At 39.8% G+C, this 72,089-nt stretch overlaps 2 protein-coding genes across 2 annotated transcripts; both read left to right on the top strand.

The window, feature by feature from the left end:
- Window positions 1-12,194: 12,194 nt before the first annotated feature.
- LOC119733340 lies at window positions 12,195-30,226 on the top strand. Its single transcript, XM_038206924.1, has 17 exons — window positions 12,195-12,698; window positions 13,516-13,588; window positions 14,691-14,788; window positions 16,045-16,327; window positions 16,686-16,745; window positions 17,241-17,329; window positions 18,208-18,469; window positions 19,118-19,231; window positions 19,802-19,861; window positions 20,389-20,477; window positions 21,029-21,311; window positions 21,593-21,921; window positions 22,402-22,544; window positions 24,967-25,230; window positions 26,145-26,250; window positions 27,435-27,624; window positions 29,409-30,226. Exons 1-17 carry the CDS (start codon window positions 12,573-12,575, stop codon window positions 29,564-29,566), a joined length of 2,727 nt encoding a protein of 908 aa, XP_038062852.1. The 5' UTR covers window positions 12,195-12,572; the 3' UTR covers window positions 29,567-30,226.
- A 2,643-nt stretch (window positions 30,227-32,869) lies between these two features.
- Window positions 32,870-57,235, top strand: LOC119733066. The gene is made up of 16 exons (XM_038206647.1): window positions 32,870-32,995; window positions 35,675-35,916; window positions 36,024-36,193; window positions 36,719-36,816; window positions 37,983-38,263; window positions 38,664-38,825; window positions 39,663-39,703; window positions 39,863-40,027; window positions 40,964-41,076; window positions 41,478-41,769; window positions 48,954-49,282; window positions 50,402-50,544; window positions 52,172-52,435; window positions 53,430-53,535; window positions 54,588-54,777; window positions 56,912-57,235. Exons 1-16 carry the CDS (start codon window positions 32,870-32,872, stop codon window positions 57,067-57,069), a joined length of 2,880 nt encoding a protein of 959 aa, XP_038062575.1. The 3' UTR covers window positions 57,070-57,235.
- The last annotated feature ends 14,854 nt before the right edge of the window (window positions 57,236-72,089 follow it).

The following is a 72,089-nucleotide window of genomic DNA, read 5'->3' as shown; positions in this document are numbered from 1 at the left end:
CTTCCATTTTCAAAGCCTATCACGGAAGTATTATCCTATGACTGAAATTCATGGCTATATAATTAACAACAATACATGCTCAGTATGTAACGTGGCCGCCATTGGTGCGAGAAGCGCATGTAATTTTCACCTCTCAATCTGTACCATTTTGTTTGTTTTGATGTATACGTTTCTTATAGTTATTACATGAATCAATTGCAGAGCATTAAATAACATCACCACAATTGTATATATTTACTTTAGTTTCGCCAATTCGGGTTGAAAACCCACACATTTTTGGAATAAAATCAGTAATTATAAGTCCCTATGGCAGTGACAATGGATGCATACAATTGCTTGACTGGGATGAATGTTTACACAGAAATACAGAAATTATGCCCAAAATGTTATCTAGACAAGAGTTTGGAAAAATATATAAAAAACACCTCTAGTGGTAACAGCAATAGAACCAAGAATGTCATATTATAGAGTAATGGTCAACCAATATTTTCCTGCCAAATCGGTTGTAGGAAAATCGGTCAAAGTATATGCAAATCAACATGGGATCACAGTGTGCTGTACCCCTCCCTTTCAGAAAAAAAACCAAATACCCGCCAGAGAGGATAAAATCTGTAAGCACTTGTGGTTCGGTGGGGAAGTTGGTTTGTTTTTTTAATTAACACATTAACCAAACATTCCCTGCTTGTATGCAAAAAAAACCTGTAATTTATAAGCACCAATACGTTTAGATTTCTTGCCATGTAACAATGGATGCAACACAGAAGTGTGGCCATGTTGACTGCTGATGACAGTTTGGAAGAGACTCAAAATGTCATGCTGATTACGAAAGTACGATTTTGGAGGGCATAGCAGCACCCAGAACGGTACTATATTCGACTTTATATGTGCTTGATCTGACCATATTTACACATTCAATTCAATTCAGGCCATTTTGAGTTTTCACTGGAGTGATAGTTGTTTTAAAGTACATGTATTTTAATATAAAACTATGAGTTATTTGCTCTCGTAATCGCCATATCACTTATCTGTATTGAAAATAATAAAATAAATGCAATTGTGTTAAAAAAAATAAGCATTGTGTACATGTACCATGTACATGTACCATGTACATGTATCCATATTACACCCCCCCCCCTGCGCTTTCCAGATATTCCAAACCACTCCCACATTGATAAAAAAATAGTAAAACCTACTTAGTGTATGTAAATATGTGGACTTTCCGCAAGGCAATATGTAACCTTAACAATAATACATATTCTGTACAATTCTTTTGGAGGGGAGGGGTAGTTGCTCATAATGAGCACTGGAGTAGGAAGAGGGATGGCAGGGAGTGGGCTGTGAGACGGGTACGCCTGTTGGTGTAGATTATGAAAGCTTCACTTGCAAATTGACATCTATTTACAATATTAATTTAGGCAAATACATGCATAAATCAAAATCTGAATTTGGTGGCAAGGGAAGGGGTGGGGGGGGGGCTAGCTGGGAGGGGAGGACTGGACATCATTGGAATGATGGTGCACTTTAATCAGAGAACAATTGATATGGCCATTATTCATTGCGGCTTGCAAACACATGAGTTTTGCCCATGTGACAATGATTGTACCGACAATGCCAAGTTATTGGTGGGTGGTCACACCCCACCCTCAACCCTAAGCAATGCCCCCGGGGTGGGGGAAGGGGAGGCTGTGAAAAGGAACTCTATGTTATTTCTAAAGTTTTCACTTGCATATTTACATTTGTTTCGTTATGCAACATACAAGTTCAAAATTCGGTGGAACAGGGGTAGTGGGCGGGGCCTAGCCAGGTGTGTGTGTGTGTGTGTGTGTGTGGGGTGGGGGGGGGGGAGTACACGACCTACTATTCATCCAATGGTCTAAAAATGATACACAGTCTGATTCTGTTTGTAAAAATGTGCTCGATTCATGAACAATACCAATTATACAAGTTATTACTCAAAACAAAGGAAAACACTGAAAATACACTTTTTAAGGTTTTTGTAAAATTTACCATTTTTGGAGCGCTACTGCACAAAGGCTATAAAATAACCCAAAATTTTCTCACCAGATATGAAAAGACCAATGTCTGAACTAACCATAGCCGAAGGGAAATTATTCTGAGTGCCCTGGCAAGTGCCATTTTGGAGGGATAAAAATGGGGAAAAAATGCAGTTTTGCTAGTTGTAAAAACATGCTGTATTATAGGGTCTAAAAATAATATAAAGGAGATTTTTCAGAAGTGTTTCTATTTTTTCTTGTAAGGGTAAGGATGATACTTTGTCGTGATATAGTTACTTTTGTGACATTACTTTGCAGTTTGGCTGGATGACCTTTGAAAATAACGCGAAAAATGAATTTTTGCAGCCTCAAAATTGCCCCAAAATGGCCAAAACACATAATGGCCCATAACCATGGCAACGGGAAAAATAAAAGTTTAAAAAGTCTATTTTGGTCACTTGCTCCCTAAGTCCTTTCATCCCACAAAGTTTTAAAAAATTCGATTTTTTTTGAGCGTGGACACTTAAATGAGGTATTTACACGAAATTACTCTTAATTATTCTTCCATACACACACGTACACACCCACGCTGTTGCAAGACCATGGAATGACCCAGGCAAAATACTCCAGTCCTCTTTAAGCTTGACCCACAGGAAGTGTTACATAACACATTCTTGGGTGGACTTGGTAGACTCCATTGCACTGCCCGAGGAAGAGTAAGCACAACGGACACATGAGCATGTATCGTGCTCATGTAACGTGCACTGTAACGTGCTAAATTATCCGCCGCATTCACCCGGACAATCCAGCACGCCGGAGAAGTGAGACCTTGACACCGGGCCCCCAGCGCTCTGTCTACACGAAAACACCAAAACAGTCTGACCAGAATCCGCCAAAACAAATTCGCGCCAAAACAGTCCGACCAGAATCTGCGCGAAGGCTGCATATATACCCCATTCTAAAAAAAACCTAGCACACAAGATATGGCGGGTAAGCAAAACATGTAAAAAGTATGGAGCGCCGATTACATTTCGTAACAATATATAAAAGACTGCATGTCGTGAGCTAAAACTCTCAAAGTTCAAACTTTCCTTTAAAAATGGGGACGAGTTCTGCCAATCCCAATGACGTCGAAGTCTGGCATACGTCCTCCATCTTGAACAATCCGCACGCACCTACAATGCGATGTATACAATGTTTACCTCGCACAGCGTAAACTTCTGCCCGACTCGCAGGGGTAATAGCCTACACGTATTTTTATTACACAAGCCATGCGTAATCAGTTTTGGGGGTTTAAACGGATAACAGTTTTAAAATTTAATCAATGTTTTACCCAACAACTTTACTCAACAAACAATTACACTATGTTTTTAGAGCGTACTACACCTTAAAAATGGAATCATATTGCACTGAGAATAGCATGAAGCGACACCGAGGCAAATGAAACAGTAACTAACTATATCAATGAGCCCAATGGGCTAAAAAAAAAACCTGTCTCGACATTGTGGTTATGGGACCGAGTTGGAGATCAATCTACGTGATACATTAATTTATGGGAAGACTGTATAACAGGCGGATCCAGAACAAAAGTTGTTGACCAAGGTGAACGCGCTCACATAGAAAGCAGCATGCGAGGAGGCCTGCGCAATGTAGATGGCAAAATTGTACATAGTGTAGCAGACCAGAAGCCCAGAGTTCAGAAAAAAAATCAGGCATGTCAAGTGCTACCGCTGTCTGGGGAACATCACCCTCAGAGATGTCCGGGCATATGCAGTTAAAGTGTTTAGGCTGTAAAAGGTCGGTCACATCAAAAAAACATGCGACCCAAACCATGGACGGCAGCCTGACGGAAAGAGGAGATGGAAAAGGGAACCTCATTTGCCACGGACAATGTAGTTGATAGTACATGTACAGGTAGTAGTAGTGCTAGTAGCGTTACCGGTTATGTTCCAGCATTAGAGGTTGAACTATAAGTGTGTGGTACATCATTTACTTTCACGGTGGAAAACTAGGTTTCCCCTTTCCGGAAATCAGGTTTAGAAGCATTTTTGTAAGTTTATCGGTCGCAAAAAAAGAGGAACACTCAAGGAAATCATGATACAAAACTGGATTGAAAGAGTGTTAACAGTGCGAGTAAAATGAAAATTTTCTCCGTTTTTTCTTTACTACACGAATACAAAGGAATGTCCACAGTAGGTTAGCCTTGGTCAATGCTCTCGTCGTTATTCTTCCCGTACGCGGTCAATCGTCGGCATATATCCACACGCGCTATGCACATGCATGTAAAAATACAGCGCGAACAGCGACCTCACGCGGCCACTATTTTTATGCAAATCAGTTGGAGACGATGTCGAGCCTTGGTTCAATCGTCGGCCAAAGCTTATGTTTTTTTTACTTTACTTTGCGCTACATTTCCAGCGCACGACCTCGTATGCGAATACAGATAATGTAGGCGGGGCTAATATGTGGAGTGTCCAATCACACCTTGGTAAATCCGGACGTCATCAAATTATTTGCAGCTATTCCGGCTTTGCGGACGTGACAGGAACCACAGTTTTTGTGCATTGGTGCCGTGTGCAGAGACACACAATGTGTACGTGTATGGATTATGTACGGTGTCACGTTTCACTATGCAAGTTTCCACACAACGATCGACCAATAAGAAAACGACATTTAAGGTCAGCTAAGGCTATTAACATAATGAGCACCATTCCCAAAACCTCACATGGACGATTGAACCAAGGCTCGACATCATCTCCAACTGATTTGCATAAAAATAGCGCTGTATTTTTACATGCATGTGCATAGCGCGTGAGGATATATGCCGACGATTGACCGCGTACGGGACGAATAACGACGAGAGCATTGACCAAGGCTAACAGTAGGTATGGAAGAATGTAAGTCTATGCGAGAGTTTGGTTATTGTGTAAATCGAGGACACACATTTGAAACATCATCGAGTAATGGAGGACAGAAGTCAAATCGAGGACGACCTCGATCAGAACACGTGTACAAAACCAATAGGAGCTGTTGCAAAGATATTAGTTAGATCGATGATAAGGAACAATAGAAAATGCTCGATTTACACCATAAACAAACCTGCGGGCGAGCCGTCACGCGTTATGGGGAAGTAGTCCATAATCTTGTTAAGGTTCCTTTTTTTGTCAATCCCATGCTGATTTACTGGACACATTTCAATGATCAGGAAACCATGGAATCCCCGATACACAAAATTCTGCAGATCCAACACACAACAGTAGTATTTTCCGTATTTGTCATACTGCAGGTCCAGAGACGACAGTCAGTAATACCAGGCCGGGTCGTGTGAATGCACAACCCTCTTTGCCAGAATACGGGATGAACCGGAACCCAAGGGGGCTGTGTGTGATCATCAACAACGTCATATTTGAGGGATCATCAGAACCCCGCCGAGGAAGTGAAATAGACCAAGGTTAGAACTTCTGCTAATAAGTAGTTTCATAAAGGTGTGCCAATGAAATATTTTCTGCCTCATGACGAGTACGTTATTTGGAGCCAAAAATCTGCCAGAAATGCTGGATTTGTCTTCCTTTAAATAAATGGATTGAAGGTAATTTGGCCTACTGGTCCCGTGTTTTTTTTCTGACTAATGGTTGTAGTTTAACCCCTCAGAGGTAGACATTATTCTATGTCCATACTTTACAGTTTGCTTCCATTCTGAGCCCGAATTCAAAATCGGAAGCAGGCGGAAAAGCCTTCAAAATGGCACTACCTCAAATGGGTGGAGTCAGTAGAGGGAGGAAACATTTGTACTGCCTTGAGACACTGGGATATTGACCAAAAGAAGAGGTATATTTGTTGGAATACATTTAGGGCTATTTACACTACACACAATCTCATATTACACGAACAGTTACACCCATTTGAGTTCCTCAGTCACATTTGATCAATCTGTCAATGCTGCACTATAAGTACCCCTCAGGGCCTCAACCCAATGCTGATTCCTTGATTATAAAGTCATTTGATCGGACAGTTGCCGAAAAAGAGTTCCACTACCGAATGTACACATCTGAAGGATTGGCCAGGCCGCTGGTACCGCACTTATATGTACAAAATAGGAAAGGCACATGCTCCAAAATGTTGTCCTAATGCTAGTTGGAAGTTTGGAGTGTGAACTATCTGGACTAAGCACAGTGAGGCGGACGAGTTAAAAAAGTTTAATTTTAATTGGGTTAACTCGACATCGAAAAAAAAATGGTCGAGTCAACCTATAGGGTTGCTCAGGTGTAAGTTTACATCTGGGATTGATACTTTAGTATCTGGTGAAATGAATGTGTAATATTTCAGCTGTATTGTCCCGGGACGACTGCACGGGTCGGTCTCGGCCAATGCCAGTGTGCGGTCTGACTGAAAGGCCGGAAACGCAGATACGTTTTAGTGGAAGTCTGCCGCAAGCCCCGAAGCTCTTCACCAAACTCACCGCTATGTAGATTACCCTCTAACTCTCACGGATCAGGGGGACTGGGGAAGAATGGGGACTAACACCAGATCGTTCATAAGATGTTTATTCGCATAACCAGATGCCTCGGGACTCCCTCATCTATATGGACTAGACCTACTAAGCTCTGACGTTAAGAATCCCTCAACTACTAATTTGGGGAATTATCAAAGTGAATTAACTAAAATAATCTAACCCAAACACTCTATGATGCTCCCCACAGTGACTAGATAATGAGTGGCAATGATTTGTAATTGGTTGATGATCAGGGACTCGGTGGGACAATAGTTACCCATGCACCACGCGCACTTGTACATAAACTTCCGCCCAGTGCAACAGCCATGCACCGTGGAAAAAGATAAAAAAATTGCGTGCACGAAAACTAATCCAGTAAAAATGTCACCAACAGAAGCACGAGGAGTTACTCTAAAAGTACATATAAAAATAGTTTATCTTTATTGCTACAGAATAAAACTATGGCCAATTTTAAAAGTGTACAGTTGTTTTTTTGACATGCACTGTATAGTATGTTTCAAAATTCAAGTGACACATGTCGAATGTTATCATCTACCATGTTATACATGTATCATCTTTCAATCTGCAGGTAAATTGGACAACCTGTTCAACAAACTCCATTTTCAGGTGGAAGTCAAGGAGAATCTTACAGCCCATGACATGCTCACTTGGTTAAAAAAAGTCAGTCTGCTTGTTCACAAAAAGTATGACTGTTTTGCATGTTGTATTATGACACATGGGACATTGGGTGAAGTATGTGGCACGGATGGCACGGCTCTGGAGATACAAGAGATACTGCGACTTTTCAAGGGAGTTTCATGTCCGAGTCTTACTGGCAAGCCAAAACTGTTTTTCATACAGGTAAATTGAATATCAGTGTGATACTTTGTCTCTCTACTTATAATACTCTCTGTGAATGCACATATGCAAATTTATGCGACGCCAAGTTAATTTCAATGGAAGTAAATGAAAATTAACAACATTCCATTCGGATATGTCAGTGTACATGTGTATACCTTTGTCCGAGGGATGTGTACTGTAATGCTTGAATAGTGTTTTGATATACATGTACACAACCATGCGGAAATAGAATTGTTCATCCCGCATTTGATTTCTATTATATGTCCATTGCATTATATGTATGAAGACCATGCTAATGTCTGTGGCCTGTTTGCTCTTACAAGAGTTACCTTATGGGGTATTTACAAAAAGGGATCAATGGTACCCCGACCTCGTTCTCAGGGTGTCGAGCATTACGGTACCACTAATACCTGCTCTTTCACCCTGGTATTGGATAATTTGCATATCCAGAATTTTGGACACGTATGCATATGAGGAATAGCCCGGTGCCTGCCGGTGCTTTATATCAGTGTTTGGGTTTGTGAGTGGTGTTTGGAGTAAAAACAGAGCTGTCGCTAAAAAGTTAAAGTACTAACAAATGAATGAGGATCAGGGACATGGGGTCCACGATTGCCGGTGTTTACAAAGATGTATATGCGTGTGTGCTTTTTGAAATGTTGGCATACGAAAGCTGGGTCCAAAGCTAACTTGCGCTCTCGTCATTTCATAGGCTGCTTCTTTGATCATCTTGGTTCATTAAAGCAATGTCAATGGGACTTCTCAATGCGACTCCCGTCGTAGCACTTAACCAATAGATTGTGTATGTAAGTCTCACCAGTCTACGTCCCGTCATGTTTTATGTGAACATCTCGGTAACAAACACAGACAAGTCTAGTCACAGACCCCGTATTTGGAATAACTCAATTTTTATCTGCTTTTGCGTGATCGATTGAACCGAAGTTGTGGTTCAGCCTTGTTATTATATAATAGTAATTAATTCGCAATATTTCGTTATGTTGTAAACTGTTAGTTATGTTTTCTTTTCTTTCAAAATAACCATTCATTGCCCATGATGGGATGGGCCCAGTCAGGACACAAAATTCATGCAAACAAATTTGACGTAACACACATTGTAAAGCCTCTACGTTGTGCCCGGATAAACTGTAGTGTAAAATCTGGCAGGTGTTTTGAGGTCAACTGACAGGCTCTATTTGAATTGTCAACATTGAGGCTTCAGTGCTGTTTAATAAATAAGGGATGTATGTGTTGATTACACAGCAAGTAATGGGTTCTGTTGTTTCTTACGTGTTTTATTCTAGGCTTGTCAAGGTAGTAGCCGTCAAGAAGGAGTACAAGAAATGGACACTGATCGGCCAATTGGAGTAGGTGCTGGCTTGGCCAAAACATTACCAAATGAGGCTGACTTTCTGCTGAGCTACTCCACTGTACCAGGATATGTTTCATACCGTAATGGAACAGAAGGTTCTTGGTATGTCAAGGCGTTAGTAGATGAGATATCCAAGTTTCACGATACTACTCATATCCTGGACATCTTAACTATCGTGAACAGCAAACTGTGTGAGCGGGATGCCCAAACAAAATGTGGCAAAAAATGGAAACAGGTGCCTGCACCCTGCTATACATTAACTAAGGCTGTGTATCTGCGTAGTCTCGTTAAGTAAATTCATCCTTATATCTGTAAGTTCATAACAAGGAAGAGGTAAAAAAAGATCCCGATCACACAACACAGACTGCTTTGGATCTAAGGGACAAGATGGTTATTTTCTTTTCTTGAAAAAAAAAACCCCACACACACTCACTTAATGAGCACTGTGCTTGCCAGGGTCTAATGACTAACTGAAATCTAATATAACAGCGGGTACCGTAATCAGGGACTTTTGGTGGAATTCTGATTTAGGAAACGCACAGTGTAACATTAGGTGTTACCTGAGTTGCATCTATCGGTGAATGAAAATCCTAAATAGTAGTACATTTATGAACATGCATAAACATCTGTTTCCCATTATGGTTATGTTACAGTGGATGGCAACTTAAAGTCAAACCTCAAGGGGACCGGCTCAAAATTTGACTCAAGCAGAGTTTTGAGTTAAGCAGGGCTGTATATCATTGCTATACGAAATAGATTCTTTGTTTGACTAAACAGTTGTTTTGAGTTATCAGAGCATGGGCGTCGCGAGGGGGGGGGGGCAAGGGGGGGCACTTGCCCCCCCCCCCCGAAAGGCAAAAAAAAAGAAGAAAAAAGAAAGAGAGGCGCGAAGACAAAGTGGTGTAAATTTAATGAGTTGGGGGGGGGGGCAAATGTCCCTGCCCCCCTCTTAAACTGATAAATCGAGAATGTGTTGAGAAAAACAAGCATTTTTTGGCAAAAAATTGTTTTGCCCCCCTCTAGAAAAAATCCTGGCGACGCCCATGTATCAGAGTTTGACTTATCGAGGTTTCAGCCCGCGCTGATCATCATACAAACTAATCACACAGTACAATGACACTAATTTTGATGAAGCTATCGAACACGACATCTTAAACATTCTATTCAGGCCTATATTGTTTTATTAAAAACTGGAATTCTTTTTCATGAGGCCAGCAGGTTATGGTTGGATTTCTAGGTTGGCTTGTATAACAAATTTTAAATTGGTCGGCTTCTGCTGGATTGATTTGTTGACTTCTCTCATGATACATTTTAGCAGTCATTTTTGAATGTTTTGTCTTATTTGATGCATATTTTGCCTGTCAAAATCCTAATTTTAATACGTTTGAGCAAGTAAGATACGTACGATTTTGTAAATAGCTGACATTTTATCAATGTCTTGATTACTCACGTTAACTTTTTTAATCCCAAGTTGATAGCACACTTCCTAAGTAAAAAAAAGTACTTGAAATTATATTTGAAAGAAAGCAAGAAATACATAAGTTTTATAACTATATAATAGTATTATAACTATATAATAGTATTATAACTATATAATAGTTATAATACATTTCAATCCGTAGTGTGCAGAATGTTGCATTTTTTTAACTTTTATTTTGCATAGGCGTGCCTTATACTTCTCGTGTACGTTTATGCTTCACTTGCATATAAACTGTACATTTGAGTCACACGAGACCTGGGCCCAATTTTACGGCGCTGCTAAGCACAACAATTTACTGAGCACAAAGCAAAGTCTGGCTTATAAAAGCTGGTTATCAGCAAAAACTCCATGTGATTTTCAAGCTAAGCAACAGCTGAATACAAATCGCTAGCAATATACATCACATAGAATTTTGGCTGGTAACCTGCTTTTATAAGCTAAACATTTGCGCTCAGGAAATTTTGTGCTTAACAGCGCCTTGAAATTGGCCCCTGATCCCATTACTAGGTACAACCATCTTTTTTGGGGCTGTTTTTAAATGTGTGCATTCGATTTTGAATCGACAGTTTTCAACCTTTGTTAACATGTTACTAATTCTGAATCAGTCTATGTATAAGACTGTTAATTATCCAGTATTGTTCAGTTGGACTGTGTATTATCTTGTTTTGCCTTGAAACAAGAGTTTTCATTTTATTCCTTTAGTAGCGGGGGTGGGGAGATGTGGGGTCGCAACTCCCTCGTTCAGCCCCTTACGAAGGTTATGTAACTAGTAAAATGGGGCCAAAATACATAAATTGATTGCTAAAGTTACGTATTAAATTTATTCCTAAATTGTCTTAGAATGCAGTAGAAAACTTTTTTTAAAATTTTTATTCCGCTTTACATTACAACAAAATGCACACCTGTATTATGCTATATTAAATATGATCTAATAGCTTTAAGAAAGGGGCACTTACATTCCATCAAAACACAATGATTTTAACAAAACAATGTATATCTATATATTTATAAATATAACTTTGAGTTCATTTGAAAACAGTTGACATTCTTTGCGATAATCAAACCTGTATTATTCTATAATAAATATGACATTTAACTAAACCTTCATATAACGACACGTACATTCCGTTCCAAAAGTGGCTTTAAAATGTATCCAACAGGAAAACGCAAGTAACATAACTGCAGGAGAAAACATCGTAGATTACAATTATGTCACACCTTCACTTTAACCCCCCAGCCACCTTCTTAGCTCCGCCCCCGCTTCCTGAAAGCTAGATCCACCCCTGCCCACTTCCCTTCGGAGAAAATGTTGTTAAATATCTCTCCGCTATAAACCATCATTTGTATCCATTTTCTGTGTATTATTATTCAGAGCGTCAAATTGAAATTACAAATAATTCTTAGATTGGTCTATTGAAACATGTACGAACCTTCAAAGTTTTTTCTTTAAACTAACTTACCCTAAACATTGATGAGCATTGTCTTTATATCAAAGCCCTACTGGAACATTTGCGCGTTGGTGAGTTTGATTTTTGTTTCCGGATCTAGGCCTGTATTCATCTGCCTATATTTTCAGGAGAAACAAATGAAACGCTTTTCCCAACCTAACTGTTGCATGGTGTTGATATCCCTATCATGATGCGCTTTTTGTAGCTTTGTGTGCAATGCAGGTCGCAGTTCGCAATCTGCAAATTAAACAAAATTCACGATTTGCCCGACTACCCAAAGTCTTTATGTTGCTTGGTGATGGTGTTTTTTTAAGGATACGCTTAGTGCATCCATACCGTGTGTGCAGTGCGGGTCGCAGTTCGCCATCTGCAAATAAACAAAGTTCACTATTTGCCCAAACTACTCAAAATCTTTATCTAAGTCAGTGGAAACCCGGACATGCATAAATGTCCATCAAATGGATTATCGTCTACACAGCTGCCAAGATACCACGGATATTTGCGGATTTCCAAGATTGCTCGCAAACAATGATGTTTCATTTATTACATTGTATTAAGATGTATACATTTTGTTACAATGTATACTTACTTACAGAGTGGTGAATTCGAATTTGATATTGTGACGATATTGGACAGGACAAATCACAAAACAACTATTATCCCATGCTGTCCTTGATATATTTTAATTCAGGAAAAGTTTGCATCCGAGTTAACATTATATGGCTATTAAACAGGCAAAAAATAAATAATACCCCTCCTGGGAAAATGGCTCCCCTGTACAGTAACCAGATAGATTTAACTGTTCTTATAGTAAATCCGGGTTAATTGATAACTGGTAGTTCATCCAGTTTATAAGGGGGTTGGAATTCCAAAACCCGTGTCAAAAGTAGAAAAAGTGCAGGAAAGAGCAATATCCTGGTCCGTCTGCAAGATGGGTGGTTTGCTTCAGGCTCTGCTAGTTGTGGTCTTTCTTCAAGGATGCCACTGTGGGGAGGTCCGCTCGTCCCATGTCAGAGATTTAACTTTATCTGTGAAGGCGGCTGAAAACGAGTCTCAGGTCAGTACCAAGGATCTGAAATACCATTGTGCATGGACATTGGTTTTTCCGAGTTTTATCTCGATATATCCTGATGTATTCTTGTGTCGAAACACATTATATGAAATATTGTTGGGACAGGCAAACCTAAAATCTCCAAAACGTAAGCTTCTCACTATAAAAGACATTCAATGCTTTACCCGTTATTATTATATTTAATTGAACCGGCCTGCTGACTAAGCACTGTTAGCGCGGTGTCGAGTGGCAATCCAACCTGTGTAAACTTTGTCTTTGTCTAGCAAACCCTTGAATAGCATAGAGTACACAGTATTTTTTTTTATAAACACAAGCCAGTAGAGGCAAAGTCCATAATCAAATATTGGTGACCCGCTCTGAAAAATAAATAGTCTGATGTCGCATAATTTGAATTCAAGCTTTTGAGATTCTGAAATGGAAACAGTGAAAATTTGATCAAAATTGAGATTTTTTGGTATTGTTTTAGTTTGGTTGTTTGGTAGTTTTAGTTTAGATGTCTTAAGAAAAAATGTTCGAAAGGAACAAAATGTGGATTGTTGATGATTTTTTTGGTTGGTTACAGTATATTTGTCATTTTGCAAGCCCTGTTTTCTCCATTGAGACTTTTCTAGTTTTTGTGGAAATTGACAGAATGAAACAAGCACAACAAAGCAACCAAATGTCATAGAGAGATCCATGACATACCAAATGTAACCTTATTTCATTCTCATTTCATTAACGTAGTTACCTCAAAACGTGAGTTTTTGCGAATACTGACTCAAATATTGCAGAGCGGGTCACATTTAAACATTTCTTTCCACAGGACACTGTTGATGTTTCACCTGGTCAGCATGATGAACAACCTGCCATTAAGTCACTGCAGTGCTCAGACTCTGGTAAGCTTCTTGTTCTCTTCAATTCAGATTATTGTTTTTGTCAATTGCCTTACCCAAACTACGGTGTATAGTTAAAACATCCCTTCTACTATTCTACTCTCATTCCATTGGAGAGTAACAGCTCTTTAACACTAACCCCCTATACATACAGCTAGCCATTACCCCTATTACACCGGAGATTTGGTGCCACTGCGGTGCTTGTACGGCATAAACCGCAGTGGCACCACCATGATCGCCGTGGTTTTGCAGTGGTTCCGTCATTGATCGCCGTAGCACCGCGGAAAACTGTCAAAACCGTGGACCTTCGCGGTGGCACGGCGTATACTTTGAATATGTTCAAAACTTCCGCAGTGCCACCGCGGGTTGGGCCAATCCGTAGTGGGATCGCCGCGGCACCGCCATGACCGCCGTGGCACTGTACAAGGACTGCAGTAGGACCTCTATCACCGCCGTGCCTCCGCAGTACAACCGCCGTGCAATCGCGAAGGTCCGCGGTTTTGACAGTTTTCCGCGGTGCTACGGCGATCAATGACGGAACCACTGCGGAACCACGGCGATCATGGCGGTGCCACTGCGGTTTATGCCGTACAAGCACCGTAGTGGCACCGCACCTCCGGTGTGACGGGGGTATGACGGGTAGGGGAAAACTATGAAAAACTACTGCCGGTGTCACTACGGTGATGGCGGTTTTGTGGCACCGCGCCTCCAGTGTGACGGGGTATAAGTAAGAAATATGTGTCGTTGTACCGAAGGATACAGGCACCGCAATTCAGGTGGCTGCATTCGAGCCCATAACCTGAAGAATTATTCCTAAGGTCGATTTACAGGACAGTGAGAACGTAGCACACATTATTCTACAACAAAAACCTGGCTACACTATGTGACATGATAAGGTTGCAATATACAGTTAATGAGATGGATTAAGTTGCACAAAATTGGACAAAAACTAACCCTTTTTTCTCATAAACAAGGTCAGTGGTGGGTATGATCTGGCTTTTTTTCTATATCAGATCAGTCAGAGACAGGACATTTGTTCAATTCCCTGCTTTTCCCTGCATCTTTGACTTTAATGTGATATTTGTTTTGATTGATATTGGCCTAGCATCCCCTCCTGTTATTGTGGAGACCTGGCCCGATCCAGCAGTCACCAGAATTCCCGCCTTCGCCGATTGGACTTTCCATTTCAAATTCAACCAAAACGTGAGTGTGAATACTGATCCTTCTATAATATCCATATTTTCGAGCAGAAAGAGCGCTGTAATGGGCTACGCCTGGAAAAAATTTTTTTTTGGGGGGGGGGGGGGGGGTGGTTGGGGCAAAGCACATTTCCCCCCAAATCGTTATACTTTCTCTAGCATGTTCTCAGTTTATTTATATTTCTTCGAGGATGGGTGGGGTAAATTGGCCCACCCCACCCCAACTAACACCCCTGCAGACGCCCATTTTGTTAAATGTGTACTACATAATAGCAAACAATTATGACTTCACCGCACCTCTTCCCCCCTTTTTTTGGATGCTTTCCGGGGGGGGGGGGGGCGTCTCTCCCCCCTTGCCCCCCCCTTCTTGACAGAAACTATAGAAATATCTTCTTTATTGAAGCATTTAAAAGATGAAGTTGTTTGAAAAGATTGTTGTCAAAAACTTTCGATATAGCAATTTTGCGTCAGTCACGTCTTTTGTAACCGTCTTTTGTAATCACTTTTTGGGGGACTTTTGTTGAAAACATGGCGCACTCTGCACAAGCTACCATGGCATAATTGGGACACAATTTCAATGAAAATGCCCCTTGTAAAAGGTTTCTACGTGATCGTAAAGGTGGCGGCATCCGTCAAACGGTGCACATAATTGAACACATCATTGAACGGTGTGTTGCGAACGAATATACGTAGAACTAGTGTTAAGCTCGCCTCACACAGGAGTTACGTTTGTGCTGAGCAAAAAGTCATTCGAGGCCATTCGCTCAGCACAAAGTTCACATAATATCCCCGTGTGCGGTGAATTTTTGCTGAGTTATGTGCTGTGCTGAAAAGAAAAACTAGCAAATGGAATCACTTACTCTGTACACGTGATATGTTTGTCCCAATCTTCTAAAACTTGCTGGCGTTTTGTCCCCATTTTTAAATCACGCCAGCGACAAACAAGAATAATGTGCGTTCATTGGTTAGTTATTAGTCTTTTTTAGCTAAGTGCGTAGCTCGTGTTGCGCACACGGTGAGTTTTTTGTCTCGTCTGGCCAAATAAATCAGACAGGATAGATATTTGCCTCACGGCCTCGCGAGACAGAAAACTCAGTAAAAACAAGTTGCACACGGCGGGCTACGCTGCTGAGCAAACGACCTCGAATGACTTTTTAGCTCAGCACGTAGCTATAGCACTCGCGTGTGGCGTGTTTTACGGAGTAAAGCGAGTTCTGTCCTAATCCATATTGTACAATTTGAATGGAATTCCGCACACAGGTGAATAGGGCGCCTAGACCTGCTTTTGTCAAGGTTTACTACAGGGTCGGCACATGGGTATTTTCAATCGACGCCTCCGCTGGTGACAACGTTCATTTCCCTGCCCCAGACACGATGCAAGTTGTTGTACCCGCGAACTTGAAAGCGCTGCTAGCTGGAGGGCAAGTGTTTCATGTGCTGTTGGATGAGGGCGTAGTGACCGGTCCTGGGCCATGCTATGTTCCATCAGCTGCCGTTACGGACCCCAATTTCTACAAAGTATTGTACAGTGGCTTGCCAGATCGTAAGAACATTACACCATTTGTGGAAGTAGGCTTATATCGCTTTATTTTTGACAAGAGTGAAGTGGGGAGGAATTGGTTATGTGCAATAAATATAGTTTTTGAATTGGTGTCCATGTGCATGTAAATTGCACGAGGATTATTCTTGACTTTACTGCATGTTTACTTATAGTTGCTTAACCACTCAACCTCTCCAAAATAATCAGCTCCTTTAGTTTTTTGCTTGATATGATTTTTTTTAAAGACTTCTTTTGTCCAAAATCTAGTTAACAAGAATGAATTGTGTTTATCTTTATATTAAGTCGCACCATTTTGTGGCGCTTTTGATAACGAAATAATGTTGTTTCTGTACTCCTGTAGGATACCACGATACTCCGTACTACACAACTCCAGCGCCACCATCAAGTTGCTCTGACACAGGTAAGATACGGCTGCTTGTAACACTGTAAGCTTGCGAAGGGCGCCCTCACTGTTGACATGTTTTGATTATTTAAATCAATCGGGTACAATGGAAGTACTAAGACTTGACTACTCATGCGTTACAGGAACGCTTTGACACGTTTGTTACGTTTTATCCTTCCGACTACTTTTTCTTTATATTGTTCGAAAACGATTTGGGCCCAAAGACTAAAGCAACATGTCATGAAAAAAAATCTTTAAAAAGACTACCAGTGTGTGGGAGGGTGATAATGTTCAAAAGCTCATGCTTTACTCTAAAATGCTTTTGCTATTAAATAAATCTAAGATGTGGTAAACATAACGGCCTACTGTGTCCGATACAGTGCTAAGAAACTTTACTTGGAAGTTATATAATCCTACCTAGAGTAAATGATGCCAAGAATATGTCTTATAATATGGGATTCAAACTGTATTTTTGGATGACTGTTGGAAGCTGTGAAATAATTTCCTTTACAGAACGTCCCACTGTCATTCAGTCTTGGCCAGCTGATGGATTTTACTCTTCACTCAGCATAGCTAAACTAACCCTCAAGTATGATCGAGAGGTTAGTATCAAATTGGATTACAGGTAACACTTAACTTTATGTTTGCATTAATTGGGGGTGTAAAATTGAAAGTTGGGTGATTTCACACTTTTGTTTTGTGCGGCGATTAATTGTGCAAAACAAGACTCCGCCATGATCTCCAGATCCTAACCATTCAGCGAGCGCCTTCTATCGAGTCTTCGGTGACCCGTTGTTTTGTTACCGAAGAGCGTGGCAGCTCAAGTGCAAATCAACAGCTTGGACCGAATGTTTGCTCGAAACGAAGTCACAATTTCTAAAGTTAACACCAAATGGCTGCAATACCTGGATAGCATTAAATTTACATGTTCATATATATCAGGCGCTCTGTGCATACGTGAATATCTGAGACTAAAGGCCTGCTTACCAATGCAATTGTTTGCAAATTAGCAGTTGGCACTGCACTTGATGCTCTTGATGGAATTCCCATTACATGTATTTGACACCATGTGAAAGATTAATGACGAGTAGTAATTCATATTTTCCGGAGCCACATTTTGCTAGAAGAAAGAAAGATACTAAGTCATACTACTAGTACGTAATTTAACTATTGTTTGTAGACGAGCCATCTGTCCAGCAAATTGTACTTGAATTTGTAATTGTTAATTTGTTTTTGTTACATACTATCGGGTTATGATTTTGAAGAATACGTTTAAATAACTCAAGCATTAACATTTTTTTAACCATCGCTGTATCGTATCATTCTAATGCTGGAAAGTTGTGCCCTAAATGAACTGAATAAGTCAAAAGTGATCCACTGAATTGCCACTCAATCAGTATAAATTGATTGTTCCCATAGTCTTTTGCTAACATACTGAGGATCGTGTATTTTGGTGTATTTTCTTCCAACTATTCATTAGGTCACGGTGGCTCAGAGCCTAACAGGTGTTTACATATACAGACGACATGCTTGGCAGTCTGCCCAGAACTGCAAAATCGTCCAGACGGCTGTAGACACAATAGAAACAGACTGTTATTCATCGATGAATTTAGATGTATATGATTTGGATGGTAATGGAGTGTTTACCATTATAATGGCTGAGGATGTAGTGACTGGTCCTGCCCCTTGTAATGCTTCTTCTGGTTGGCTTGCTATCACACTGTACACCGGCTCACCACCAGGTAGGTATCTGTTTTACACTTGACTGCTGTGGTGTGGAACATGTTTTTTTATTATTCTTTGGCCTCTCTGGTGATAAACTGCCATGTCACATTGCGTGTATAGCGGTCAACAGTTGTATTCTGATACCATGTGATGGTGTCCACCTGCCTTGCTTTGTATGAAGTGTCAAAAACAACCAAATCTGTATTTAATGTTACTACTGTAGATTCTTTAGTACTTCTTCAGGGAAAATAATCCGCTCTTCGTAGATTTGGAATATTTCTGCTACCTAATACAAGCCATGAGAATTCATAACATCACACGTTATCTACACGATTTTTTTATGGGAGTTATAGTAAGTGCAACATTCTTTCCTATATTCCATAAGTAAGTGCATATAAATACAGCTTGACGTCATCACATAATTATCCAGGCGGTCGGCATGTTTAAGTTTTTTGAATGGGCAATTCGGAAAAATAACATGGGGAACATACAGACGTAAAAAGGCATCCACATAAGTTTATTTGTTGCCATGGCATAAACGTACTCCTGCAGTTTGATTACGATCTAAATTTAGATGACAGCATACTGGACAGTGTGATAATTTTAAAAAAATGGGATGAAATGACTAATAAAGGCGTTGTGTTTTCTGCATCATTTTGACACAGCTACTGATGGGGCCCCAACATACGCATACATCACCGAGCAGTTTGGAGACTGGACGACGCGTGACAACCCAGGCTTCCAGCCAACAACCGAATATTGGCCAACAACCCAGGAAGGTGTAGTATACTCAACTTCCATGATATGCAGGACAACAGTTTTTAACTCGCCCACCTATGTATATAACACTCTGGTTACTTGTTGAACTCAACTTCCAATAGTCAGTTGGCGTAGATTGAATGTTCGACAACATTCTGACCGACTGGTCTAAAGCACCAAACTTGGCAGATAGATTCTTATAGCGAAGACTTTAACTCGAAGGAAGGTTGTGAAAACTACTCCACTTCCAAAACAATACACGCCAGAACAAACTATTAACTCACCCATACACTGTAAGTTGGTTAACTACATTTAGCACATCTTAATTGGGTTTACTACGTACCTAAAGTAAAACGGGGACATTCATGTTCGAATGACATACTCGTAAAATTATATCAGACTTGTATGAACAGGGATATTCACTTTCTGTGAAATGTTGACGATCATGTCACTCACGCAAGGTTGAGAACACAATTAATTGTGTTACATGTGTGTCGCAGTGCCTAAACATTTGAAATCTCATGATCTCATTTATCAGACGAGTTGACAACTACCAGTTAATTTATTTTCTAAATAACCTCGTCATGTAGTTACGGAATCCCCGTATACCGAGCCAGCAACAACTCCATGGCTGGACTGTGCAAGTATGGGTAAGAGGTTTTTCACTTCTAAATTTACAGTTGATTATCAAAAGTCCCAGTGTTGGATTCCTAGCTCCATTTACTTCAAATTTGGGAAACAATTAATATCTTCTTTCTGTTTTTCCATATTTTTTTTGGTGGGGGGGGGGGGGGAGTTCAAGCCCCATCCAAAATCTGAAAACCTATATTACAGCACAGAATATGACCCTCCCGAGGGTTGGACTGTCACGTCAATATATTTTGAATAATTTAAGATGGCAAGCATGCAATTATACATTCTTTTTTACCGTCTAGCAAAAACTGTTCACGGGGCATTAACAGCTGAACCCAGCTATACACCCCTCCAACATGAACAAAAGTACCAGTAGCTCTTCTCTCCCGTGTCTGTATGTGTGACTGTCACAACTTACAATTATCACAGTGGGTACATCTTTCAATTCAGATACCTCTTATCACTTAGCCTCAAGTCATTACTGTCTTGGCATGTCAAATTGTGCCCATACTAATATATAACTTATGGATTGATATCTCTATAGCATCTCCTGTTGTCATTGAGGCCTGGACTAACGCTACAGTCAACCTGCCTAATTATAGCTTGATCTGGAATTTTAGGTTTGATCAACATGTGAGTATACTAGCCAAGATAGTCATGCTAAAGTGTGTGAGCATAGATGATGTACCATGGTTAAAGTAATCATTTTAAAGCTTTCATTTTTGTTTACTTATACATGTCTGCAGCGATGCAAATAAGGTAGTAATAAATTAAAAGTTCAAGAACTTCCCTTTACAATGGAACACAGATGTCGAGTCCATCACAAATCCATCACGTCTTCCAGTCCCAAGCTATATAAATAAGCTTTGACAAAGGCATTCCTTTGTTGTTTTTCATCCGTTATTTCTTGTGACTGGACTTGTTCACTGGACTTGTGAATTACTTGCGACTGGACTTGTGATGGACTTGTGATTTACTCGACTTCCCAGCGATGGAACCACTCTGAGAATGCCCATCAGGCTTAGGTTAAAACTTTTACATACAAATTATGAACCATTGCTTTTGGATTACCTTCGTTTTGATGAACCCTGTATATAATTTGAGGCCCAGAGGTTTGTACGCACAATGGTAAATGTCTTACTTGAAAGAATATGAACTCACTGCCATTGAAATTCAAATTGCAGATAACCAAGGCAACAGGCTCCAGTTGGGTCTATGCTAATTTCTACGAAAGCAGCGGACAGTTTAGATTAGGAATCCCCACCTGGCATACTTACCACGTCCGATTTCCAGCTCCCGACACGCTGCAAGTTCTAGTCCATGGGCCAAGTTACCTTCCCATAGGACAGGAGTATTATGTCCTACTTGATGAAGGTGCAGTAAATGGCGCAGCTCCATGCTATATACCATCTGCCGCTGTCACTGATATATACCTTTGTAGAGCTGTGTATGGTGTTGCACCAAATGGTGAGGTTCAAACTTTTGAGTTTATCAGATTACAACGTATGCCTAATCGACTAACCTCATTTGTTTACGGTCTTGTACCAAATGAGGTTCAAAACGGTAAATTTGCTATAGCCTATCAGATTACTACGTATGCCTAATCGACTTAAATCGGTGATGTACCAAATTGTGAGGTTCAAACATTGAATTTCTTATCAGATAACTAAGTCAATTGGTAAGCTGACCAAAACAAAATAACTAAATGGTCAGGAATGGCTTTGTCAATTTTGGAATTTGTTTCACAGCTACTGATGAGGTCCCAATATACACCACTCAAGTACTTGAGGATTGGACCACATCATTGGAATCTGACAACCCTACCAAACAGCCTACAGAATTCACAACAGAGGAGATCGGATGGTCTACCCACCAACCCCGAATGACTCAACCACCCCTCTTGCCATCAATGGACTGCTCCGAGTCTGGCATGACGGTCTTCATCCCCCGCTCTGTGATTAGTGATGCCTTGTCGTCTCATTTACATTTTCTTGACCCGTCGTGTGTCGGTAGTCATCATAACGCCACCCACGTTAAGATTGCAACAACTTACGACCGATGTGGAACTTTCATGGAGGTATATTCTAAAATATTATTCTGGTTTCTTATTTTTTTGTACAGCTTTCATTTTAGTTCTAAACGTGCCTTTGTGAAAGTTAACTGCAATAGTTTACCTAAAAGTCAAATGGGCTGAACTGAACAAAGAAATTGACTGTAGCGGTTTTGAACCAGCGACCTCCTGATTGCCATTCCAGTGCTCTACCAACTGAGATATCCAGCCTTTTGTTGGTGGTCGATTTCTTTGTGCACCACATTAAAACAATGTTACAACGCAACAATTGTTGGCTTCATGTTGTGGTCTTTTTGAAAGTTTGGCATATACAAACTGTGAGGTCAGTGATATATACATTGTTTGCTGCAATTGTCAGGATTAGCTGAAGAAAATACCTTGAAATAAATATACCAAGGCTTCATGATTCTTATTTTGAAACGTGCGTTAAAACGTTTCCTTGTGGTTTGTTTGCAACATTACTTGTTTTCGTTTGTTTTCTGGCAGGTTCATGGAGACAGTGTGATTTTTTTCAACGTCATCCACGATGAGGCTGTCCCTGTCGAACCAGGCAGTGTTATAACCCGAGACCGAGATATCGAGATTCCAGTCCAGTGCATCATGGATTTGGAAGGGTTCGCTGAAATAAGGTGGGTCTGAGTGAAGTAGGCTGGGTTAGAACTGAGAGACTGAGAGACTGAGATTGATGTCTAGTGCATCATGGACTTAAATGCAGTGTTGTAGTCGAGTCCATCACAAGTCCTTTCACAGTACAGCTGCAAGTAACTGGGTGAACAATGACAAAGGAATGCTTTTTTTAACAGTTCACTTGAGTAACTAGTGACTTGACTTAAAACTGAAGGACTTGTGATGCATTGTGATGGACTCGACTACAACATTGCTTATTAGAAGCTAGATTTTGTTGGATGCTTGAGGTTATACCTCGAGACCAGGTGTTTGAGTGAAGTACATGTACATCATGGATATTAAAGGAATCGTTGTGGGTTGAGTGGAATGAAACCGGGTTATAACCTGAAACCTACATGTTGGGAATGCAATCAGTACATCATGGATGTTGAACGGACTGCAGAGATAGGACGGATTGGAGGTACCCATATAAACAAGACCGTTGGGCAAATGTACATTAGACAATGAAAAGAATGCAGAACTGGGATTGAGTTGGAAGGAAGGACATAGGCCAGGAAATAACCAGAGACAAGATATTGATATTCTGTCCAGTGATTCATGAACCTTGAAGGGATTACAAAACTAGTGTGGGTTTAAGTTGGATGGAAATAAGCAAGGTTATAACCTGATACCTAGCCGTTGAAATTCGAGTCCAGTGCATTATCTATGAAACTAGAATAGAAGGCTGAAACAGAGGTGGAGTTGAAGGGGATTAGCAGGGTCACAATCAACAATACATGAAATGTCAGTATAATACGCTTTTGTTCCGAACAAAAAGTCTAGTAAAACTGAATAATGATCGCCATTGTTTACAATAGCAGACGTTTTTGTCCGTAGGCTAATTAACTTAAGCTTTTCAGACTTTTCTGGTTCATAGTGTGAACTAGGATAGGTTGGAAGGAACCATGTTGGAACCCGAGACCATACTGGTTGCTAGTCATGTGATGCATCATGGCCATTGAAGGGATTGTAATGCTAAACTTGGTTCTGATGAGGAAACCAGGCATATGAAGTTAGAGCCCCTGTGATCATATACTTAAGAGGATTTTACTGGGCTATAAGGTAGGTTGGAGGGAACCAATCAGATGAGGTGATATAACCAGGGACTAAGGTACTCTGATTATTGAGGAACCAATCAGATGAGGTGATATAACCAGGGACTAAGGTATTATGATTACTGAGGGAACCAATCAGATGAGGTGATATAACCAGGGACTAAGGTATTATGATTACTGAGGGAACCAATCATATAAGGTGATATAACCAGAGACTAAGGTATTATGATTACTAAGGGAACCTATCAGATGAGGTGATATAAGAATTAGGTATTATGATTACTGAGGGAACCAATCAGATGAGGTGATATAACCAGGGACTAAGGTACTCTGATTATTGAGGAACCCAGGCATATGAGGTTAGAGCCCCTGTGATCATATACTTAAGAGGATTTTACTGGGCTATAAAGTAGGTTGGAGGGAACCAATCAGATGAGGTGATATAACCAGGGACTAAGGTATTATGATTACTGAGGGAACCAATCAGATGAGGTGATATAACCAGGGACTAAGGTATTATGATTACTGAGGGAACCAATCATATAAGGTGATATAACCAGAGACTAAGGTACATGTATTATGATTACTGAGGGAACCGATCAGATGAGGTGATATAACCAGAGACTAAGGTATTATGATTACTGAGGGAACCAATCAGATGAGGTGATATAACCTGAGACTAAGGTATTATGATTACTGAGGGAACCAATCGGATGAGGTGATATAACCAGAGACTAAGGTATTATGATTACTGAGGGAACCGATCAGATGAGGTGATATAACCTGAGACTAAGGTACTCTGATTACTGAGGGAACCAATCAGATTAGGTGATATAACCAGAGACTAAGGTATTATGATTACTGAGGGAACCAATCATATAAGGTGATATAACCAGAGACTAAGGTATTATGATTACTAAGGGAACCTATCAGATGAGGTGATATAAGAATTAGGTATTATGATTACTGAGGGAACCAATCAGATGAGGTGATTTAACCAGAGACTAAGGTATTATAAATCTAATCCAGTGCATGGATTTGTATTGCTGACCTGGATTAATTGAAGAAGTCAGGCAGAGTTAAACCCAAGACCTAGATATTATATTCCAGTCCAGTGAATGATGCACTTGGATGCTAACTTAGGTGGGTTGGAATTCAGGAATGACCAGGCTGTGGTAACCCAAGATTTAAATATTAAGAATTGAGGCTAGTGCATCTTTGACTTTTAGTAAAGGATCACCGGACTGGGGTGGTTTGGAGAACCCGGTAAGAGGTGTAACCTGAGACCAAGATATTGACGGTGTTGATTTTTCATCTTTTTATAATGCAGTTTCCGTCCGGATACCTCCAAGATCACATTCCGCGAGGATGGTTTCGGCTCCTTCAACTTCTCCCTCCGTCTTTACCACGACAACGATTACACCACGCCCTACCAGCCTGCTGACTACCCCGTCCACGTCGCGATGGGTAACAAGCTCTACTTCGAGGCTCGAACTTGGAGTGAGCCTGGTCTGGAGCTGTTTGTGCAGACGTGTCGCGCCACGCCTACCTCCAACTCAGATGATTTTCATCGTTACACTTTCATCCAAGATGGGTGAGCTAATGGTTTCCATGAGTGAGCTAATGGTTTCCATGAGTAAACGAAACAAAGGTCATGTGTTCCCAAACAGCTAGAGCATGTTCAGGTTCACTCAGGCAAAGTACTGATTCTTCTGCCGGAGTAGTTTTACCAAAAATAGTTATTTTGTAGTTAGGGGATCAAAAAACGATTGTTGTTTGCTATAAATCTTTGAGTTATGCATGTACACTTCAATATAATTAACAAAAGTCACACACCATCACACCATCAAACACAATCGTAGTTCCCCTACCCCCCCCCCCATTTCAAAAATATCCCATGGAGATTTCCCAAGAGATCACAATGGAGATTGCCAATGGGATCGCCATGGAGATTTCCCATGGTGGTCAATGGGGTTTTGGACCCCATGTACCACATGGGTTTCCCATGTAGCATGGGATTTGGAATTTTCACTATGGGGTTCTTCCCATGGGAAAAATGGTGTCCATGGGACACCATGGTGTTTCTTTAGCTGTGCATGGTGTTCTCATGGGACACCATCGTGTTTTAAGAGACCACCACGACAATCCTTTTTACTCCCATGTGTTTCCCATGGCCTCGCCATAGTCGACATTTTTGTAAGGGCCAGGAAAAAAATTTGAAATCCAAATTCTTCTATACATGTTTTTGAACAAAATGAATATAAATTAATTTTCAGAGTCAAGTACAGGCCTTTTGTTCTATTTTTCAATATGTGGGCTAGGAAGTTGTGGTACCTTGCTCTTTGTTTGATTCTACACAGGAACCATAAAGAGGAACAGTTATGACCTTCTTGATCTTATGCCCAAACGTGTAATTGGCATTTAGAGGATCCTTTTTTTTCAGTTAAACTGGCACAGAGTCATGACCACCCATTTTGCTGTTGTTGTATTTAATGTTCTATTGTGTAGGTGCATTGAAGACAACACAGTGATGTTCCATCTATCAGACGATCCGGACATAGAACGTTTCGAGATTGATGCCTTTGCATTCGTAGATACCCTACCTCAGCCGGTGGTAGGTGTTAAATTTCCTTGAGGTATAACAATTGTGCATGAACTATAGCTGGCGCTGTATAGCAAAGCAGCAAGGTCAAAAAAAGAAAAGTGCCTTTGTTGTTTGACCTGTACTGTGCATATAATTGTACTGTAGTAGAGATGGAGTGATTTTACTTACCAATAAAATCTAGTAAGGCTGGGCACATAGAATGAAAACCTAACAGAGCAAGTTCGAATTGTTCTCTTGCTTGTTTAGTTGCTAATATTCTTATAAAAATGACAAAGCGCGCATACTGTACAACTGTACAGAGTGTGTCAAAAGAGTGAAACTGTTGGAAAAACAATGAATAAACACAGTTTAATTGTTTTTTTCTTCAATGAAATTAGATTTTACATTAAAGCCTGACTTACTTCAGTCCACCCTTTTTTACCCCATGCTGTTTGGGTCCCTAGATCCAAAAATACGATCCATTAAGTGAAAGGGTTTAAATTTTACTGATGTCACTACCACCTGTGGTGTCATTAACTTCAATGCCTATTCAATGCCTATTCAGTGCTCAATCTAGAGAGGAGTGCTGTCCTGTCCAAGGATTGTGGATTGAGAAATGGTCAAGCTTTAATGTAATATGTAAGTTCATTAAAGAAAAAGCAATTAACAGTTTTAAATTTTTGTTTGCCTGAATGTGGAATTTTGTTTGACACACTCTGTAGTTACTTTCAATTACATAACAGATTTGGAATGGTTTAACATTAAGGCTTGGCATTCATAATAAAAATCAAATAGAGTAAGTTTCTAATTGTTCTTTGGAAAATTCCAAGTCTTAAGTTAATTTCTTGTTTGTTTCACTATATTCTTATTCATATATCTGCCAGGCACCATGTCATAGACCTACAGTTGCATGTCAGGTTAATTATTTATTTATTTATTTCTTATTGATCCTGGGTGATCTACTCGGTGAGAAAAATTCACTGATCTTCCATGGATCCCAGCTCACACAAAACTACTGGTCAGCAGGATTTTCAAAATCTCAGTGGGCTCAGATTTAAAAAGCCAAGAGTTTCAAGGGGGGACTGAGGCTAATGATTGTAGTTGATGCACACAGAGACAAATTATTCTTTTCCATCTGAATACTAGGGACCTAGATGTTGTAACTTAATGTCTCAAGTTTTTATCTAAATTCCAAATCTGTTCCTTCTTTATAGGTGTACGTCCATTGTGACATGGTTCTTTGTAACTCCACTGATGCATCCTCGCACTGTGCCATCGGATGTCCCACTAGAAGCATGAACTTACTCCCCGGTGTGCACAGACGCCATGCCAGATCTTCGTCTGGTTCCCACGCATATGCCATCACGCAGGGACCCATATCCGTGATGGATGATGGGGGGAAAGGTAGGGAAAGGAGGAGGGGTAGGCTATGAAACATGGAGCATGACTAGGGTGGGGATGGGTAGGATGGTAGGGTGTAAGTGTTAGTCAAAATGTTTGGGACTCTCACTACTGTGTTTGAGAGTGCCAAACATAAGATAGTAAAAACATGCAGTACAATAGACTGACATATGAAACAACCAGTCCAACACCCCTTTAGTACTGCATCAATTAACTGTGTCAAAAGAAACATCTGATACCCAGTGGCTATTACTACACATTATTTATTTCTACACGAAGTCATGCCACCAACCTACTGAAGGGTCAGTCTTTTTGGACATGAACCAGTCTAGCCTTGCCCTTTAGCCTCAAGTAGAATAGGTGCTCAGTGTTGAATAAATGTCTCCTGTCAATCTTGATTTGAGACCTCAAACTTGGATGGTGAGATAGTGAGGACCTAGTCTTTGCCTCATGAAAATTTTGGAGAAATGTGTTAACTATAGAGTCAGTATGTAAGTCGGCCTGATTTTGTATTGCATGTTTTTCTGCACTCAAGATGCAAGCCTGGTGTAATATGTACAGTGTAGTTGTGGGTGGGACAGGGAGGGGGCAGAGAGATAGGGTGGGTGATATGAGTAGGTTGGGATGAGGTTGGTGGGATGGGGCAGGGTGGAAGGGGAGGGTAGGGAGACATTGGATGTGCTGCAGGGATAAATTGATTGGAAGGGTTTATAAGGGAGTGTAGTGATTGGGTAGGGACGAGTAGAATGATGTTGGTGGATATAGGTTAGGGCAGGATATGTGTAGGTGGGAAGGGTAGTGTGCAATTAGACTAGGTGTGGTGGGCTGGGTGGGATGGAGAGGAAGATTTAGGGAGGATTAGGTACGGAGGGGAACTGTAAGTGTTTGAGTAGGGTACATGGTATGTGGGATAGGGTGATATGCAGTGGGATTGTGTGTGTGGTGGACAGGGTTGGACTGTCGAATGGAAGGTGGAGATTGAATGGAAGGAAGAATATGCAAATAGGGAGGGGTAGAGTTGGTATAGGGTAAGTGGGATAGGGTAGTATGCAGTGTGGTATGGTGGGCCAGGTCGGATAGAGTGGGGTTTAGGGATGGATTGTGTAGGGAGAAGTGTTTTATGGTGAATTAGGTTCAGGGTAGGTGGGATAGGGCAGTGTGAAATGGGACTTAATTTGTTGTGGGTGGGATGGAGTGGGGTTAAGGGATGAATTGTGTAGAGAGTACTGTTGGAATAGAGGGGTGGAATGTAGTAGATGGGATAGTGTAGGGTGGTGTGGGTTAGTCTGATTAAATATTGGGTTGATGGCATACATGACTGAGCATACATGTATAAAGAATGTTGAGCCTTGTTGGTAGGAATAGGGTAGGGTAGAGTGGGTGGGGAAAGGGTATAGGCAGGGATGGGCTTTGCAGGTTTGGTTGGGATGTGTGTGATGAGAATGCGAGTTTGTTTCTGCATTCAATAGGGGATGTTGAACAATAGAGGACAATAGGGTCCCCAATTTCCGAGAGGTCCCCAAGTTGGATTCGTGTACAAAACATATTGGAGGTCAACAAAAGAGGGACAACAGGGGGTCCCCAATTGCAGGCAATTGGGTGCAATTGGGGTGGATGTTCTGGGATGGTCAGGTTGGGATGGACAACGATGGGTGGGGTTTAAAGGATGTGCCAACAATTCAAAATATGTGCATTACTGTTGAATAGGTTGAGTCAGATATTGGCATTTTGTGTTAAGTTCCTGCTTAAAAAATATTAGCATTTGTACGTGTTTGTTTTTTTCTCAGAAGGAAGTGAGCTGTCGTCTGTTCAGTTGCCAATCCTTCTGACTACTGTCTGCCTATTGGTTGGCTGCGTGCTGGTACTCGGCACACTGATTGTCGTGATGCGTAAACGCACCCAACGCCTTCAACTGTACTCGCCACTGGCCACTGAAGAAAACTAGACACAGGAACTGTCTACTAGTCTAGTCTTAGTTCATAAAAGGAAATCATTCATCAAAATTTTTAAATTATGTTTAAAGAAGATTTCAAAGGAATCTTATATGCTGTTAGGCATGGGTGATATTCAATAGAAGTTAATTTAATGCAGCAAAATTATACACAGTGCAGTCTGTCAGTTAAGTTGTCCTTAATTTCAATATTAACATAAAGTGTTCAAATAAAAATAACTGGCTAAGTAAAGTAGTAAGCATATATTTTTTTCTTCAAACTCGTTTGGCAAAATTAATCAGTTTCGATAATTGTGACTAAAGTTTTTTTAATTTAGTTTTTTCACCTTTTTTCTTCATATTAGCAGTAGAAAAAATGGCTAATTACCCGAAAATTAAAGCATATGCCCTGCCGATTTGGTGAGAAAAAAACTAGCTGAAACTTGCGACTTAAGTGGCTCACGATTTGTGAGCTTCCCTAATAAAAATGAATGAAATTTGTATCATCAGCAATGTTGCATTGATATAGTATAGTCATAAAAGTTGAGAAAAACATTGCCATTTTTTAATTATCGTTTAACCAATAATTTTTCACGAGCTAATTACTCACGGCTAACATGTCAATTGCGTAGAAATTAATAGATAAATAAATCGTCGAATTAATGTTGTTGCAAATGTCGTTTGATTGCTTTTTTATTTTCTTTGTTTGAACACATTTTTTTTGTATTTTCACTAATTGTCAGTGCAGGTTGAGGGCGTGTATTTTTTTATTGTGCTTGTCCGGGCCCCCAGGAGAGGACCCTTGCCCCCCCCCCCCGCCACACTCATTCACGTGTACATGAAAGGTAATTAGTCATCCTCTCGAACTGGAATGTATACTGTAATCCCCCCCCACCACCTTCTTTTTATCTAGCTCAATTTTTGAATGTTCCCAGCCGGCCAAAAATATCTTCCTACATGTTTTGTTTTGTTGCGAACAACCCCCCCCCCCCCCCCTTAACAGGGTCATGTATGTCCACTGCACTACACTCAAAACAACCTTTGCCTCATTTATTTGGCATGCGGGCACTGCTCTCTTTATATAGAGATCAGTGCATATGCATGAGACTTTAGGACTTGTAACCAGTCTACTTTGTTTACAGTAGGCGCACCGTCGACTACATGCTTTCGGTTAATTAATATTATATACCATTTTAGAATTATAATCTTCAATTTAAAGCCTGAAATTTTTCTGGTACACTTTATCCTTTTAATACTCTTAGTGCAACTTAAATTTTACAATTACTGTTTAGGCCTACAGCTCTCTACTAAACTAAATTTTGGGCAGAGCCTAACAGTCCTACGCAACGACTTCGCCATGGCCTACGTGCATATGACCGTACGTGCAAAACTCTCTCGCCAGCATTGGACCTTTGCATACGTACTGTAAGTTTCACTTTTGTCATAAAGAATTTTATTCATTTCAGTCGTTGGCAGTGATCAATTTGTGGACGCTACTTGTTGAGTCCATGTTCTCAGAACATGCAGGACATTTCTTGAGTATCAAATGTGAATGAAATCCGTTCTTTTGAACAGATTTTTGTGGTTTGACTTGTCGAGAAAGTTGTGTGCATGAGTTCGTTCACGTACGGGAGCTATTGTGACTCGCCGACAATTTCGTGTATTAGGGATCCAACGGCTCTTTCTTGAGCGGGAAAGAATGTGGCATCCTGACGCCTCTTTTTTTTCAAAGAATGTTAGTCATCGCACAAATATTGATAATACATGAATCTTGGACTGAGAAACAATTCCAAATTTGTTAGAAAGTACTTTGAAAATGCATTAAACTCTCCATATACTTTGTACACAACCACAGAAGTGGCGTCTGGATACTACATTCTTTCCTTTGTGTTTTTGTTTTACAAATTAAACAGGGAGTATAAGTAAAACAGCTGATTATTGTTCATTCCAACACACAGTAAATATTGTTCAATACCCAGTTCTAGTCATTAATGGGGCTTAAGTAAAGGAAGAACTAAGTATGGTACCCACCTTCATTCTTGAATCTTACGTAGTAGGCTAGCGATAGCTCACGCTGTGTTTAACTGCGGCAAATAGGTGATAAGACTGTTTGTTCATTTGATGATAAAGCATTGGGAACACAGTGAGAGTACGTCATGAGAAAGATTTTTGGCTGTAGGGCCATCACAGTTTTGTCCTTTAAAAAAAAATCAGGTTACTATTTACTTTTTGGCCATACAAAGAAAATGGTGTGTTTACGGTAACGGCCTAAAAAACCAGGTAGGTAGGTAGGAAAATAATTTTATTTTGTATGTTTTTTCATTTCAGTTCTGCATGCCCATGCGTGTTCCTTCTCAATGTGTAAAACTAACCATGTTCATGTTCTTGCACATGTACATCTCCGGTCAATTAATCCTCGCATTGTAGTGCAACATAAATTTTGTACTAAAAACAAAATTGGCCAGGGGTTTCCCTACGTGTGGTTAACCCAATGTCATACAATTTTTATGCTCAAGATAATAACTGTCCAAGGATATTTATTGTCTTATTCATAATAAAATGTTATAATGTTATTTTATATTAATATCAAAAATTGAATAAAATATTTTATTCCTCTTTTTAATCGATTCATCACTGAAAAAAATGTATAAGAACATTATTCAATTATTCAAGTATTCAAGATATTCAATCGATACATTTCATTCAAAATTAATTCGTACCGTCCGATCCGTCGGCCAGGCGAGTCTCAAGCTCAAATTGTATTAGATCGTGAATTGCAACTCGACCCCTGTCAGTGTCTGCCTGTATTTTGTTCATAAAACGACCACTGCTGCATGTGTTCTGCTTTGTGATCTCGGACCCAGGCGACGAACTATTTATCCATACAGAGAATAATGCAGTTAACCCAACCTATCCCAGCGTCCTGTTTGCAGGGCAGGGTACGAGCGAATACGAATGCAGCAATGTTTTGACTCAAATTAAAGGGACACTGCGTCCTGGAATGAGCTACAAAACGCGCATTGAAGGAAATAACTTTGTTAGTTTAAAATAGTTTTGGTTCCGCTTTTTTTACTCACTCTTTATTTGGGATGGAGCTGTTTCCGTGTTCAATTTCTAAGTAACAGGTGTTCAAAATGCTACCCCTTCTGTGATAAATGGTTCCCCTCAGTTACTAGAGAAACTTTGAATTGCTTCCATCAAATCCGGGTTAATATATAACATGGTAGTATATCCAGTTTATAGGTGGTTTAGAAATCCGAAACTGTCAAAAGTAGAAATCGTGCACGAAGCAGCGCCATGTTCCGTCCGTCTACAATCATGGGTGGTTTGCTTGAAGCCCTGCTAGTTGCATTCTTTCTTCAAGGATACCACTTTGGGGAGGTCCAATCGTCCCATTACAGAGGGTTAACTATATCTTGGAAAGCAACTGAATACGAGTCTCAGGTCAGTGTCTAAGATCTGGAATACGCGATGAATAGTCAATAGTGCACATATTATAGTCCATAATAATTTTGTCAGTAAGTTAGATCTAGTTATTCAGTCGGGTATAGAAATGACTTAACCTGTGTTCTCTCGGACCAGCAAAATAAGCATCCTGTTGAAAAGCGTAACGGGAGCATAATTATGCTGCCCATTGATCAAGTGTCGTTCCGTAAAAGCAACCTACAATCCTGGCCAAAATGGTTGGGACACTTGGCAACAACCATACTCTCCCATGGTCCCCTACTCCCCCGCTCCCCGGTCAATTCTTTCCAGCTGATAGAGGACACACCGCACAATGAGTGACAACATTGGAAGAAGGTGGGGGCCCATCGAGTTTTTGCGCTATGGCCGGGATTGTAGCTATTTTTGTTACCGCCTTTTTGTTTACTGCCTTTCAATGGCAGACAAAATGAAAGATATTAACGACATTCCTATTTGGGTGTAAACGCCAGGGACGCTAATCAGCACATTCCAAATAATTAATAAAATAAATAAATAGATAGATAAATGTATAATACAGTGCCCAGGAACGTGACCCCGCTTGAGTTACTTGGGTAATGGTAAGATCTTGGAAGTCAGAGACGGTGGGGGTAGGGTTATGCATATCAGCGAAGAAGCATTTTAAATATTACCGTAATTTTCGGAATATAATCCGCGGCTTATATGTTGAATTTGCGCATGAAAATGTTTACTGCGGCTTATACACAGGGCGGCTTATACGCTGAGCCTTGAAGAATAAAAATGAAATTCAAATGTGTATTTGTACTGGTATAAGAAGAGATCTGTTGCTGAAATGATTTATCAATTAAGAAAGTCATTAACAAACCCATGGGTACCGAGCGCTAAAAAGTACGGTAATAATGTGGATGCTTGGATCGGGAGCCAAACTGAGCTATGGGGTTTGTAGAGGCAATATGGGAGGCTGCGCCTACTTTAGGGCGATAGCTGTTACTATTTTTGAGCTTAGTACGGACTGGCTGCTATTCTAATTGTTTTGCAGTGTATGACATTCTCATTATTGGCCATTCACTTATAGCCCGTCACTCATACATTTGCTTGTCTATGACCACTTGTTCCCCCACTCAAAATATCAGTTCGAAAAATGACACTGCCAACACTCTGTTGCATTTTCTTCCCAAAGATTGGTAAATTATAACTCGAATTGATCAACAGTTGTTTAAAAATAGGTTATTTCTACTCATTTTGGCCAACATTGCCCAACAATGTTTTTACATTTTGAAAACATGTCACGTAACTAATTCTGTAATTGACCATTAGTGGTTACCAGTAAAATATGTATTCCTGCTAGCGCTTTTTGTTGAAAAAAATACATATGATTGTCTGATGTTAACGTATGTGGAGAAAACCTGCCATCCAAACGGCTAACAAAGACTAAACACGTAAATTATATATTTTTAGGCAGGGGGTGTTGATCGAGTGATAATTAAGGCGATTTGACTATTGCTAGACTTAACAAACCACTAAATCTTCTACCCCAGACCTAGCATTTCTTCAAACGCGAAACCATTTTGCCAGTTACTATACAGAGGAACTACTGAATGACGGACATTGCCTGCCTCATTTGAAGGGTCTTTCGTAAAATGTACATTGTAACTGTGCTATACCCGATTCAACTGATTTCAACCAACTAATAAGTAACCGAAGGCCACTTTATTATATAGTATTACCTTTATTTAATATATATTGCACCATGAAAGCTTTGGTTTGTTCTGAAAGATGATTGCAAACATCCTTCTAATGTGTCTACGCAACCGTGGATAAGTCCACACGGAACTTCATCCGAGGTTTAAAATGTCGAGTTTTGATTGACAAAGTCATAATGGTTAAAACTGATTGATAACGTGATAACTTGCATGGTTTCGTAATTGGCACATTAAGTCAAGTGCGCGTCGCTATGACTTGGCTGAATAGTTGAGATAGCACACTGCTAGATTTCGAACGTTCCAAATACATATTGTTCGGTTTGATAACCAACCTTTTAGGAGTCTCTGTAGTAACGCCATTACAAGACAAACTAAAATTAGCTTCATGTATAATGAAAATGAGTATAGGCCTACATGTATTTTTTTACGATAATGATAAACAATACGACATCTTATATGACGAGTGTTTTGCTTCTCATTGTCTTCTCTCTACAGGTTTTTTCAGGCTTGCGAGCTACAGTGTCTAGGGCGCTTTTGAGGAATCCTGGTTTAATTATCAAAAGAATTAAATAATCCAGAAAATAAATTGACTCAACCAGTTAGTGCTATCATATAGGACTATAGTAAAGCCAATGAAGGACTATATCTTGTTCAGGCCCATGGTGTTGGCCAGATTCATGGAAACACTTCTGAATCAATAAAAAAACACGGTGCACTTGGGTTAAGGTTGACTGTGGGGCGATGTGAAAAGGGGGTTGGATGAATGTTAGGGGGTCTGGGAGAATGCCCCCAAATTTTGAAGTCTACGACGCTTTCTCTCGTGTTTCATCTGAGGAGAAATTTGGAAACATAAGCATTCCATTGATTAGTTTGATCCCATTATTAGAATCATCAGTCAGCGGCTGAAGGGTTTGGGGGAATTGCAAACCCATTTAAAATCCGCTACTGTTTCATTCTCTTCTTTGTTGTTGTAAAGGTCGATGTCGAGTGGCGCTTCTGGTACCACCACACGAGCCCGAATAACGTATGCGACAATTCTTACATTGCTGGTACATTGATCGACACGGGCGAGTACCTTGAATGTGAGCAGTGCAGCCAGTCACGGATAGCACGAATCGAGTACCAATGCACGGACCACAGTCTGGCTGAGGAATGGCAGACGGGCGTGGGTCACACCAGGTTCACCATAGAACCAGGGTTGACTACATTCGACATCAGGTGGGTATAGAGGCGTGGCCGCAGTGATTGGTAAAAATTTATAGAGCGCGGCTCGGTGGATCTATTAATTAAATGATGTGTTTGTATGAAACGTCTGGCACTTACAGATATTCCGGCTGTTGTTGGCTACCGCTTGGCAATGCGGGGAAAGTCTACAGCGCCCAGGCTCATGTGGATTTGACGCCTCATGACGGGGTCATTAACTCATCGCCTGTTACATCATGGGTGCCCGTCGTCCGCATTCAGCAGGGATGCAAGGATACTCTACGCATTCCAGGTAAACAATTTTACTACCATCTTACATTAAAGACATCGATTGCATGTAATCAGTAGTCCCCTCTGTCATTCCTATGTTTGGTTTTGTCATCGAAGCCATAGTCTTTTGGAACCTGCCTAGCTCACTGACTAGCTCACCGACTGTCACTTGCCAGTTATAAACCTGCTTAAATGTCACTTTGGCTCTGTAGATTAGTTACCAAATAAATCAATGAATGGAGCCAATTGAATGCCTATAATTGGTAGTTTCGAAAGACTTTAAATAGCCATTCCGAATAGGTAAAATATAATTGTGTGCGCTCTGGGACCAGCTTTTCTATAGTTGAGTTTATCCTGGTTTGAAAGATATTGTCACTGCTACTGACACTGCCACCGGCACCACGCGTTGTTGATAACTGCCTCATTATGATAAATTACTCAATAAAGACAAAAGGAATACGAGCAATCGTTTAATCTTCTGTACCAAAATACCGGTCGATCTTCTTATGCTTGATTAAATCAGCTGTCTTTTTTTTTACTGCTACAGTTGTGGATCCCGACGGAGATGTTGTCAAGTGTCGTTGGCCTTCGAGTTCTGCGGAAGGGGGAAGTGTCACTCCAATGAAAAATGCCATTCTGGATCAGGTGAGACTTTTAAAGTAGGCATACGTAGTCCTCAAGTCAATATGGACTCACATGTCGTGCACACGTAATTTGTAAGCAGTGGACTTTGAAAGACTCAAAACACACCATTTTTCCTGTTATTTAGCGTGTGATGATATTTTTTTTGTTGAATGGTTCCCGGCGTTTTCCTTTTGTAGTTAAAATGCAGTGGAGTAATGTACATTTACTGTTGGCAGTATTCATACGGTAAAGTGAAAAGCCAAACACAAAGACCAACAAATTACAGTTTTGAAATATATCATGCAGTTCTAGTATAAAGTTGGAACTTGATTATCCTCCTCCAAGCTCAGGATGTATGTACCGTATTGTAACGGACTGTTTATGCAGCACTTTTGTTGTCATTACTTTCTTTCACCAGGGCTCCGGCGGAGGGGCCCTGGCGGCGCGCACGTACCGTACCTGACCTGGTTTTGGGTCTGGTTAGCGCGCTCCAGAAATGTAGGCCCAATACATAGGTTCCCTATGCGGGGTTCTTTTGTTCACTAACTTCGCGGGTTTAGCTGGATTCCAGGATTGGGTAAAGTTGTTACAGTTGTATACATTTTTTTCAGACTGTGTGTTTTTCTATGCTGGGAATGATCAGTCGTGGTAGCAGCTCTAGTGGCAGGTTGACCACAGAGTTCTTGTTGCGGAATATATAGAGTGTCTTCAGAAGTTGAAAACCCCGTGTGGTTGTCCCCTTTTCTTGCATTTTGCCGGATTTAGAGGACAAGAGCCCAATAAGTTCCCTCTACAGTACTTTATAGATCGCAACCACAAATTGCAGAAATTGTGATTGTTTGGACATGTATCTTTGTATGCATTTCATGTAAGAGTGCTGATTACATCACCTACCTGTCGTTTGCACTTCACAGTGTCCCAGTTAACACCCACACTTCAAATTCTTTTTTTGTAATCCTCAGTGGAGTATGGATAACGTTTCAAATCCCTGCCACATTATCTTGACTGTGTTGTCAATTATAAAATCAGGGCAATTAAGGTGGTTTCAATCTTGCTTCACTGCTACCCACTTCACCTGAAACGGACCCCAAGCGATTAAAAGGGGTTTCCATAATGATTTGCACATTTAACTTCCCATGATAGGAGAGCTATAACGTTATCCTTTTTCATTTGCTACGCTATGCTAGAGCAACTGTGTCTTATCCATCAATGCAATTGATGACTCAGGATGGTATGCCATCGCCCTTATCATCGAAGACTTCACCACGCAAGCCTCGCCCACTGCCAAGAGCAAAGTTCCTTTACAATTCCTGGTTAACATCTATGTCGGAGACACTTTGACCTGCGCCCCATTGCCGAGGCTTGACGACCGATTCTCGCCTACGCCGACACACAGTCAATGCTACAATCTAGTGCCTGGGGCGACTACGTTCAAATTTGAAATTGGCGTGTTTGAAGCCGATGCTCCGTGAGTATCCTGCTGACACTGTAGTAGCGGCAACGATCGATAGTCTTAGCACAATCTCAATATCTCTCACGTTACGTGGGGTCAACAACAATAGTGTACGTACCTACGGATAGGCAGTATTTTTGAGTGATATTTGTAACACTGCCATACTCTACAAACAGTACAAATATCTTATAGATTGAACACATTGAGAACCTGTGTTTTGAATCAAGCATTCAAAATTGTAAAAAAACATTTTAAAAAAATGTCATCTTGTTTTTACCTTATGTGAATCATGTCTTTCCCCCAAACACGAAGTGCCTCGTTGCAGCACTCCTAATATTAGCTCAGAAAATTATGTCTTTTCCAAAATTGGTGTTGCAATTATAAAGGTGATCCATGTCACCCTTTAATGTTGCAGTATAACTGCTCTCGAAACAACCTCACCCGTTGGTATGAAAACAACACCAGTGATATCATCTGACAATGGCTCTGTTGACCGTCTCTTTGTGTCAAAGTGGATACCAGACACAAGCCAAATAGGACCTCATATAATGTGCTTCAATGCCTTGGACTCAAATGGGTAAGATGGTTTTAAATCTAACATCAGTATAATGCCTAGATGCCTCGTAATCTAGTTTGTCGTTCATTCTAATAATAATACTACCAATGAAAATCCAAAGAGCTAAAATCCTAACTTGTTTATGTTTCCGCTCATTGGGTATTTGATTTTTAAAGAAAATAGTGAAAATGCAAAGACGACATATTAATTACGAAACAGTATTTTGTCGAGGACACCATCCACCACCATACATACCCTATACTAACACATCATGGATACTTCAACTGTAAATGTTCCAAGCAACGGGATCGATATTGAGGAAGGCCAAGCCATCAGGAAGGCCATGACCTATCGCGGTAGAATCGCATTAGAATCGCGTCAACGAAGCTTGTGAAATATTATCCATTTATATGTTACACAAATCGACGCGGCACGCGCAAAATCTGAGCTTAACAGAATTAGTGTACAACAACTCCATAGGGTTGTCTAAGGGGCGTGGCTAACTCGCAAACAGCGATAGGTCAATTGCATAGACATTTAATAAAACCTAGACACGACATTATCTGCTTTTACGTTGAAAACAATAGGCGTGTGGGATTTTGAGTTTTCACGAACAGTCAAATATCTATGGATTGTTCTATTATACTGTGATTGGTACATATTTGTAGTATAAGATCTCAGCTTACTATTTGTATCAAAAGTTAGTCGGCATGTGCTCCAAAATACGCGAATTCTCTATGTTAAAAAGTGACAAACTTAAAACCCGTTTTCCCAAAACCACTGTTCAACACCCCGTGGTCCAATTTGTCCCAGGCTTCGTGAAAACGCTGACTTTATGTTTGTTTTCTTCCCTTTCAGCCAGAGAAGTGAGGTGAAGTGTGTAATTCTTCTTGTAGGAGGTATGCGCTTCTTTTTTTTGTAAAAGGTCGTGTATTATCTTTGAAGACTGCTGTACATGTTTATGTGAATGCTCCCAAATTAGAATGTCAACAAATTAAGAGTGAATGGCTTAACACCAAGTGATGCTCATTTCTTTCGCATTAATTATATTCCCCCAGATGTCCTGCAAGCTGAGCAGGGGTGGTATGAATCCCAACAAGGGGAAGAGTACGTTCTCCTGAATGAGGGTGTTGTATCCGAACCAAGGTCTTGTTCCCTCCCTTCAGCAGCTCTAAATAACCCTAACATCTTGCGAGCACGGGATCGTTCTCTGCATATTGCTAGTAAGTATTCAAGTATTTTTGATGAACTCGGATTGTTTTACAATCAAGCCTAAAGTCAACAAGAGGTACAGATATAAGGGAAACCAATTAGATCTAACCATTTAGAAACAACACGATTTCTCCACACTATGACAATAAAGCCCTTCCTTTTTACCAAATGGCACCCAAAATGCTCTGAATTGGAAGACGTATAAGTCCAGGCCAGAGGTGCAGTGCATTTTGTCTTCAATTCCCCAATTCAAAACTCAAAACTCTCCAGTATAGAATTATTTGAGGAAATTACTTCTAGGTCGCATTACGTACACGGCTGAACTTTTTATGTCTTTGTCACGTTGCCACAGCATTAATAACACATATAACATGCAATTATAAGAAGAGGTAAGATGTAGGCCAACCAGTGCATTTATTCGGCAACTCTTCTGATAATGTAGGTGTAACCTTATTTCCGTCCGTCGAGCCGCCAACGACTCCAGCTCTGGACTGTGCAAGTGTTGGTAAGAGTGTATGTTTTTACAGCCAACAATCAAAACAGAAACTTTGAACTTTCAATCTTTCAACCAGCACATTTTAGATAAAATTGTGTCTGCAAAATATTACATCTAAAAATTTCACCCTCACTGGTAGTGGAGTTTATTATGACAACATTAAGTCACCCAACTATTAATACCATAAATTTTGTATTTCTTCAAATTTTCAAGCACGCCATCTTACATCGTTATGCAATCAAACATGTGGTTTACTTCAATATTGCCTGGTCAGCCCAGCTATAGCCTTCCGATGTAATAGAGTAGTCTTAGTCCATAATAATGTGCGTGTATGCATAAGTTCGAAAGTGTTATACAGGAGACATGTTTTAATTCAAATTTTGAAGTCACATATCAAATCTTCTTTATCAGTTCCAACCAAAGTTACTGATAGATTTCTATAACATTTTAGTATCCCCTCCTGTCGTCGTTGAGGCCTGGACTAATGCTACAGTCAACTTGCCCGGTTACATCCTGATCTGGAATTTCAGGTTTGATCAAGATGTGAGTATACTAGGCACCGAGGTAGTCACACCAGTAAAATACATGCAATACCAGTAATAAACAGTGAGTACTATTAATTTTATCCTTGAAAGTCACACACAACTAATGGTCACTTTACAGTAAAACCTTACAGATTTGTCTGTAAAGTTGCCATTTATAATACTATTTCTAACTATTAGATTAAACAATGATGTTTATGTGATATTTCATGTGACTAGATAACTCTAATAACACTTATACAACATAATAATAACCTATTTATCTGAAGGGATTAAAAGTCTGAGATTTAATAAACACTTGCATTAAATTACAAGTTTGCCCTTTATCAGAGATAGTGCATGCACATTAAACTATCGTCCTTTCTGTCGCTGTTTTCCGTTGCTCTTTTTCGTTACAGTTGACAAATTCAAACAAATTCGCAGATAACCAAGGCCTCAAGCTTCAGAAAGCCTTATGCTAAGTTCTACTACAGCAACGGGAAGTGGCAACTATCAATTCCTACCTGGCTTCCTTACAACATCAGATACCCAGCTCCAGACACGCTGCAAGTTTTGGTACGGCCCTACGTCGGCTCTCTTTTCCCGCCCATAGGACAGGCACACTATGTCCTACTTGATGGAGGTGCAGTAAATGGACCAGGACCATGCCATTTACCATCTGCTGCTGTTAGTGATCCATACCTTTGCAGAGCCGTGTATGGGACTCTGCCAAGTGGTGAATAGCAAACTTTTCCATTTTCTTCTCAGATAACTAATAACAGGCAGTTCATGTACATGGTGTCCTGAAAATAAAGGTGCGTGTAAATTTTCACCAATTTACAACCGGAAGTGACTGCAAATGTTTACACGATCTTCAAGGTTACATATTTAGCTTGAGAATACCGTTTGCATAAATATGTTTGAATAACTGCAAAGCCAAACAAAAACAAAAACAAAAACAATTTTGTGCCACTTTTAGGAAGCGAGTGCTTCAAAGATCAGACAATGCCAGTATGGCTGTTTTGATAAGATTATCCCTATGGGTTTAAGACAAACATTCCATTCACACGACAATAGGGTTTTGTTCTAATGTTAAAACAATTTGAAAATTGGTTGTAAATTAGCAATAATGGAGTGATTTTCATACACCATTTTTTCCCCAGGACGCCCTGTAGATACATTACAAGGATAAGTACCTACCGATTTTCAATTTAATTTTTCAATTTCAAGAACATTTATTTCCATCTTTTCACAACATTTGATTATAATACAAAACAATGAAAACATTTACTGATGGAGGCATGCAAACAAAAGCCGAAGCTTTAACATAGTGCATGTACACATACATAACAACTCACACGGTAGACGAACCTTTAGAAAAAAAATTAAGTACAAACAAACAATTAGAGAAAAGGACAAACAAATGTGATAAACATTACAACAGTGCAATAATAATAACGGAAGCGAATTTTAAAGGGTGAAAGGTCAATTGGACTGGTAACTTGTGCATTAACTTAACCTGAAATAATCTCATTCAGACGAAGAAAATCTTTGAAGCTGGTTCAAGAAAATTTGCCAGCGGACTCAGTTATTCAATGTTCATAAATAACGGAAGGTTGTTGCCTCAAACAAAACACTCAAGCGCGCACACGGGTTTTTTTTATGTGTTTTTTGTATTGTTTGAACTTTTTTTCGCAACAGCTCTCATTGGTTTTGTATACGTTTTCTAACCGAAGTCGTCCTTGATTTTGTTCCAGTCCTCGATGATGTTGCACGCAAACTATGTGTCCTCGATATACACCATAAACAAACGCAAATGTACATTTGGATGCAATCGGGGACCCCCTATTGTCCCTATTTTATTTGTACCCTAATTTTTTAGTAAGACCTCCCATTTGTCTTGTACACGAATCCAATTTGGGGACCTTTCGGTAATTCGGAACCCTATTTGTCCTATATTGTTCACCGTCCCCTATTGAATGCAGGAACAAGCTCATACACCCACACGGATATAAACTTTGAAATTACTCATTAACATTGTATCATGCGTTAAACAATGTAACATTTTAATCTTCAATGCCATTTCTATAGCCCCCATACATATTCATGATCTAGAGCCGAACTGTCACTAGTAAATTCACCATCACGTGCCAGATGGTTTTTTTTTCCTGTTTACCAAGCGCGCGCAAGGATTTACGCACAGGGTAAATATGCATGCATAGCAGACTGTTGCACGGCCAACCTCGTCCCCAGGGTGTTGAGTAGTACGCGCCCATCACTACCTGCTCTCTCACCCTGGTCATTTGCATGTGCAAATGTATGAAGCCCGGGAAAGGACAGGGTGCAATTTTGTTTTGGTAATTACTAATTCGTTCGCACGAATTGCAAATTCCCGCGAATTGCTTATTCGTTCCCACGAGTTACCAACTCGTTCCCACGAATAACTAACGCGTTACTGTGCGAACGAAATAGCAATCCGTGCGAACGAAAAAGCAATTCGTGCGAACGAGTTAGCAATTCGTGCGAACGAATTAGTAATTCGTGGGAACGAATTAGCAAATGACAAAAAAAAATTTCACCCTGTCCCTTCCCGGGCTTCATACAAATGAACACGTATGCAAGTGAGAAAAAGTCTGGTGCCTAGTGTGCGTTACATTAGAGTTTGTTTTGTATGCGTTGTCTGTGGTGAAAACAGCATCAATTTGTCACGCGCGCCGTAAATTATGAAAACACGATTTGTCTGGAAGTTAAAATGTTACAATACGGCCCGCCAATATGCAGTATTACATTTCATATTATTATGAGCAAACTGGAAAGGAAAGGAGTAATTTTGAGAAGGCGTGGACGTTATAATTACAATGATCGTGAAAACACGTAATGCACGTTGGAAAATAACAACACAACTACAACATATGAATCCATTACTAGCCAATTGCGGTATCGAATCAGGATACAGAAAGAAACTTTCCTATCCAGGGCTTACCATTGGAAACAAGGTTTGAAATAAAGTAAGCACTGGGGACGAGGTTGGTTGCACGGGTTACCCGTGCGACAGTCTACTACGCATGCGCGCTTGACAAAGCAATCGTGGAACTTAGTCTGGTTCCCAGACCAAAAGATTCTGACTATTCCTGATGAATCTTAGGTCCAGTAGCCTCTGGTAAAACATTGTATTACAATTTACGTCACGTGACAAAAACGGCAGGAATTCCTCCTTTTTCCAGAAATTTCCGAAGTTTGCCGAAGTCGTTTCGTCGACAATCGGATAGCGCCCGAGTTTTTCCGAGTATATAATATAGGTTTAATTAACTGCTAATTGCTTATTAATTTTATTTTAAATGAGTTGATAATTAATATTATTTGCTTTCATTTACAAAACTTGAAATTCAACGACGATTTTGCGAGTCGAATAAACTCGGATCGTATGGGCGAAATTTTTGCTGCGTCATGTACAATTTTGAATTTGACGACCGTTACCGAGATTTTCCAAAACTCGGTCTTCATTCGGCTCCGCCTGCTAACAGTGGTATTTGGGTGCCTAATTTTGAAGATTCCAGACCAACATTAGTCAATATTATCTTACAGAAACATCAAACTGTATTATTTTAACTGTATGATATAAAAGCAAGCGATCTATTTAAAAAATTAAAAGCAACAAGCGATAAAGCAAAATCGGAAACGAAGCCTAGCTTTGCAAAAGGGCCATCAATGTCGTCATGTTTATTTTTAGCCACGGAGGCTGCCTGACCTAAGATTCATCAGGAATTTGGTCTGGGAACCAGACTATCGTGGAACTGTCGCACGCGTGTAGTTCGCACGCGCGAGCATCACCCAAGCGAGTTACAAATGAAGTTACAAATGTTTATTAAATGATGCCGAACTGGAAATTTGGACAGTAAAGACGCCTCCTGTACAAAAGAAAGTTGTCCACAAACTGCTGTATTTACAACTGCAGTTACTATATTGCGAACGAACTGTATTGCGAACGAACGTGAGCAGTAATAGTCTTTTTGTGAGCTGGACAAGTTTCTCCAATAGTTTAGGTGCATACTGCAAAGAAAAAAATCGGCAGCTGAATATGTATGAGGTATAGTAAAACAAATATAACATGGTTTATTTCGGGTGGACAGTCGATATTAACTCCCCTCCGTATTGGAAGCTGACAAACTAGTTCCATTGGCTTCGCCTCGGGAACTAGTTTGTCAACTTCCAATACCTCGGAGAGCGAATATCGACTGTCCACCCTCAAACGATAATATATTTGTATACTATTAACTTTACGTGAGAATTGGTAGATTACTAATCCTCGTCCAAGGTTTAGAACTTATGTTTTTTGTAACTAGAATATTGCGTTCGTTGATATGCCTGAACGTATGTTGATGTATCTGTGACATTGCCATAGCAGTTAAAATATATTGTTGATTATCAAAATAAGTAGGACGTACCAGTGCATTTATTTGCTAAATTTTCTGGTAATATAGGTACTGCATCTTCGTCTTTGGAGCCAACAACAACTCCATTTCTGGATTGTGCAGGTCTTGGTAAGATTTTTTTTTTTCAAAACTGTAAATTTCGTTGCCATAAACGTTCAATCTTTGAAAAAAAAAGAAGGAAAGAAAAACAAAAATACGTATTTTTAGGGATGGTACAAACCACCTTGCAAAAATATCTGTCTTGTATCTCGTATCTTCCTTGCCGGTTGTTAGATTGTTCTGTAATCAAACATATATTTTACTTTAATTTCGGTGATATTACCTGACGAGTCGAGCTATATCCATCCAGACTACTGGTATATAGTCTTCCGTACAGTGTTTGTATGTGAGCATGCCATAATGCATAGTTTCAAAATATTGTAAAGGCATTTCCGACCATTTCCATAAACATAATTAATTATAACTTAATGAATTTTTTTTAGCATCCCCTCCTGTCGTCGTTGAGGCCTGGGTTAACGCTACTGTCAACTTGCCTCATTATCTCATCATCTGGAATTTCCGGTTTGATCAAGTTGTGAGTATTACAAGGTAGACATTGTGCTGAGTATAGTCATTTTACGGGTCGGCCATGAACCGAAGTAAAAATCTTCATTTTTGAAATTGCGAATAGAAATGAAAGTAATGAAACACTGTTAATTACAAATTAATTGCATGCAAGTCTGTTCTGATAACTAATTTCAAATTTGTGATTAATGATACCTGATGTTTTACACAACGTTTGGAAAAAAACCTTAAAATTAGGCTTGGAACGTATAAATAGTCTGACACCATCCTATTCAACGGTTTACAGGGACTATTGACCTATATCGCCGTTTGCGAGTTAGCCACGCCCCTTAGACAATCCTATCCATTTTTTCCACACTAAGTTTTGTTTGTCTCAGATTTTGCGCGTTCCGCGTCCATCTGTATATCATGTAATCGGACAAAACTTCGCAAGTTGACGCGATTCTAACGCAATTCCACTGCGATAGGTCATTTAACCCATACGTGATTTTGAATCACCACTGCCGCAGCGTCGCGCGTACGGCATTGTAAAACACGCGCGCCTGTATGAACGAACATATGGTGTGCGACGCGAAAAATGTAAACGCGCTCAGTGATTTGTGTGTGTATATAATGGACTGATCCAGTAAGCACCGCCCAATGGTATTCTGACCAATCACAGCCGTGATATATGTCCGACATGCGTGCACAAAAGTCCGACATGCGTGCACGCGCGTATGATGCGCGCGGCAGGAAAATGCAGTTTGGCATTGGAAGGGAGCACGTGTTAATTTGCCCACGTGTGCAGTGGGAGGGGCTTACTGAATCGGTCCATTACGCGCGACAACATCGCTTTTTGGGGTAAATTCAGGGAACACGATTTAAAAAATGGCTTCATGTGAATATTAAAGGTGTAGATGGAGTATATTCTATATTCTAAATGCTCTGTGGTGCGATCTGAGGCAATTTATGACCATTTTTACTAAATTATTTTGAGAAAAAGGTGGTGGTGTACGCAGTGCCTGTCTTTATTGCAACGTCACTTAAAAAATGGGGTTTTTTTTGGGGGGGGGCATGGCCCCCGTACCCCCTCCCCCTGGATTTGCCCTCGCGATAATGCAACTTTTCAAGGTGTTGAGAGAATGATATGCAATCGACACACAAATGTATTGATCAAGGACTATCATTAACAGTGAAATTACTTTGGCAATGCGCATGAGGTTCACAACTTTCACACATTATAGTTTCGGGTGTTCTTTGTTTTGAAAAAAAAACCTGCAAATGTGCAGGCCCTGTGACTTCACTAACAATGGTAAATGTTTAACCACTGATCGTGGCAATGGTTAACCAAGTAGGCCTACAAACATGTACCACTGAACTATCCATTGCTTCATTTACTCCATGATGGTCAGGAATACTACCATTGGCATTTCAGTTAACTTTACCGTTAATTTTCTATATCCCAGAATTCAGAAGTAAACTTGCTATTTAGATGTGTATAGTCCATTATCAGATTGCGGCCATTTGTATATTTCCTTTTCAAATCAACGTGGTTTTTTTTGCACAAAAACATTATCATTATGATCGATATTGGTGTCATGACTGAAATGGTGGCAGCATGATAAAGGTATATTGGTTCCACAAATTGCACCATCGATGTAACAATTAGTTGTAAATTGCGAATAATGATAATCACTGGAAACCATAAATAATTTGTTACCAAATTTTAACCATTGGGATTTATTGTTTTACCACTGTTGATTTTACAACAGTGTTTTTCTTTAGATCATTGGTAAACATAGGAATGCATACACATATCATTTGACATCCACTGCGAACCTTTGATTTTTTTGCTCAAAACCATACACTATCAATGGTTACAATTCACAATACTATTGGTTTAAATGTTAACTTTAACTAAGCATGTTTTTGTGAAAAAAAACCAATAGGCAAAATGCATGTAACTCTTACCAAAAAACACACTGACACCAATAATCTATTAGAACTGAAGTGATTCGGAGGTTGTAATTTTAACAGCTTGAATACGATTGCATTCGACCCCATTGTGCGAATTATTGCAAGCATATTAACATTTCATCCTTACGGCTCTTCGCGTCGGTTAACGTTTAAAAAGTAAAAAAATCAATTTGCAGATAACGAAGGCATCAAGCTTCAGACGGCCTTATGTTAAGTTCTACTACAGCAGCGGATGGTGGACACTATCAATTCCTACCTGGCTTCCTTACAACATAAGATACCCAGCTCCAGACACGCTCCAAGTCTTAGTTGGAGACTCCTTAGTTTCTTTTCCATCCACGGGACGAGAATATTATGTCCTACTTGATGAAGGTTCAGTAAATGGACTAGGGCCATGCTACCTCCCATCTGCCGCTGTCAATGATCCATACCTTTACAGAGCAGTGTTCGGTGTTCTACCAAATGGTGAATTTCAAACTTTGTAATTGTTTTCTAAGATTACCAAAGTAATAATAAGCAGCACATGTATTGGAACATTTGCAAATACAAGGATAGATAGCTATATAGTTAACGAGAAAGAAGTTCTTTCTCGAAGTAGAGATAGGACTGGTACCGTATACCATGTGCATTAAATCCACCTGAAATTGTATCATTCGGAAGAAAAGAATCAGTGAACGTGGTTTAAGAATAATAAGCAATGGAACATTGTTGCTTCAAACAACGGAAACGAATATTTCTCTTTCACCTTGTGTAAAAAAAAAACTTAATTATTAAGAACAAAATCTCATCTTATATTAGCACTTTCAACTAATTTATTTGCAGAAAACAATCTGAAACCATTTGTTTTTACCATATATTGAAGATACCAGAGAGGGGAAGATAGCTGAAATGATTGCTGAATTGTGTAGCGCTAATCAGTTGGAAATAAGATGTAATATCATTGCCATTTTTGCAACATTTCTGATAGCCACTGATGAGACCTCAATATATACCACTCCGCTGCTTGAGGATTGGACCACATCACCGCAATCTGACAGCTCCGTCCAAAAGCCTACACAACTCACGACAGAGGAGACTGGTGGGCCTGCACATCCACCAGGTATGACCCAGCCACTCCTCTCGCCTTCAGTGGACTGTTCTGATTCTGGCATGATGGTCTTCATCCCCCGCTCTGTGATTGGTGATGCCCTGGCGTCTCATTTGCATTTGTTGGACCCGGCGTGCGTCGGTAGTCATCATAACGCCACCCACGTTAAGATTGGAACAACCTACGACCGATGTGGAACTTTCATGGAGGTACGTATATATTCAGGAATAATATTCTGCTTTTAAAAAAAATATTTATTTCGTCCATGTTTAACTCCAGTATTTACTTTGCCTTATTGGGGAAATAGTAATTGCAGAAGGAATTCTGAAAGTAAATCTCGCTTATATTTGCTTTTAAAATGTGAACATGAAATTTGCTTGAGCTGAGTTTGAGCTTGCGACCTCACAATAGCCACTCCCCCATCATGGGCGTCGCAAGGGGGGGGGGGGGGGGAGGGAAAGAAAAAAGGGGGGAAGTAAAGAAAAAGAGGCGTAGAGTCATTTTTTTTTTAATTTAATGGGGGGGGGGGGCAAATGTCCCTGCCCACCTTCGAAAAATGATAAATCGAGAATATGCTGGAAAAGTATAGGGATTTTGGGTGGAAAATGTGCTTTTCCCCCTCTAGAAAAATCCTGGCCACGCCCATGTCCCCCATGGTCAATTTCCTTGATCAACCCTTACAAATTGATTTGATAGACCATTTTTTGGTTTTATTGAAAAGCGTTTTATAAATTGTAAGATCAGTGACGTGTGGTATGGAATTAGAACCTTTTGTGACATAAGGCACTTTTCATTGGTTGCTTTGCACATGCTTTAATGGACATGAAGAGGATAATAACGTTTGTGAGGGTTGGCGTATCAATGGTATGTAAAAGAGGTTAAGTTTTAATAGCAGTCCAAACGTGTCAACTGTCATTTAATTCATATGCACTTATTTCATACGTTTTTATTATTTCTTATACACTAATTAGCCCTTAAAATGTTCGTATGCTAAGTATGAATGAAGTTTGTAAAATAAAATTATAGTGCAAACCGCAACTGCACACAGTTCCAAAATACACACACCATTGGCTAACCCCAAATGCTTTCCAAATGCAATTTTAAGACCAAGTTAATGCAGATACATCATGGTAAATTACGAGAGATTTAGTATGCACGGTATTTTTTGCAGAAAAGTCCCTTACTGTCATGATTAACTAAAATCTCAAATCTTGGAAACACTAAATTCCTAGGGTTTCATGATTCTATTTTAAAGCATGTGTGCTGGCTTGTGGATTACACTTCCCCAGTTTATCTTCGACATTCAATTCGAATATGATTCCTGGCAGGTTCGTGGAGACAGCGTCCTTTTTTTCAACGTCATCCACGATGAGGCTGTCCCTGTGGAACCAGGCAGTGTTATAACCCGAGACCGAGATATCGAGATTCCAGTCCAGTGCATCATGGACTTAGAAGGGATTGCTGAAATAAGGTGGGTCTGGAGGAACTAGGTAGGGTTATAACCCGCGAATGCGGGATACAGATTTCCAGTGTAGCAACCTACCTATACAGTGAGATGTAAGTCCATGCATTATGGATATCGAATGCATTGTTGAGATAGGATTGATTGAAAGACCAGGCAGGGATAAAACTATGAACACTGAACTTGGATATGTGGCAGAGAATGGGGCAGGGGTATACGCCGCGGCGTAGATATGAAGAAACCCTTCCAGTGTTTCATGGATAGTGAAATAATGAAGGAAAAGAGGAACGGTTATAACCAGAGACCAAGATACTGTGGTTCCAGTCAGGTGCATAATGGACATGGAGGTGAAGACTGACCTGGGACGGGTTGGAAAAAGCTAGACTTAAATATGAAGATGTCCAGCGCATATTGGAAGCCGGGCAAAAATTTCCTGTTGAAACCATTTCATTTGGAAATTGGTAACTGGTGTTGAATTGGTCAACTTGTTCAAAACCAGTTATACCAGTTTACAAAAAAGTTAAAGCGGTTCAAAACCAGTCACCAATTTCCAGTTCAAAATGTGTCAATTGTAACCAGTTGAGCAAGTTGAAGTGATTTTAACTGGAATAATCAACCGGGCATACAGAACTATAGCTAATTGACTGAGACAAGTGAAATCAATCTCAGTGTACCATCACTTGGAAGGGCTGCATGGCTGAACTAGTTGGGTTTCAGGGAACCTGACAGAGCTACAACCTGAGACCGAGCTAAGTCTGTAGTCCAGTGCATCGTATTCTCGGAAGAGTTTACTGATCAGTAGGTTGGAATAACCTAGACATTGTTATAACTCGAGACTGAGGAAATAAAAATCCAATCCTGTACAACATGGACTTGGAGTGCTACTATGGGTTGGGTCAAATGAGCCAGGCAGAGTTATAACCAGAGATATAGATATTGAGGCATTCCAGATCATTGAATGGTGGCCTTGGAAGCCAGAGACTTCTGAACTAAATATGTTGGAATTTAAGACTCAGGCACAGTTGCTATCCGAGACTGAGTTTTTTAAGGAACATCTTATCTCCCAATATGTAGCATAGACTTTTTTCTCCTTTGGTTTGTTCTCCTGTGTTGCCATCTTTTGCAGTTTTTACAGTTTTTTTCCCCCAATCATTTTTTTAAATCTATTTCTGGTCAGATTACTTTGTCCTCTTGTTTATCTTTGTCTTTGACTTACTTAACTAACTATTTGATTATTTAATGTCTTTGTTCTCTTTTCTAAAGGCACTCCGCTACAAGCCTTAGCTTATTAGGATTGTGCCTCCACAATATTGTATTTTGCTTTTTATTATGTTATTGTTCAGTATGGAAATAAATGTAATATGATTTGAATTGAAAAAAAAAAAAAACTCTGATTACTGAACTTGGTTGGGTCGATTTAGCCAGGAAGAATTTTTAATCAAGACCTATATGTTGAATCACTGAACGAAAAGTTGGAGATTGTTGAACTTCGATGGGATGCAATTAAAGTGACATGGCAGAGATATATATAAAGATGTAGGTATTAACAATCCAATCCTGCGACCAAGATATCTCCTCAGACCAAGATATTGCAAATCATGTAACAGTATTAATTTTGTGATCTATTCATATGCAGTTTCCGTCCGGATACCTCCAAGATCACATTCCGCGAGGATGGCTTCGGCTCCTTCAACTTCTCCCTCAGACTTTACCATGGCAACGATTACACCACGCCCTACCAGCCTGCTGACTACCCCGTCGACGTCGCGATGGGTAACAAGCTCTACTTCGAGGCTCGTACTTGGAGCGAGCCTGGACTGGAGCTGTTTTTGCAGACGTGTCGCGCCACGCCTACCTCCAACCCAGACGACTTCCACCGTTACACTTTCATCCAAGATGGGTGAGCTAATGGTTTCCATGAGTGAACAAAATAGGGTCATGTGTACCCTTACAACTAGAGCATATTCAGGTTCATGGGCAAACTACTGGTTCTTCTGCCAAGGTAGTTTTACCAAAAGAGTTATATTGTGGGTAGGGGATATCAGAACACGATTTTTGTGTGCTATAGGTCTTTGAGTGTATACCCTAATGTAATCAAGAAAAGTCACACACCGTCACACCGTCAAACACAATCGTAGACCCTCCCCCTCCCCACCCCATCCCCTTACAATAAATATCCCATGGAGATATCCCATGTGATCGCCATGGACATTTCGCATTGGATCACAATGGAGATGTTCCATAGGATCGCCATGGAGATTTCCCTATGGTGGTCCATGGGGTTTTGTACTCTCCATGGGTTTTATACTCCATGAATTTCCCATGTAGCGTGTGATTTGGAATTTCATAATGGGGTTCTTCCCATGGGAAAAAATGGTGTCCATGGGACACCATGGCGTTTCCTTAGCTGTGCATGGTGTTTTCATGGGACACCATGGTGTTTTAAGAGACCGCCTTGGTGTTTTAAGAGACCATCATGAAAATCCATATTATTCCCCATGTTTCCCATGGGGATCCCATCGCCTCACCGTGGGACATTTTTGTAAGGACCCCCCAACCCCCAAGTATTAACAAAATAGAAATCAAAAGGCTTCTAAACATGTTTCTGAACAAAACGGATATCACTGATTTTCAGAGTAAAGTACAGGCCTTTTGTTCTATTTTTTGATATGTGGGCTAGGATGTTGTGGTACCTGCTTCCTTTGATACTACACATGAACCACAAAGAGAACAGTTATGACCTTCTTGATCTTATGCCCACACGTGTAATTGACATTGAGAAGATCTTTTTTTGTTCAATTATATCCAAAAGTATAAATATTGAAATGTAAAAACTGGCACAGAGTCATAATCACCCATTTTGCTGTTCTTTCATTTACATTTTTGTTGTGCAGATGCATTGAAGACAACACAGTGGTATTCCATCCATCAGATGACCCGGACATTGACCGTTTTGAGATTGATGCCTTTGCATTCGTAGATGCCCTACCCCAGCCGGTGGTAGGTGTTAAATTTCCTTGAGGTATAACAATTGTGCATGAACTATAGCGGGCGCTGTACAGCAAAGCAGCAAGGTCAAAAAAATGAAAAGTGCCTATGTTGGTTGACCTATACTGTGCATATGTTGTACTGTAGTAGAGTTGGAGTGGTCTTACATACCAATCAAATCTTGTAAGGATGGGCACATAGAATAAAAAACCTAATGGAGCCAGTTTCTAATTGTTCTTTGGAAGATTCATAAGTAACTTGTTTTTTTTATTTGCCAATATTCTTATATCAATGATAGAGTGCACATACTGTACTGTACGCCTGTTGTACCGTACAGATAGCGTACAGATAAAGCCTCACAATGTATTCAATCCACATTCCATTTGGGTCCCTAGATCCAGAAAAACAATCAATTAAGTGAAAGGGTGAACATTTTACTAGGAATATTCTTTCCTGTGATGTCACCAACTTCAGTGCCTATTCAATGCCTATTCAATCATTTTCAACGAGTGGATTGAGAAATAGTTTGGCTTTAATGTTACATTATATAATTTCATTGAAGAAGAAAACAATCATTTTTAATTTATTAATTTCTGAATTTTGCACATTTCGCTACATAATATACTTATAACAGAGATGGAATAAGGGGCTGGAAATATATAAAAAAAATCAAATAGAACAAGTTTCATGTTGTTCATTGGATCCTGGAGGATTCAAATTTTAAGTTAATTGAGTTTGTTACACTATAATGTTCTTATTCATGAATTCTGTCATTCACCCTGACATTGACCTGGAGCAGACATTGATTCAGTAGCAGATGCATGATTTTCATCTTAATTCAAAAATCCGTCCTTTCCTTTGTAGCTTTCCTATGAAAGCTTGGCATTCATAAAAAAATCATATAGAGCAAGTTTCTAATTGTTCTTTCGAAAATTCCAAATTTTAAGTTGATTGCTTGTTTGTTTCACTATGTTCTTATTCATATATCTGCCAGGCAACATGTCATAGACCCACAGTTGCATGTCAGGTTATTTATTTATTTACCTATTAATTTCCTTTTATAGGTGTACGTTCATTGTGACATGGTTCTGTGTAACTCCACTGATGCATACTCGCGCTGTGCCATCGGATGTCCAACTAGAAGCATCAACTTACTCCCCGGTGTGCACAGACGCCATGCCAGATCTGCGTCTGGTTCCCGCGCTTATGCCATCACGCAGGGACCCATATCTGTGATGGAGGATGGGGAGGAAGGTAGGGAAAGGAGGAGGGTTGGCTATGGGACATGACTAGGCTGGGAGTGGGTGTAAGTGTTAGTCCAAAAGATTTGGACTCTCACTACTGGGTGCTAGAGTGCCAAATTGTAAGATAGTAAAACATGCAGTATAAGAAAACAGACTGCCACATGAAACAACCAGTCCACGACCCCTTAAGTACTGCATCAATTGACTGTGTCAACATAAAGATCTGGTACCTGGTCTTTTTCTACACATTCTCTATTTCTACACATAGTCAGGTAACCAGAGTTAAAGGGAAAATACAACATTTGCAAACATCAAAAAATAAAACTACCAAATCATTTTTGAAATACCTTGCTGGACTATTAGTGAATGACAGTGTAAAGCATCCTGAAAAATCATGGCACCTGGTATACTGTCATTTTCAAGAAAAGTGGTATTTTTGTATCAATTTCCAACGCTGATCGGCCAATCAGCATTGGAAAAAACTTGCCTTTTTTTCAAATACTGGCCCCAGTTGACCATCGCACTTGTTTGCAATCGATTACACACCTATGAACGGGTACAAGCCAGCTACACTGGTTCCCTGATCTTACAATTCCCCAATGTATGTAAACTGCTCTGTTTCTTCTTAAATGGAGTCAGGGAACCAGACTACAGGAAAATGATTGTTTTTCTTGGTTTTTATAGCATTTTCGAACCCAAAACCTCAAAAAAGTCAGTGTAACTATATTTGCTATATATTTCCAACCCCCCAATTCCATCCATTTCTGAAAATTACAGCAAAAGCAAATGATGTATATTCCCTTTTATCATTAAAAAACAAAAACCAGTTGAACACGTATCAGTCTAGCCTTACCCTTTGGCTTCAAGATGAATTGAAATCACTGGGCTGCACTCTCAGGCGAAAACTGTTCATTCTCAGGTGCAAAGTTTCCTTTTAACTTCAATTGAGACCTTAAACTTGGCTGGTGAAATACTGAGAACCTATAGTCTTTGCCTCATAAGAATTTTGGAGAATTTTGTCAGCTAAAGAGTCAGTATGTAAGTCAGCCCTAGTTTATTTTGCATTTTTTTCTGCACTCAGGGTCCAAGTCTGGTGTAGTATATGCAGAGTAGTAGTGAGTGGGATAGGGAGGGGCAGAGAGATAGGGTGGGTGACATTTGGTAGGTTGGGATGGGGTTGGTGGGATGGGGTTGGTGGGGTGGGGTAGGCTGGGATGGGGCAGGGTGTAAGGTGAGAGTAGTGAGTCATTGGATGTGCTGCAGGGATGGATAGATTGGAAGGGTTAAGGGAGTGATTTGGTAGGGATGGGTAGGATTGATGTTGGTGGGTATGTTAGGGCAGGATATGTGTAGGTGGGAAGGGTAGTGTGCAATTAGACCGGGTGTGGTGGGCCGGATGGGATGGAGAGGAAGTTTTAGGGAGGATTAGGCAGGGACTGTAAGTGTTGTGGAGTAGGATATAATAGTTCAGATGGGTAGAATGGGACATGGTGTGGTGGGTTGGTATATATGGGGATAGAGAGGAAAATATAGGGAAGGAATGGGTATAGGGAGGAGTAGGGTACATGGTATAGGGTACATGGGATAAGATGGTATGCAGTGGGACTGTGTGCGTGGTGGACAGGGTGTGATTGAATGGAAGGTGGGGGATTAAATGGAAGGAAGAGAATGCGAATAGGAAGAATTAGAGTTGTTGTAGGGAATAGGGTGGTGGAATAGGGTACCATGGAGTGCGTTGGGTGTGGTATGATTGGGATGTAAGTAGTGAGAATGGAAGTTTGTTTCTGCATTCATAGAGGACAGAAGGGCCCACAGTTCCTAAGAGGTCCCCTATTTGGATTCGTGTACAAAACATATGGGAGGTCTTCCTAAAATGTTAGGGTACAGACAAAAGAGGGACAATAGAGGGTCCCCGATTGCAGGCAAATACACACTTAGGTGTGTGATTTGTGTCTAATGTAATTGGGGTGGATATTCGGGGATGGTCAGGTTGGGATGGACAACGATGGGTGGGGTTTAAAGGATGTGCCAACAATTCAAAATATGTGCATTACTGTTGAATAGGTTGAGTCAGATATTGGCATTTTGTGTTAAGTTCCTGCTTAAAAAATATTAGCATTTGTACATGTTTGTTTGTTTCTCAGAAGGAAGTGAGCTGTCGTCTGTTCAGCTGCCAATCCTTCTGACAACTGTCTGCCTATTGGTTGGCTGCGTGCTGGTACTCGGCACACTGATTGTCGTGATGCGTAAACGCACCCAACGCCTTCAATTGTACTCGCCACTGGCCACTGAAGAAAACTAGTTACAGGAACTGTCTACTAGCCTGAGTTCATCAAAGGAAATCATTTATCCATATTTCTCAATTATATTTGAAGAAGATTTAAGAGAAATTCAGAACAATTTAAGTAAACGTTTATTATGCTGTTAGGCATGGGTGATATTCAATAGAATTTTTTTGTAATGCAGCACAATTAAACACAGTGCAGTCCGTCAGTTCAGTTGTCCTTAATTTCAATATTAACACATTGTATTCAAATAAAAATAACTGGCTAATTAGAGTAGTAAGCATATATTTTGTCTTCAAGCTCATTTGGCAAAAACTAATCAGTTTCGATAATTGTGACTAAAAAGTTTTTAATTTAGTTTTTTCCCCAATTTTTCCTATTATTACCAGTAGGAATGTTGCTAATTGCCCGGAAATTAATGCATATGCCCTGCCGATTCGGTGCGAAAAAAACTAGCTCAAAATTGTTTATTTGAGTGACCCACGTCCGCACCCTTAATGAAAATAAATGAAATTTGTTTCATCAGCAATGTTGCGGACATTTTTTTTTGAAAGTTAACCAAAAAATTGCTGTTTCATAATTATGGTTTAACCATTAATTTGTCAAAAGCTCATTACTCACGGCCATCTCAGTGTCAATTGCTTAGCAATTAATAGATAAATAAAGAGTCGAGTTGATGTTGTTGCAAATGTCGTTTGAATGCTTTCTTTTGATTTTCTATGTTTAAAGTTAAAAACATTTTTGTGTGTGTATTTTTCACGAATAAGTCGTTTCCTAGAGGGGGGCAAAGCACATTTTCTCCAAAAAATCCCTATACCTTTTCAGCATATTCTTTATTTATCATTTTCAAGGGTGGGCAGGGAAATCCCCCCCAACCCACTAAATTAACACCGATATGACTTCGCCCCTATTTTTTGCCTTTGTTACGCCTCCTTTTTGAATTTTTTTGTTGGCTTGCCCCCCCCCCCGGCTACCCCCCCCCCCCCTTCCTCGCGACGCTCATGCATGTGTGTACATGAAACCTAACCTTGCATTCATCCCCTCGGACTTGAATGTATGTTTAATCCCCCCCCCCTTTCTTTTTATCTCGGCCAATTTCTGAATTCCCAGCCGGCCAGAAAATATCTTCCCAAATGTTTTGTTTTGTTTTCTTGCGAACTTCCCCCCCCCTCCTTAAAAGAGTCATGTATGTCCACCGCACTTCACTCAAAACAACGTTTTCCTCAATTATTCGACATATGAGCACTGATCCTTATATAGTGATCAGTGCATATGCATGAGACCTTAGGACATGTGTCCAGTCTACTTTGTGTACAGTAGGCGCACCGTCGATTACGTGCTTTCGGTTAATTAATATTAAAATACCATGTTAAAATTATAATCTTCAATTTTAAAGCCTGATATTTTTTAAAGTGCCGTTATATTTTTTATACTGTTAGTGAAACTTCAGTTTTACAATTAGTTTGGAGGTCTTCAGCTCTGTAATAAACTAAGATTTGGGCCGAGCCTAACTTTCCTACGCAACGTACTTTTTACTTTTCCATGGCCTACGTCCGTTCGTGCATACGTGCGCACGTGCAAAACTCGCAAGCATCGGGCCTTTGCAGACGTACCGTAAGTTTCACTTTTGTCGTTCAGTCGTTGGCAGTGTTTAATTTGTGGACGCTACTTTTTGAGTTCATGTTATCTGAACATGCAGGACATTTCTTGAATATCAAATGTGAATGAAATCCGTTGTTTTGAACGGATTTTTATGGTTGGACTTGTCGAGAAAGTTCTGCACATGAGTTCGTTCACGCACATGACGTACATGCACATGAGCTGCTATCGTGACTCGACGACAATTTCGTGTATTGTAAATCGAACGGCTCTCTCTTGAGCGGAAAAAAATGTTGCATTCTGACGCCACTTTTTTCAATGAAGGTCAGACATCGAACACATATTTGTAATACATGAATCTGGGACTGAAAAAAAAAACCGTTTCCTGTTTTGTTGGAAAATACTTTGAAAATACGCTCAACTCTACATAAACTTTGTAACAATCAAAGAAGTGGCATCTGGATACTACATTATTTCCCTTTGTTTTGTTTTACAAAATAAAGAGTATAGTTTAAATACAGCTGATTATTTTTCATTCCAACACCCTGTAAATATTGTTGAATACCCAGTTCTGGCCATTAAAAAGGGCTCAGTAAAAGGAAAAACTAAATACCGGTACCCCATTTTTTATTGTAAATATCGCCTAGTACAGGCTAGCGATAGCCCGCAATGTGTTCTATATAGGGTCTTAACTTCCTCCACCAAATTATGCAAGCGAAATTCCATGAAAAGTTGATTCCTGAATTTGAAATCGAAGCTATGTTTGATGCCATACGTCTAGACGTCTTGTAACCCTGTAGGGGAAATTTGGAGAGTTGCTCTGAACATGCCTGATGTTTGACCCATGTCATGGGTCATACCAGACTGGGACCGTGAGTGCATAAAAACGTGCAAAATTACTACTGACGTTTTTTTACTCACCATTCAGCTAATTAATGCCCACACAACACATACATCAAAATGCTTAAGTTGCAAGCATGTCACCTGCAAAATTTGAGACCTTAAATCCAATTTTAAGGCAAGTTTTTGACAGTTCAAAAACCATCCACGTCATTTTCCATGCTTAAGAAATGGTGGTGTGATTCCCAAGGTATTCTGGGTAGGTGTAGGAAGAGCCTTGCAGCTTACTTGTTTTTTAATCGATGGCCAAATGAACATAGCGCCCTCTGTTAAAAAATGAAACATTCTGCATTCACTCAGATCAACAAGAGGGCGCTGTTTTATCTACACGACTTTGATGAAAATGTTTTAGCTGAGGAGTCTTTTTGCACAATGCATTGCAGTACACATCAACGTGATGTTTCGCGTTTGGATTGCGATAACTCCCTGCAAAATTAGAATTAAAAGCTGAATTTTTGGTGATGCAATGCTCACAACAGCAACTTTGCAGGGCAGAAGTTTCGGGGATTATTGAAGAAACTGTAGTGAGTAAGAAGTTTGCACATTTGATTCACACTGGTTTTATTATGCGGCACAAACTTTTGCACGATATGGATACCTTAAGTTTTGGGACTCTCATACACAGTATTGAGAGTCCCAAATTTTCGGACTAGGGTCATACATCGTCGATTTTCTAGTTTTAATACAATTATACAGGGACTGACACATAACCTTAAATGTTTTATCTTTAGCAGCCGGTGTAATAGTGTCCATTGTCAAAACTTGTTCTTGTAGTTGGATTCCTTTTAGTAACAAGACTAACTAGACTGCCAGCAACTGTACGGTGCAAGGCTTATCCATTGTTACGTTCCAATAGAATTCTTTAAATTGTGCTGTTTGCATTCAACCGTTACAAATGGACCAGGGCTCAGCAAGGAATGACCATTGACATTTCGTCCGGCATTTCCCTTTACCACAGTACTTTGAATTGAGTTTCTTCTGGGATTTCCTCAGCCAAGATGGATATATTACTCATGTACATCTCTACATATCCAGTTCCACCAGAGCAACAGCTTGTTAGAGTGACCGAGGAAGGGAGCATGGCCCCTATTGAGGTAAGCTTTTGTTTCATTAATTTCTCAGATTCGATGATTGACTTTTGTGTGTAATTAATTTGTTGGAAAAAATTCCATACTGGGCCACCACTTATATTCCCTCAAATGACCTGAAGAGTACCAAAAGTTGTAAATCTGATAAAGAAACACCATTTAAAGAGGGCAATATTTCCTGGGTAATGAACTTTTTCTGTCATGGCCCATAGACTTTGTGCAGGAGGTAGTGTGGTGGTCCAGTATGGAATTCCTTCCAATTTGTTTGTTCGGAGTTGGATTTACACTAGGCACGTAATGTGAGCTGATTACAATGCATTTTGCCACGAATTATTAATGTAATAAACTGTGCATCTTTTGTATTCCCGTAAGCTAAGATTCACGGAAACTCCACAGAGTAGTTTAAAAAGTTACAATGTTGTATTTTATTGTTGTTGTTTTAGCCATTTTACAATTTGAAAAGTCAGACTTTTAATCTGATTTTAGATAATGGAATCAAAAGTAATGTTTAACGATTCCCAATCATTGAAGGTGTCAAACTGATTTGCTATCACAATTAACAGCAAAATATTAGCTCTACACTGCATTCAAAAATTAACAAGTAAAAGTGTCTAGACTTATAACTGGCCACACGTCTTAGTGACCTATCTGTAAATTCAAAATCAAGAATGGCATCTACCCGCCTGTTCTTCCCCACCCAAGAATGATGACGATTGTGTTATCACTGGTACTCGGCCCGATTGAAATAGGAATCTCAACGCACGATACACGTCATTATATTTGAAATGACATTCAGGTGTACTTTGAAGTGTTGGTTAGCCCGGAGGATCATCAATTCTTTTCGCAAAACGATGTTCACTCTACGTGTACATACCATGTGTCATGTGACGTCATGCCGACAGGCAACACTTGTCTTAACCATTTGTATTTCAAGATATTATACACTGTAAACACGTTGGGCAAAATGAGTTGATATGTAGACCAACGTTGGTCAACATATCAACAGGTTAAACTCTTGGGCAAAGTTCTTCCAAATAGTTGGGGACAATTTTTACCCAAATTAGTTAATTTCAAACCAATGTTGGGTAAAATTATATTGCCCAACAGTGTTTTGCCCATTATTTTTTTACAGTGTATGCATTGCAAAAGTGAACCGTTGAATGAAGGGTCGCGTATGTCGCGCGACCTCAACATCAATATTTGTAAACAAATTGTACATGTTGGTACGGTTGTTCACTGCACTTGTCAATGTAAAAACAAGTCGTAGTAGCAAAAAATGAGCTTCTCCATCGTAATATATTGTTTGGTTGACGTGAATCTCTCGGTGTGAAGAAGATCTTTAAGCATTAACTCGAAGCTTCCCAAATCCTCTAAAATTGTCTTTGCATAGGATTTCGAAGGTTTCAGGCTGTACGACAAAATGTGTGGGCTGATTTCGGAGCATGCATTGTGGCATGGACTTAGGCTGTACCTTGTGTTGTTTGTACTTATATCATTGTAGAAATCATCCACACTTCTTCTGAATATCGACGACACTGCCTCAATATGTCAACGGTGCCTTTTGGAGGATTTTGAAGAATTGATGCAGTAGTGGCCCGACCAATAAATAAATAAAGGAAACAGCGGGTGATTTAGGAGGATTGAGGCTACATCAAATGTGTACATGCACGGAGGCAATTGGAAGATTTTGTAGGGTTGAGGCTGCATATATTCTGAGCTTTCACTAAAAAAAATGCAGTCGAATCAGACTTAAACTTGTAGTCAATCTGAGTAGTGTTTAGGAGTGTAATACGTTTTTCCTCGATACAGTGACGTCATGCCTATAAAGTTCGATACGTGCACTTTCGGTTCAATGCATGCAGTCACGACTCTATCGATGAAGCTGATATATGTAGCGTTTTTTTATTACATTAACATTATCGGAGTAAACAATCTTAGTATTATCCATGGACAACCATATATGCTAAATACATTGATACAACAAACATAAGCCAACACTGCAGATTCTTTTTTTTTAAGTTACAATGCCTGATTTAATACTGAGTTAGTATACAGCAAATAGCCTTTTCGGTATACATGTTCGTTTCATGTAGAAACGATCGGATCGGAAGTTAAATTTGGATCGGGTCAGGATGGTACTCTTGTTCTGACTTATAAATGTTTAAACAATTACATTTTGATTCTCGAACGTTTTTATTCGATTTCCGTTCAAACGGTGGAAATTTTGCAAAATTCTTTTAATAATATCACATTGACCCTGCATCGAAGTGGACAAGTCGCCAAATTTCACGGCGATCGAATTAAAAGCATCCCTGGGCTGTACAAAAACGGCTTTGGAAAGGCGGTTTTTAAACAGTACATAACATGGTTAATTCAATGACTAATGAGCATGAAGCAGTTCAAGTGCACCACAGATACAACACCAAACCTATTCTACATCAATATGTTGATAAAACAAATGTAGCTGATGCTCTAATACAAAAATATCTCGTTAGTCTAACTTCCGATCCTGCTAAGTTCACGCTCGAAGGCAAACACGCACCGACTAGAAATCAATTCCTTCCCCCCCCAAAAAAAATGCGTTAACAATCACTCGGTCACCCTCTCCAAATCCGTTTTTCATTATAAGAAATGAGACTATATGCCTAAAACCGACAGACTTAAGGGTCATTGCGTTTAAATGGTGATATTCTTTGAACGGATTGAGCAATATCAGTAATTTTTTTCATGTTAAAGTAGCTTATGAATTGGGCTTTCCAGTCTTTATTTTATTTTGGAACTATATATTTTTTTTTGACTATGGAATATAATGTTTGGATTCAACTGTTTTTTACTCACCCCCTGTATTTTTGCCTTTGTGCAATTTGTACTATTGCCAAGTTCAGTGTTGCATCAAGTGGGATCGATGTTGCAATTTCACGGCGTTTTTCTGTCTTTAAATCTTTATCGTGAAACTCTTTACTTTATCCACGGAAAGTTCGTTCAATGACAAATTACACCGTTTCTCTAGTACAAAACACCCTGTCGTTGTGGTCGTGCCCAGAGGGCAGTGATGTGAACAAAAACGAAAATTGATCACGTTTATTATTCACTTTTTTTGGCCCCCCCCCCAAAAAAAGAGTCATGATAACCTCATCGCTCAGTGGCGGATCGCCCACGGGCGGATCCAGGGGGTGGGGAACGAGGGCCATTCCCTCCCCCCCCCAACAAAAAAACCTAACCCAATTGTTTTTTTTGGTGATTAATTTACGTCGCCATAAAGGCAGGCACTGCGTACACCACCATCTTTTCCTCCAAAAAAAAAGTAAAAGTGGTCAAAAATTGCCTCAGATTGCACTACAGAGCATCTAGAATCAAACAAAAATAATTCGGGGCCCTTAAGCGGCCCCGAACCCCAAGCCGCACGCGTTCCTGGTCCTTTCATTCGAATGTGGGGAGGGAGCCAGCACTTTTCAAAATAATTAAAAGATGTCATCTAAAAGTATATGAAACTTTCCCAGGCAGATCTTTATTTGTATCACTGTAAAAAGGTTGAGAAAAATGGGTTGATTATTCGACCAACGATGGGCGAATAGTTAACACGTTCAACTATTAGGCAAAATTGCCTATACTTATTGCGTTGTTTATTTTTACCCAACAAATTATTTGCCCAGGATTTTTACATTGTGTGCTGCCATTTTTATTCCGTTGAAAAAAATCCCTATAATTTGTATTGTAAAAAGTGTACGGCGATTAGATAGCGTTCTTTACAGTTGGTCTTGGAGTTGTAATATGGCGGACGGTGACTTTACTTATAACAGCCAATGTTCTATCCACATTTCATATGGAGATCAGTGAGTGCGCCCTCACACAACTGGCTATGGCCAATATTTTTACTAGCACTGACGTCTTTGGAATCAAGCAGTATAGAGGGCGTGGACCTTCGATATCAAACAGATAGTTTAGTTGAATCATTAATAACGTTGAGTAACACAACAGGCACACAAATCGTTTGCAAACCAATATTCGCTATTTGAAAAATATGAGTGCGAGATTGCTTAACTGTTATTATAAAGCAATGCTGATGATGATGCTAATCCTGGTGGATACAAGTCCTGGTGTATCCCGTTCAGGGGCATCGCTAGAACATTTTCAATGGAGAGGGGGGGGGGCGGACCAAATTTACCCACAAGTTTGCGTACAAAACAGCCGACAAGCAAAAAAAGTCCTCAAATTTACACATTTGCCGACAGAAAAATGTATACGAGGTGTGAAAAATACAAGATGGCGACAAACTTGCAACGCAATTGACAAGCAAAAACAAAAAAGTCCTGAGATTTCAAAATTTGCCGACAACAGTAAAAGAAAAACAAATTTATAAAAAAAGGCCCTCAATAGTACAAATTTGCCAACAACAATTATGGGCTTGCCGACAGAAGTTTTGGATGGGGGTGTCAACCCCCCCCCCCCAGCCCCCCCCCCCTTTTGCGACGACCCTTATCCCGCTGCATTCATGATTCCAACCATAATACCCTATAGCCAAATGTGTTTCCTAGGACATACTCTGACTGTGAGCCAATTGCAAAATTTCACACAAATATTTCTCCTATCTGACCAAGGGCGGATCCAGAACACAACTTTGGGGGGGGGGGGGGGGGGGGCCAACAAAAAAATTTGGTCCCCCCAAAAAGTGGGTCAAAAAAATTACGGCGTGGGGTTTGGATTCTAGATGCTCTGTGGTGCGATCTGAGGCAATTTCTGACCACTTTAACCAATGTTTTTTTGAGGAAAAGATGGTGGTGTACTCATTGCCTGCCTTTATTGCGATGTCACATAAAAAAAAAAAAATGGTTTCGTTTTTTTGGGGGGGACCATGGCCCCCTTTGGCCCCCCCCCTGGATCCGCCCTTGTATCTGACCCACTATATTGCTGTCACTGAGTGGATCTGTGAAGAAAATTAAGAGGTTCACAAGTCTTGATGCTTAAGACATTATGTGGACTTTTACACGGGTCCATTGTGTGTGCTTGCGTGTTCACAAGTTTATTGTGCCCCACAAACACCTACAAAATTGCTGCAAAATTGAGGTGTAAAAAGGCTCCATTAAGTGAAACATGAAAATGTGCATGTATAAATCATAGGTTGGCGCAGGCAAACATCAAGTCATTATAAAAAGTAGTCATCAATTGATGATGTTGGCGCCGGCCGTCGTACCGAGGAACCAAGCCTATTGTTAAATTACGATAGTAAATTACTCATCCCAATGTACGTATCCATGAGTGCCTACCGTTGCAATTGCAATGGTATACACACATTTCAACATATTGTTGGGCAACAAAGGAGTAGAATGATCAGAGTTGATCAAGCCATTTTTTTTGTAATTATTACTATCAAATAAAATATATTTTTAACAAGTACTTATATCTTGTAAGTCGAAAATGGTTTTCTTAGCTGTAACATTTAGTTATTATTCTAGGCAGAACGGCCTGCGTCAAAGGTGGGGACTATAGCCACTAATGTGCATTTAAAGAAATGTTAAAACAAGGCAAGGCACTCCTAGTATTAAAAGCTGGTCTTTAGCACACAAAACTCTATTCAACTGATTCAGAAGTAGTGGAAGTAAAGGACCAGCCCATCGCAAAATTGAAGTGCAAGGGACGATCTCTTTATTTAGAGAAACATACAATTGATGGTATGCATATGTATATAATGAATGGGCTGGCGAAGGCAACCAACAAGTCATTATAATAATCAGCCATCAATTGATGATGATGTCGCCGTAGTTGTACTGAGCAGCCAATTAGCCTTTTGTCATATTGAGATGGAAATTTACTTGTATGTTTGCATGAGTGGCTATGTTATGAACCATGATGCAGACATTTTCAAGCAACAAGAAGTAACAATGATCAAACGGGATCACACCACAAATACATGTTTATTACTGTGGGAATAAATTTGTACTTAACCGGTTATAAACAAGTACGTACATTTTAATGTGAGCTTTGGAGACGACAGTTGTATTTTAAGTACTACTCTTTAAGTCTTCAACAAACTCTAAAACCGTGACAATAAAGCAGTCGGTGCCAATATGTTGTAAGCTGACAGTAATTCGCTTTCTACATTTAGTTATTATTTTAGGCAGATCGTTCTGCGTCAGAGGTGGGGAGAAAAACGACGAAAGTGAATTTAAAGCAATACTAACACAGGGCAAGGAAATCCTATAGTAAAGCTGGTCCTAAAGCGCACACAATTCTAATTTAGAAGGCTATTCACTGGAAGCGAATGACCAGGCCAGTTACAGTACACTGAATGACCGCAGAATTCAAGTTTAAAGGCTAAAATATTTATTGAGAGAACAAAATACAATATTTGTTATGAATCTTGTTCCTAGGCAACCATGATCTCATTATAATAATGATGCCGCAGGTCTTCGTATTGAGGATCCAATCCTATTTATAATGGCGATTGTAAATTTCTTATATTGTGTACGCATGGGTGGCTACCATTGACTCTAACTGGCGGGATGCCGTGCAAACCCGCTAGCTGGTTGGAATCGTAAAGTTTGTATTGTTTGCATGTAGGCCTACAATAAGGATGGGTCCATCAAATTAACGGCATAAGTGATCCATCTCAGCAAAGCGAGGCGCATTTCGCCAGTTCCGGCTCCCCACCCCATGACTGCGGCACTATAAGCGCACGGTAAGCAGTGGCGTAGTTTTTTTTTAGTGGGTGGGGGGGGGGGGGCGCAAGGTGGGGGGGGGGGCAAAACAAATAATGGGGGGCACATATCGCAAACTTCCTATTGCAGTTTTCCCCAGTTAGGCCCCATAATGCCTCGCTATATCCATTGACATAAGAAATTAGCCTTTGGCTTACTAACAAAAATACAAATATAAATATAAATTTGCTTTTTGGTTGGGGAAGGAAAAGGGGTATTATCAGTATTTTGTGGGGGGGAGGACGGTGTGATTTTAAAACAACTCCAACTCGATGCCAATATCGTGTCAGTCGACAATAGTTTTCGTAACTTTTAATTTTATTTTTCTAGGCAGAACGGCCTGCGTCAGTAGTGTGTAGTAAAGCAACTAACTTGAATTTAAAACAATACTTAAACAAGGCAAGGCAATTCTTCTATTACAAGCTTGTATTTAGCGCACAACGTATAACACTGCATACTCAGTGTGTTACCTCCGAGTGAAAGTTTGGGGGAAAAGTCATTCGGATGGGACTCGAACCAACGACCTCCTGTTTTCCAGTGCAGACGTCTTACCACTCAATCACCGAGCTTGCCCGGGATTGGTTCGATGGCTGGTTCGAATCTGATGTAGCAGCGGGTGCCGCAATGAAACTATTCATAAGATGTAATTTCAGTAACTTGCCCTCGGGAGATAACACACTGAGTTAATAGTGTTTATATGTCGAAGAAGGGTAAAACCTAATATTGAATTACATCACCACGACGCAAAAAAAAAAGAAAAAAAACATTCCATGTTATGTATTGATTCAGAATTACTACCATTTATCGGAATTGAAGGACCGATCCATCACACAATTTAAGAGCAAGGGCTGAAAACTTTAATAAGAGAAACATCAAATTGATTGTATGCGTGTATATCATGAATCGGCTGGCGTAGGCAACCAACAAGTCATTATAATAATCAGCCATCAATAATTGATGATTTTGCCGCTTGGCGTCATACTTAGGATCCAATTAGTCTGTTTTTATATTGCGATGGAAATGTTTCTGTATGTTCGCAAGAGTGGCTTTGTTAGGCAAAAATAAAAATGTCCAGAAATTGTTGAGCAACAATGAGTAACAATCACCAAATGGGATCAGGCCAAATACATATTTTTATTAGTAAAGAATAACATTTAACATAAGCATTGGAGACAACCGTTTTTTCTTTTAATTTTTAACAACTACGCTTTAAGTCTAAAACAAACTCCAAAACCGTGACAACAAAGCAGTCGGTGCCAATATCTTTTAAGTCGACAGTAATTTGCTTTCTACATTTAGAAATTATTCTAGGCAGATCGCTCTGCGTCAGAGGTGGGGAGCAAACAACGAAAGCGAATATAAAGCAATGCTAAAACAAAGCAAGGAAAACCTAGCAATGCTGGTTCTAAAGCACACACAATTCTTTAACTGATTTAGAATGGTTATTCACTTTAAGCGAATAACCAGGCCAGTTGTTGTACACTAATGGCTGCAAAATTCAAGTATAAGTGCCAAAATCTCTTTTAAGACATTTTTGGATGTATCTGTTTACAAACGGTTGACTTGGTAACCATCAAGTCATTATAATAATGACACAGAGTGTATTTGTACAGGGGGACCAAGCCTATTCATTTATTTCGACGATAGATTGCCTATAACGTGTTCACATAAGTGGCTACCATAGACTGTATTGTGGTTTTGGTTCACGCGCTAATTAAGTATAGTTGTGTGAAAACATGAGCACATGAACCAGCATGCGAAGCAGACAGAACAAACACAACCGATATTCGCCCCTATGGGCACATTTGGTAGTTGTCATGGTCACCGTCTGTTGATGGCACATTCGGTAGTTGTCATGGTCACCGTCTGTTGATGGCACATTCGGTGGTCGTCATGGTCACCGTCTGTTCATGGCACCAGCTGGTGGACCAGGTTAATTTTTAATTCCTGGACGTATCAACGCTTGTCCGATAGAAATGAGATATTCAACACACGACACACGTCACAACCAAGTGGGGCTTATATAATTTGTTCTTGTCATTTGCATTAATGCACTCCCTGTTCAAATTTTGTGATGGTTATTACATTTTATGATTGACTGTTTTTATATTAAATACGTTTTAAAAGTGTGAGGGGTTAAAGCATGAATTTTGCCTTTTTTTTATTGTTCGAATCGGTCACTAGAACAAAGAAAAGTATAAGACTTTTAAATGGTATGAAGTCATCTCAACCACCGAAACGGTACCAAACGTGGCACAGGTTCCTTGCCGAATGTCCAAATACGAGATTTGCGGTTATACGTTATGATACATCAGCGAAAAAATATCAGAGATCTGGTGGCGCGATTCTGCTTTCAGTGCTCTTTGTTTCATTCCTGCACGACGTATAAAACACGTTAGGATGTATGAAAAAAATGTTTGAAACCGAACAATGAAAACGGCAATATCCCGTGTTAGTTTTGTTTTTCATTTGTTTAAAAATCTTGGATTTATTTTTGGACTGCTTCAAGCTTGAATTTTTTTTTTGTATTTATTCGATTTCATTATTATTAATGTATTTATTTGCAATTAAACATCAAAAGAAGTGGTTGGATTTAAAACAAAGATACTTCAAAATCTTACACAAATTTTAACATGAAACCTTAACAAAAAATATAATAAGGGAATAAATGTGTGCTTCCGAGGTTTTTATCACTCTGTTTAAGACCACTTAGAGTCTGGGTGCTGATAATTACCCGAGCCGGTAAGACAAAATCATATAATTCGTTCAAAACATCCCGATTTTGTTCAATAAATTCACTTTATTCTTTTGAAAAATCCCTCTTGCAAAATAATGGAGTGTTCAGTTGGCGAGTAAGATGTAAACAACCCTTTTATGAAGATAGACGCGCGCGTATCATGTTCTGCGCGATGTCGCGCAGAAAGCACCTGGCGCGTTGCGTTTTGAATTTAGAACTTTTAAATTCTGACTCCATGGTAGTGTTGCGCATGCCTACGTGAGGATTGTGAACGTTCAACCAATGAAACGATAAGAGGCACTGGATTTTTAGGAGTTCACATTTTATTGTGACACTGGAAAAATCCTTTAAAAAAAGTCAAGATACGTGTACCCGCTTTCCTCAAATCAGCGGGGCCGTACAAGTGCGGCTTTTGTGCCCCCGTAAAAAAAGCTGGGTCTGTGAGCTTGCAGCTGACACAATTTCGCCATTTTGTTACAGTTAAATTACTAAAAGCAGCTGGCCTGGCCATTTCTCTATGATGGACATGCCCAGCGTTGTTTGAAAACTTGACATGGTTTCCCTCATGGTACCTCGCGACCGCAACGATTGCGTTTTTCAGGTTAGTTAATATTTGTATCGTCTACAAAGGTTAAATTGAAATGACTCCAAAACTGTGAAAACATAGCAATCGGTACCAGTTCTACATTTAGTTATTATTCTAGTTGGAGCATTCTACCTCTGAAGTGGGGAGCAAAACAATGAAAATGAATTTAAAGAAATGTGAAAACAAGGCAAGGCAATCCTAATAAAGCTGGCCTTTATCGCAGAAAATTCAATTCCACTGATTCAAAAATTGCTATTAAATTGAAAGTGAAGAACCAGGCTAGTCATAGTACACTGTATGCCCAAACATTTCAAGCTCAAGGGCCAAATTCTCTATTAATTAAGAGAAAAAAGAATTGACTGTATACATGTACATGTTACAAATAGGGTTGGCTTGGCAACCGCCAAGTCATTATAATAATATTGCCGCCTGTATTTGTACTTGGGAGCCAAGCCTTTTTGTATATGACGAATGGTAAACTAACTACTCGTAGTGTGTAAACATGAGTGGCTAGCACTCACTACAATGTTATGCAAAAATTTCGGAAATGTATGACCAAAAATGAATTCCATTGAGAAATGGATAATCAATCTTAAAACCTTTCCTGAAGCTTATCACCATTTAGAAATATGATGCCCACGCTTCAATGCAAAACAAGAGCTATTTCATAAGTGATTAAGAATACATTCCATTGTGAACCATTCAGTATATCATGGTGAAATTATATCTCTAAAAGAAAGGAGTGCCAGCACATTTAAATTGACAAATAATGATCATCTGTGATTCTTGTCAAAAAAAGAGAAAGTTTTAAAGCCATCACAATTATACAAATATATTTTGCACGTGATATTTAATCCGTACATTAATACAAAGGTGTTTTAAATTTTATAAAGGACGGACAACATTAATGCGAACGCGAAGCGCAAAGCCCTTACGGCGTAGCTAAAGGGCCCTAACATTTTTGGATCCTGGATGTTCTGTGGTGCAATTTGATGCAATTCCTGGCCACTTTCATATGACTTTTTAGGCAAAAGTTTTTTTTTCTTTAAGATTATAAGGACATTTTATTTCATCGTTTGGTTTATAATATACCGTTGCTCGTATAACGGTTCTACTGTACTGAAAAGTCGGGAACCCTGTATTTTTATCTCCATTTTTTGTTCCATTTAATTCTGGAAAAGGAATTGTATCATAATGTGTGACATCGTCTGTAAATATTATTGTTGCAAGGCTGCTTACTTAAATTAAGTAAATTTCTTTTTGAGTGATCGGGCCCAACTGGATCACCTTTTAGAATTGTTCAACAGAAAACAAACACATGTATATGTACGTATTCTTAAAACCTGAGACTTGCACCGTAGTGCATGTACATTTACATGTTTATGCAGCTCTGTAGGTTGTTTTTAGGATTTTGAGTCACTTTAGGACCCCA

The sequence above is a fragment of the Patiria miniata genome, unplaced genomic scaffold (assembly GCF_015706575.1).
Source record: "Patiria miniata isolate m_02_andy unplaced genomic scaffold, ASM1570657v1 HiC_scaffold_25, whole genome shotgun sequence".
NCBI classification, from domain to species: Eukaryota; Metazoa; Echinodermata; class Asteroidea; order Valvatida; family Asterinidae; genus Patiria; species Patiria miniata.
This window is presented reverse-complemented; position numbering and strand designations above follow the sequence as displayed.

Excerpts from the sequence above, each read along its gene's own strand:
- LOC119733340 (XM_038206924.1), top strand. The coding sequence starts at position 12,573 with ATGGGTGGTTTGCTTCAGGCTCTGCTAGTTGTGGTCTTTCTTCAAGGA. Across the intron at positions 18,470-19,117 it reads GTACACCGGCTCACCACCAG|CTACTGATGGGGCCCCAACA; the intron begins GTAGGTATCTGT and ends ATTTTGACACAG. Across the intron at positions 22,545-24,966 it reads GAAGGGTTCGCTGAAATAAG|TTTCCGTCCGGATACCTCCA; the intron begins GTGGGTCTGAGT and ends TTTATAATGCAG.
- LOC119733066 (XM_038206647.1), top strand. The coding sequence starts at position 32,870 with ATGGGTGGTTTGCTTGAAGCCCTGCTAGTTGCATTCTTTCTTCAAGGA. Across the intron at positions 39,704-39,862 it reads TGTAATTCTTCTTGTAGGAG|ATGTCCTGCAAGCTGAGCAG; the intron begins GTATGCGCTTCT and ends ATATTCCCCCAG. Across the intron at positions 41,077-41,477 it reads TGAGTATACTAGGCACCGAG|ATAACCAAGGCCTCAAGCTT; the intron begins GTAGTCACACCA and ends ACAAATTCGCAG.